This window comes from Palaemon carinicauda, chromosome 3, assembly GCF_036898095.1.
Source record: "Palaemon carinicauda isolate YSFRI2023 chromosome 3, ASM3689809v2, whole genome shotgun sequence".
NCBI classification, from domain to species: Eukaryota; Metazoa; Arthropoda; class Malacostraca; order Decapoda; family Palaemonidae; genus Palaemon; species Palaemon carinicauda.
In genome coordinates this window covers 42171666-42237655 of record NC_090727.1, presented here as the reverse complement: position 1 = coordinate 42237655, position 65990 = coordinate 42171666, and the positions used below count along the sequence as shown (strand labels likewise).

At 39.1% G+C, this 65990-nt stretch overlaps 2 protein-coding genes and 2 long non-coding RNA genes across 5 annotated transcripts; all 4 read left to right on the top strand.

The window, feature by feature from the left end:
- The first annotated feature begins 15430 nt into the window (after window positions 1-15430).
- On the top strand, window positions 15431-50493 carry LOC137638250 (uncharacterized). 2 transcript variants are annotated; one of them, XR_011043956.1, is made up of 4 exons: window positions 15431-15527; window positions 30704-30823; window positions 31403-31583; window positions 48840-50493. It is a non-coding gene; the product is annotated as an uncharacterized lncRNA (long non-coding RNA). The 2 variants fall into 2 exon arrangements; XR_011043955.1 differs by having other exon boundaries at window positions 31350-31583.
- LOC137638855 (uncharacterized) lies at window positions 20523-26709 on the top strand. Its single transcript, XM_068371268.1, has 2 exons — window positions 20523-20914; window positions 21071-26709. The coding sequence occupies exon 2, from the start codon at window positions 21445-21447 to the stop codon at window positions 26707-26709; it is 5265 nt and encodes a 1754-aa protein (XP_068227369.1). The 5' UTR covers window positions 20523-20914; window positions 21071-21444.
- LOC137637131 (uncharacterized) lies at window positions 26728-27505 on the top strand. The gene has a single exon (XM_068369413.1). It carries the CDS (start codon window positions 26754-26756, stop codon window positions 27168-27170), a length of 417 nt encoding a protein of 138 aa, XP_068225514.1. The 5' UTR covers window positions 26728-26753; the 3' UTR covers window positions 27171-27505.
- LOC137637124 (uncharacterized) lies at window positions 27532-28459 on the top strand. Its single transcript, XR_011043409.1, has 3 exons — window positions 27532-27687; window positions 28000-28085; window positions 28242-28459. It is a non-coding gene; the product is annotated as an uncharacterized lncRNA (long non-coding RNA).
- Window positions 50494-65990: the final 15497 nt, after the last annotated feature.

The following is a 65990-nucleotide window of genomic DNA, read 5'->3' as shown; positions in this document are numbered from 1 at the left end:
TATTTCCTTTCCTCACTGGGCTATTTTCCCTGATGGAGCCTTTGGGCTTATAGCAACCTGCTTTTGCTACTAGGCCACGGTTGTAGCTTAGATAATAATAATAATAATAATAATAATAATAATAATAATAATAATAATAATAATAATAATAATAAGCGTATTCTTACATCTAAGATATGTATTTTATGATATTCAGAGGTAATGCATGACTCCCTAATAAGAAATGTGTGCATGTCTTTACCTTCATCATTATCCAAGGAGATGACAGTTTAGAGGCGACTTAATCGACTATATAATAAGGAAGGGGAAGAGTCATTATTTATGAAAATGTCTTCTCGAATAAACAGACTTTGGCAGGAGATTCGCTTGTATTGGTCTTCGATGCACTTCTCATAATTACGAAGTCACGATATCTAGGGAGAAGTTGTTAATTATATTACACTTGTAATACTTGATTGGAGAATTTATAAAAGGGTCAGAACAGTCCTATAATGTTAATCATAAAGGTAATACTAATGATAATTTGTTTTATAAACTCTCTTTTTAATTTAATCGGTTTAAAAATGCTTGTGACCTCATGAGTAACTGTTTACTTTTTCCCTGCAGAAAATTAACAATGCCAATACGTTAAGATTAAAAAATAGTTTTTATCAAATTTCCTTTGCTTCAGAAGAATATAAAAACAATAAACAGCCATTATACATCAAACAAACAGCTGGTCACTAAAGAAAAAGCCATCACATGAGGAAAATTAAATACCCGTTTTAGTGAAGAATGCTGTCTGGTTTACGACCCGGAACTTTGCGAGGCAGGCCAAAGCTAGACAGGAAACTCGTACAAATTGCATTACGGTCTCCGGAGCAGACACAAGGGACAAGGGTCAGTCCAGGGGATTAGCTGTTTAGCCCCAACACCCTACGGTCCCTTTGGGGATTAGGGGGAGATGGGGGAATGGTGGCGGGGTGGGGGGGGGGATGGCGGATTATAAAGCTACTGCAGAATTTGTTGGGGAGAGGAAATGAGCAATGCAGGTCATGTGTTCTTTTTTTTTTTTTTTTTTTTCAACTACGAGCTGAGGCACGAGAGAGAGAGAGAGAGAGAACCTTTGGGGAAAAGAGTGGAAAAACAAGTTGTAGATAATGAGAGGTAGAGAGGGAGAAGAGAACTTTGTAGGGGAATATCAATGATAGGTAATAAGAGAGAAGGTTTTTTTTTTTTTTTTGGTAGGGGAAATAGAGTCCAAATATAGATGGTAGCTAATATGAGAGAGAAGCTTAAGAGAAAATAGAGAGGGGACATATAAATGGTAGGTAATAAAGAAGAGAGTGAGAGAGATGAAGAATAAGAAAAGCTCTGGGGGAAATAAAGAGGCGAACTATGAATAGTAACTAATGAGAGTGAGAGAATACGAGTTTTTTGTGGAAAATAGAAAGTGGAAATATAAATGAGAGAGAGAGAGAGAGAGAGAGAGAGAGAGAGAGAGAGAGAGAGAGAGAGAGAGAGAGAGAGAGAGAGATGTCAGGGTGGGGGGGCTACTGCCCTCCCCAAGACTCAACTTGCCCCACCCAAAGCCTGATCTTACCCGCATCCCAAAGCCAAAAAAAGTAGCACACATACACACACACACATATATATACTTTATATATATTTATATATATAATATATATATATAAAATATCTATCTATCTATCTATCTATCTATCTATATATATATATATATATATATATATATATATATATATATATATGTATATATATATATATATATTCAATTGAGACAGGGCTGTAGCGAGGAAGACTAGCGAGCGATAAAAATTTCAATTTTAAAGGGTCTCTGTCCTTTGCCGGAATGAATTTTTATACCTAAAGATAGGCTCGCTATTTTTAAAGTATTGTTAACCATTCCAGTCACTACTGCCAGTAACGAGAGTTTTTTTTGTGTTAGAACAATAATTAAGGACGACTGGCTATCTTCCATGTTATTGATTGCCACAAAAATATTATTGTTAAATCATTCAATTTGGAAGAGCTAGTAAATAATTTTGCTAGCATGAGACTCCGCCGGTAACCACTGCTGTTATTCTATATAGGAATGTAATCCTAAAATCTGTCATTGCTTTATCTTTATTATGATACTTATATTTCCAAAGTTGTTATTCTATTATTTTATTTTCATTATGGTACAACTCAAATTATCAACATTATCCTATTTCATAATCTTGATGTAAACTCCCTTTCAGTAATAATGTAATAGTTTCAAATTTCATTAATGACTGGTATTGCCAGCCAGTGAACTTAATCATAAAGTATATTTTCATTAAAATGTAAAAATAAAGGAAAATGTAATGTTTTCTTTTCAAACGTGGAATCATAAATATATGAAATTTTTCTTGAAATATTATGTTGCTTTGCCTAGATATCTAGTCTGTCTCAATACTTACTTACCAGTATTGATAAGATAAATAAACAGTATATAATATTTGCTGAAATACCATGCTCACATGGCTTCAAAAAGCTCATGAAAATAGCCACAAATCAATAAATTTCTCTGGAGGGGGCTTACAGTTTGATGGCCTCAGCATTTAATATGACATTGTTTTCGTATGTCTTGCCTTTGCTTAAAACTCCTTTCATTGAACGTTGCTACAGATGCCGTGGTTAGAGAATTCAGTTTCAGCAATAAATAAATTTGACTCTGTATGACCTCACACTACTGTTTTTTTAAGTCTACTGGTGTTCTGGAGAACAGCAAAGAACACCGCCATAAAATTGAATATTTCACATATTTAGGCCTAAACAATGCAAGATATTTTCCTGACTTTTACGTCCTATGGACATATTTCTATTGTACAAGCTCGATTTCTTGAAAACGTGAATCCTTAGAGAATTAGATAACTTTGTGAATTTGGACCAGAAAGTCCGGCACTGGGGCCTGGGAGGCAATTCAGTTGGAAGACAGGAGACTGGAACAGAAATATAGTAGAAGGGTAAAAGGTGGGTGCAGCTGGGCTCCTAGGGGATGGAAAGATCATTCAAAGGCCTCTAAGTAATGTCTTCAGTCAGAGCCGGTACTATCCTCCTTAAGGTGGTAGTGTTCAGAAATGTCTGTTGTGAGAGACCTTTTGCTTATAGTTTAGAGACAAAGTTGCCTCAAAAGCATGTTTGGTTTATAAGGAGTCACATTCCCCTTCCGTTGGTCAAAGAATTGCCATACGACTTATGTTCTCAAACCTTAATGTTTAGCAACCTCTGTAATATGGCTTTCCAAATTATTAGACTTAGATTCACCTGCTTAGAATTGCAATTAGGAAAGGTTTGGTGTTTTTCACACACACACACACAAACACACACACACACACTATATTGATGTCCACGATCGGAAACCTTGCCTGATGAAATTAATTGATGGGAGCCACATCGTTCACAAGGAGAACAACTACGGCAGACATATAATTGCTGAAGCTGTAAGCATCTCCCTCCTGGCACCAACTTTGAAAATACAGAAAGATTTTAATTAGACGCTCCCCTCAAGCAGAAAGCGATATGGATAAACTTTGTAGTGGTGTAAGTCCGAGCGTGCATCTAGCATATCTATGTGTATGTATATATATATATATATATATATATATATATATATATATATATATATATATATATATTTATATATACATATATATATATAAATTATATATACATATATATGTATGTGTATATATATATATATATATATATATATATATATATATATATATATATATAAATATATATATATACATATATATATATATATATATATATATATATATATGTATATATACACACACACACACACACACACACACACACACACATATATATATATATATATATATATATATATATATATATATATATATATCAACCATTATCCTCTTCATAATCTAAAGATCGCTGAATTTCGAAAATTTTCAAGTTTTCAATTTAAATTTAAGAATTTTAACTTCTTTAGAATATAATCTCATCATAATTCATCGTAATATTTGTAGAAGCTGACGTATAAAAGTAATTGTAAACTTATGTAAACCAGAAATCACTTGATAAAGACAAAGTTTTGTCGAAACAGTGCCATAGTGAATAAAGTATGAAGAAAAGGGATAATCATCGTTCATTAAACTAAAGGATTACGTCTGAAAACATAAAGAAGTTGAAGAAATACGAAGGTTCCTACAGGAAACACTTTGACGCCACTAACCATATATATATATATATATATATATATATATATATATATATATATATACACATACATATATATATATATATATATATATATATATATATATATATATATATATATATATATATATATATATATTCGTTTAGTTGGTCATTTATTTATCAACCACTTCGCTTTTTAATGTGATATTCAATAAAATCCACATCAACTTCAATTGCTGTAACAGGTTATATATACATATATATATACAGTATGTGTGTGTAAATATCAACCAGAATGGCATTTGATATCGAATTCTACCATTGTGAATGTATATCCACAATAAAATCATTTATGATGATTACCTCTGGCTGGGCAAAAAATCGAGCCTATGCCTCTTAGCCAAAACCATGCCTTCAGATACTAACCAACCATGCTGAAAGGTATAGGTTCGAATCTTTACCCAGCCAGAAGTTGTTATCATACATGAATTTCCAGTGAATATACATTCACAAAGGTATATATATATATATATATATATGTATATATATATATATATATATATATATATATATATATATATATGTGTGTGTGTGTGTGTGTGTGTGTGAGTTTGTGTGTGTGTTTGTGTGTGTGTATGTTCCATTATTTACTTTACATGTAATAATAACTTTGACTTTTTTGTTTTGACTGTGTCACTCTTTGTACCTTAATGACATTATGTTCTCTGAAAAGTTGCCATGCAAGCTTATGACATGTTGCCACGTCCCACAGGTCAGCTCGATCGTCATCGGCCTAGATTTGGGGATTTTTGGTGTCTGGTGGGGATATTCTGTACAAATTTCTAAGAAGAAACAAAGATGAGTAAACCTTTATATTGTTGCAATTAGTTGGCTTGCACTTATATGGAGTATAGTGAGTAATTTCTATATTAGTAAAGCCTACCGGATCAGAAGAAAATATATTTGTAGAAATGGGGATTCTTTTAGTTGTTTGGGGGATTTTTTTATCATGTGTTTTGGGGTTTTTAGATTAACATAACTGGCAACACTGCATTAGCGAGCAAAGGCAGAATCCTAAAGAGTTCGTAGCATTTCCAGAGTTTCATAAACAACAATAATATTTCTCTCGGCAACGAGAGTTTCATTGAAACAGAAGAAGCAAAGAAAAAGATGAAAGACGCTTCTCGTAATGTAAGAAGCAAATGAAGATTATGAACGATGATGTTTAATATCCCTAAGGCAGATTTTCTTCACAACATCTTGGTGTAGATCTTCATCTTGTATTACACAATTTCTCTGCTCTTGTGTTTTACAACTTAAAAATTTGTAGAGTAGAAATACGCATATCATTTTAGAAACTTAGATTTTTCATATATTAAAGCTAAATTCTATCTTAGAATTCATTGTTTATTATAAAGGGAAACAAAGTGGAAGTGCGAAATAGTTGTTGACATATATATTTCGTATAATGTAACTAGAAATCTAGTTAAAAGTTTATCACGTGTAGGGCAAAGAGCTTATAATGAAACTCAGTTTTAGTGACATTAAAATCAATATAAAATAAAGGGGTATTAAGATTAATACTTTAATGATAATAATTCTAATAAGGATGCTTACAAGTATTATCTGGTTTAATGAAGAAGCTTCGGGCATGCTGCTGTCCTAAAAAGCAATTAGTCAAAGTGATGAGCACCTTTGCATATAGTTATGTCTTTAGCCGTCAGTTATGAAAAAAAAAAAAAAAAAAAAAAAAAAAAAACTATATAAAAGCCAATTTTGGAGGTCATGGGAAACTCCCAAACTCGCTGGCAAGTGAATGTCACCGCTCCAGACAAAGAGAAAATGACGATAATTGCTTTTATTTGTTACATTGCGATAGGTAACAGAACTATCTATTGTGTGTAGTCTTAGAAGGACACTTGCATATCGGTGTAAAGGCCGCTCATGAATGGCAGAGGCAAGGGGCAGTGACATTGCCCTATCAAGCAGGACAATGCCCTAGAGACTGACCATATATACATATGATCAGTGCCCAAGCCCCCTCTCCCCCCCCCCCCCCAAGCTTAGACCAAGAAGGGCCAAGCAATGGCTGCTGATGACTCAGCAGATAGACCTTTAGGCTCCCAAAAGCCCCCCATACTTAGCTCACAAGGATGGTGAAGTTGCAGCGACAAAAGGAACTAATGAGTTTCGGCGGGACTCCACCTCAATCTGGCGATTATCAGCCAGGGACGTTACCAACGGAACTAACGAGTTTGAGTGGGGCTTGAACCCCAGTCTGGCGATTACCAGCCAGGGACGTTACGACATCGGCCACCACAACCATTTAAGCATGACATCTGCTCTTCATACTTGACTACCATATTTTGGAATAAAGGGTGAATATTGTCTGCATAAGGGCAGTCTAAGTCTAGGGAGGTTTGTTTTAGTAAATATAGCCTAAAAAAGATGAAAATGATTACTAATGATATATTGTTACCACTCTTCAATTAATCCATATAATTTTACATTAATTGGAGCAGAAAAGAGACCTCAAAATTATCAGCAACTATTTGTAGCAAAATAGTCTTTGGTGATACATATAATTTGATTATCAGTAACATAATTTGTTGTAGTTAAACTAAAATAACTAAGGTTTTGAAAAAAAAAAAAAAAACTGGAATTTTGATATAGGAAAATTTTCCATATTTTGAAATGTTACATGTATTTACAACAACACAGTTAAGAAATAATTACTTTTATGTAAAGTGCAGCAAAAATAAGGTTCATATAAAGACCAAGCCTATAACTCTATCAAAATTAGCTAAAGGAGCAGCAGTGGTGACCTCTATTGTAGCTAAACCAAAGCATCGAATGTCTTGGAGTATTATTACATATCTTTACCAAAATCATATAGTTATGAATTCTTAATTTCAATTTCAGGAATTAAAAAAAAAATAACAACCTACAACTCATTTGCATCTTAAGACGATGGCTGGGAGAATTTATTTGTAGCCATGATGTCTGTAACGATTTACAAACAACGTGGAAACTTAGTTGGTAACTTAGTTGTGTTCTTTTAAGTAAAGAAAAACGAAGATTATTTGTTGACTTTTCTACGGAACTCAGCCTTTTAGAACATTGTATTGGTTTTGAGAAAGGTAAAAACCATCAGATATTCATGAAGTAAACAGAGACTCTTACTGCTGAGAATATAATGTGATTTAACAAGGTGGCATAAAGAAAACAAAGTCTGTTGTGTGGAACTCTGTCAGAACTTTGTCTCTGATATTGAGGCGCCAAGTTTAGCAACATCTAGATGCGTAGAGCTATGATAACACCCCCAGAGTAAATCGATTTTGTTTAGAGAAAATGTTTAAGGTAGCATCTTCTATTTGAACTAAGGCGTGACTAAGGTCCTCCCCTTTTAAATTTAAGAAAAAGGAATCGATTGTCTATTCATTCAAAGTCTGCAGGAATACAGTATGCAGAATTTTATATTTAGAACGTTCTTGAAATATTGAAGAAAGTAAGAGCAAATATAGGAAAATTGCCTACCTGGTGCAATACTTTCTATGGAATTATTTATACAGTCCCTATTTGCTATATACACATATGCGCTATTTACACACACACACACACACACACACACACACATATATATATATATATATATATATATATATATATATATATATATATATAAATATATATATATATATATATATATATACATACATACATACATATACATATATATATATATATATATATATATATATATATATATATATATATATATATCATCTCCTACGCCTATTGACGCAAAGGGCCTCAGTAAGATTTCGCCAGTAATCTCTATTTGAGCTTTTAATTCAATACGTTTCCATTCATCATCATCTACTTCACGCTCCATAGTCCTCAGACGTGTAGACAGACCTGAATCTTCCAACTCTTCGTGTACCTTGTGGCCGGACAGAATCCTGAATGCCATAATCCCAACAGCCACAACCCCTACAGATAGAATGCCGATAGGCCAATACACCAAGAAACATACATTTGCTTTTCGCAAATGATTTAGTTGGGTAAGTAAAATAATGATGATATAAAAAAGATATAGCCAAGATATAGGTTCACACTTGAAGGATCATATGTATAATTAAAAGATTTTGAGTTTATTTTCTAAATTGATAAAAGAATAATGAAATAATGAGATTTATTAAAGAGATAAACTGTGTACTATACCACACTACTATATAGTCAAAAACATTTTCCTGTTCACGTTCACGTTCATTCATCACTTTGGTGATTGGTTATTCACAAGCAATTTGATATCTAGGGCAGATTCAGAAAACAGACCATAACTTAAATGTATTCTTTCTTTCCTGCTTTGAAGTTTTAAAGTTCGCTCCTATGACAGAGTCAAGGGACTATGACAATGCCCTAGCAAGACAATTCCTTAGGGAATGACCATATATAAATATGATCTGTGCCCTAACCCCTCCCCCCAAAGCCAGGACCATGGAGGGCCAGGAAATGGCTGCTGATGACTCAGCAGATAGACCTATAGGCTTCCCCCGAACCCCTCATCCTCTCATCCTATAGCTCCCAAGGATGATGAGTTTGCAGACACTGTAAGAAACTGTCGAGCTTGAACGGGTCTGGAGCCCCAGTTCAGCAGATATCCAGGCATTGACGTTTCCAATAGGCTACAGGTAATTAACACGGATTCCGAATAATTGCTTCGGCCTTCGGCCAGCCAGTGGTTCTATGACCCGAGTTAAGCCAACGGACAGCCGAGGCATTATTGGCTTAACCCTTTCCAATCGAGGGCGTGGCCTTTTATTAGCTGGTAATTATATGATGCGGATGTTAGCTTTATTATAGCATTTAGCAATAATGAAAACAATCATCAAAATTTCACTATCAAGTTCATAGTGCACTACTTGTACCATCAGAAAAATTGAACGTTAGAAATCCATTCACTCTCATCTCAAACTTATGTCTATGTTAAATAAAAGGGAAATACTATATTTCAAACTATAAGAAACTGAATTAAAAAGATCATAATCAGAATAAATAATATTAAATTGAGAGTAATCCTTTTACCCAAATCTAAATTCCTTTATAAATAAGAAAGAATTGCGAAAAATCTCTTATCAAAACCATTTGATTTCAAAAGTAAAAACTTCTCCACGCAAAAAAGGAGATATCTTCTGTAAAAAAACAAAATAATAATAAAAGCGAACAGATAAATGCTTAATTTGGAGAAGTTATTGCCTGACAGAAAAAATCGAGTGAAGAAATGACCTGGCCTAAAACATCAAGGGGATTTTTCTGATTCGAGAATATATTTTGGACGTTGATTTTTCGTAGAGAAAGTTCCATCGTGTCTATTCCTTCCCCTGCTTGCATTACTCCCTCGTATTTGCAGTGATATTCTCTTCTCTTAAATGTTTTAACCTTATATTTCTTTCTTCGTTATCGTTAGGGTTAAAAAAGCTTTAGGCCTATTCTCATCTCCTGTTCATATTTCTGCTATGTATTTAATGTAGTTATTGTCTTTATTATTAATTGTATCACAATTTATTTTTTTGTAGTATTATTGTTTTATTCTTACATAAATGTAGGCTTATTAGCCTATACAAGGGATTCATCACTAACACCATGGTGCTATTGAACTAGTCACTCTCCTTAATTTCCAGTCATAAAACTTTTAATTGGCCTCAATTAAATAAGAATACTGTATATTAATTGTTTTTAAACAAATTTGAAACGACAAAATTTAATTTTGTATGCCTAGGTATAACATGTAGGCCTATTCTGTATGCATTTTTTTTAACTCGAGGGAATACCCTTTTTAATCTTAAACAAGATTTTATTGACTTGATATTTGCACTTTTAAAGAGATAAAATTAGGAGTTACGGTTTCTAAGAAATAAATGAATTTCAATTTCATTTTGATACCGAACAAAGGACAGATTTTGTCAAGAATTAAAAGGTCTACTGTGTTATTGCTTTTATAATCACTATGAAAAGATTAATTCAGTTTTATGAATCAAAATTGCAATCTAAATACGCTATCAATGACTGATGAAATGGGAAATCGTATTAATTAAATTATCAATCACGTAATTCACATCATGTAATTTGAAAATGAATGTCAAAAATATCTTTGTATGTATGTAGGCTATGTATGTATGTATGTATGCAATGAGCATCTTTCATTCGCATTGGAGATTATTTCTCTTTTCTCATACAGGAAATTAGTTACAACATTAAGAACTGTTTCCATCTTCAATATGTTCAACCTCAAAGATAACTGCAGGCCGTAGAAAATGAAATACAGTAATCATGTAAGCTCTTTATATTTTCTAGAAGAAAATGGATTTCCATTAATTAAGGTTACGTGAAGCAGTTTTGAGGTCTGTTCTGTTTCATTTATTTGTTTTGAAGACGAAGATATTTAGAATGAGAATATTTGCTATAATTTTTCACTGAAATTTCAAGAACACACACACACACACACACACACACACACACACACATATATATATATATATATATATATATATATATATATATATATATATATATATATATATATATATATATATGTTGTGAAAATAAAAAACCTGTCATAGGTTATAGGTTTTATTGCACACAAAAACTGGAGTCACATCCTGAAACAATAGAAACAGCCACTATTACAACACGTACTACTTTACATGCACAATAACAAACAAATACATCAAAGTAAGGGCCAGACAACACAGGGACATCCACAAGCAATAATATGCACGAAGACACACAAATAGCAACATAATAAGCTGGTAAATGCAAGCAGAGAAACACAACGTACATGAGAGCATAAATGTAAAACTACATTGAACATATATTACCACATTCTCCCCACCTATGAAATTCAAGCAGCATAATCATCAAAATACTTAGGAGCCCGCCGGGTCCTTTCGGACCTCCGGAGTGGTACAGGTGTAGTGCCTTGACCAGACGCAGCAGGAAGCTCTTGAACAGCACTTTCCCCGGATGTAACGTCATGAGTGACTTCTTGAAGAGCAGGTTCCGAGCTTGCTCTAGCATCTGGACGGCGCACCTCAGACTCTGATATACCTAGAGACTCTAGAGATTGCGGCAGTGAAGATCTGGTGGCCTCCACGCTGCTACTATCATCACCACTTAAAGGTGCTAGATGCCTCAAAGACACAGTGGACTCTCTACCATCAGGAAACTTGACATGAGCATATTCAGGATTAGCTTCTACTATTTCTACTTCATCTACTAGAGGGTCATTCTTGCTGTGCCGTACTTGTCGTCTTAATAGAGCGGGACCTTTGGTGATGAGCCAGGTAGGCAACGTACGACCTGACGTGGACTTCCGAGGATGCTTTAGGAAACGCTCGTGTGGTGTACAATTAGTCGACGTACATAGCAGGGAACGGATAGAGTGAAGTGCATCTGGGAGGACAACTTCCCATTTCGAGACATCAAGATTCCTTGTTCTGAGAGCTAACCGAATGGTTTTCCATATGATTCCATTGTACCTCTCCACCTGGCCATTGCCCCTTGGGTTGTAGGGCGTAGTGCGACTGGTAGCCACTCCTTTCTCTAGTAAGAATTTCTTCAGTTCTTCTGACATGAAAGAGGCTCCCCTGTCTGAGTGTATGTATGCTGGCATTCCGAATAGTGCAAACAGTTGTACCAAACACCCGATGATAGCACCAGCAGTCATGTCTGAACAAGGGAACGCAAAAGGGAACCGTGAGAATTCGTCAATGACTGTGAGCAAGTATCTGTTTTTCGACTGTGACGGAAGGGGCCCCTTAAAATCCAAGTTCAATCTCTCGTATGGCTGAGTAGCTTTCACCAGATGGCCATCATCAGGCTTATAGAACTGAGGTTTGACAGTAGAGCAGATTGGACAAGAAGCAGTAACCTTCTTTACATCCTCAACAGAATAAGCCAGGTTCCGAACTCGGATGAAATGCACCATCCTTGACACTCCAGGATGACAGAGACTTTCATGCAGTTGTTTGAGTTTATCTGTAGCTACAGCACCACAGACACGCGAGAGAGCATCTGCAGGAATATTTTCCGTACCTGGACGATACACTATATCGTAGTGGTAGCATGACAGTTCAATGCGCCACCTGGCTATCTTGTCGTTCTTGATTTTGCTTGAAGATCTTGTGTCGAACATGAATGTTACACTTCGCTGGTCAGTAATCAGCTTAAAGTGATGACCAATTAGGTAATGCTTCCACTTTCTGAGGGCCTCAACTATGGCATAAGCTTCTTTCTCTACTGAAGAATGCCTTTGTTCACTGTCAGAGAGAGTGCGAGAGAAGAACGCTACAGGACGTCCATTCTGAGTGAGAGTAGCGGCAATGGCATGGTCTGAGGCATCTGTTTCGACTGTGAAAGGGGATGTAGGATCAATGGCTTGCACCACGGACTTCGCAATTTCATTCTTCAATTTCTCAAAAGTCAGAGAAGCTTCAAAAGACAATGGGAATCTTGTGGAGTGTGAAAGAGGCCGGACCTTCTCAGAGAAGTTGGGTATCCATCGTGAGTAATGAGCAAGCAACCCCAACATTCTCCGAAGAGAGGCAGTATCCTTGGGAAGGGGTAGACTCAAGAGAGGCTGCAGTCGTTCTGGATCAGGTCTGATCTCTCCGTCCTTTATAGAGTATCCCAGAAGGTTTATAGACTGTGTCCTGAAATCACACTTGTCATGATTAAATGTGAGGTTGTAATCCCTCGCCACTTTCAAGAAATGATTTAGGTTTTTGTCATGCTCCTCTTCCGTCTCTCCACATACAGTCACATTGTCCACATAAGCAAATGCCCCTTCCACCTTTTCTTTTGCAAGGATCTGATCCACAACTCGTTGGAAAGCGGCCACTCCGTTCTTCACACCAAATGGGATTCGATTAAACTCGTACAGCTTTCCACTCGCTTCAAAAGCAGTGTACAACTTTTCGTCTTCTCTTATTGGCACTTGGTGGTAGGCGCTCTTCAGGTCCAAGGTGCTAAACACTTTATATCTTGAGACATTATTCACTGTTTCATCGATCCGAGGCAAAGGGTAAGCATCCAGCTCAGTAAACCTGTTTATAGTTTGTGAATAATCAATCACCATTCTCTTCCTGCGATTGTGCCCTGCAGTGATTAGCACCTGGGCCCTCCATGGAGACTGGCTGGGCCTTATTATTCCTTCTTGTAGCATTCTACCAATTTCAGTTTTGACAAATTCCTTATCAGCCTGAGAGTAATGTCTAGACTTTGCCGCAATGGGTCTGCAGTCTGATGTCAGATTGCTGAAGAGTGCGGGCGCAACCAACTTCACTGCTGCCAGCCCACATATCTTGAGTGGTGGGCGTGCTCCTCCAAAAGCTATTTCTAGAGCAGAATGATTCTTCAAGAATTCATGCCCCAAAATTACATCACTACACAGGGCTGGCAGTACTTTGAGTTTTACACTAGGATAAATTTGTCCTTGCAGCTCCACATCAACACAACAAAGACCTAAGACTTTGGACGAGAGAGACGCATCAGCCATAGAGACGTGCCCGTCGTCAGGAAGTATGATTAGGTTGTTTTCTTTAGCAATCTTCTGACTCACAAAATTTTCCGAGCTTCCAGTATCAATAAGTGCATTAACAGGGAGACCATTAACTTTCAAACAACTCAAAGATTTACTAAGACTATTAGGCACAGCCCCAGACACAGTAGCCAGTGTTGCTGCCGAATATTTAGTTTTACCAGCAGAGGTATCCCCTACTGGTTTCCCTGACCTACACACTTTTGCATAATGTCCTTGTTTCTTACACTTTAGACATAAAGCTTCCCTAGCAGGACATTTGAACCGAGGGTGCCGTTTCAATCCACAGAAAAAACACTGATTGGCGCCAGTAGTGGCGGCAAGATGAGCAGTTTCATCACTACTTTCTAAAAACTCTGAATCACCTGACTGACTTTGTGGCTGAGGTACAGCAGCAGTAATTGGCTCAACAGTAGTATAGGAAGCAGAATGTTTCTGAGCCATCTCTAAAGTGCGTGCCTGTTCATAAGCAGTTTGCAAGTTAAGAGTTATATTTTCGAGTAGTCTTTGACGAATGGCACCAGAAGAAAGTCCATTGATGAATGCATCTCTAACATAGTTATCACACGCCTGCTCTGCTGACACTGCTTTGAACTGACAGTCTTTTGCTAGGAGCTTCAGAGCTTGGAGAAACTGGTCTAGAGACTCACCTGACCCCTGCCTACGTGTGGCCAGGACATGCCTAGCAAATACCTCATTTCTAGGTTTTACATACAGTGATGTCAGTGCTTTCTCAGCCTTAACATAAGTGTCACAGTCTGCTATGTAGTCGTACACTCGAGGAGCAACGTAGTTGGTGAGTAGGATTAGTTTGTCTGCACTGGGAGATGTCTTCTGTACTGCTTGGTAGAAGTTGTTGAATGTCCTCAGCCAGTGCGTCCACTCCTTAGCAGCGGTGGCAGAATCCGGGTCAGCCTCGAAGCGTTCTGGACGTAGGAACCGTTCCATGGCCTCTCAAATTTTTATGTTGTGTGCAATAAATTGTTGTGAAAATAAAAAACCTGTCATAGGTTATAGGTTTTATTGCACACAAAAACTGGAGTCACCTCCTGAAACAATAGAAACAGCCACTATTACAACACGTACTACTTTACATGCACAATAACAAACAAATACATCAAAGTAAGGGCCAGACAACACAGGGACATCCACAAGCAATAATATGCACGAAGACACACAAATAGCAACATAATAAGCTGGTAAATGCAAGCAGAGAAACACAACGTACATGAGAGCATAAATGTAAAACTACATTGAACATATATTACCACATATATATATATAAATATATATATATATATATATATATATATATATATATATATATAAACACAAGGAATAATGAATTTATCATGTATGCATTCTTAATGGGCGTGTCCATGCATTTGTTTCCATGAAATCCGAAATTCTGGGATAGTCTTTGGTCTGGGAGAAAAGTCAGAAAAGTAGTTCTTCATATTTCTATATTCCGATCCTAAACCATTGGAATTAAGTGTACCTTTAAATAATTTGTTTCATCTTCAAATAATGATATAAAAAAGAAAAATATATAGTTAAGTAGTGATTAAATAAGAAATAATCCCAACTTCTAATAATCCTGCCAAATGTATTGTTCCGCAATCTGAATGTGTCTCGCTATCAAGAAGCCACTCCCTTGTGCTGATGAAGGACAAGTTTGCCAAACTTTCACCGTTTAACGTAATTAAACGTTCCACATTTTATTCCAAAGGTCAGTACCGTTAATTTAGACACCAGTTCAGGTGTTTTAAAGAATCTCTTTGAGTTATTTTGAAACAATAAATGAATAGTTGTGTAGTTTGCAATGTTAGCTAGCCTACTGTGAGTCGGGACAGTCAGTGGCCAAGACATTTTACCAATGGCATCAATTTAAGAGTAATGATACAATAATACCTTTTAATTCCCATATACTTGGGGTCGGAAACACATATTAACGGAGTTACAGATTTTCAGAAATTCCTGTTTTGCTCCTAGCAGTCTTCTTAATTGGCCTCATGTTACTCCTGTTCAAATATGAAATAGTACAATATTAGTTAGGACCTTGAAACTCGTATAATTGAGTAGATCTTTGCAAATACACTATTTTGAGTCTCTTATCTTATTGGAGGAAACCTCTATTAACGAAGTTACAGATTTTAGAAAATACCCCTTTTGTTCCTTTTTGGGTTAATGTCTAGGAGAGGGCCGCATGAAGATACCAGTGATATTCAATGTATTTTTACTAGAATGTGTAGGAATGTATGTAAATAGTGGTATAAGAGATAATTTAGTGATATTCAATAACAGTCGAAATATCGACTAACAAACTCACGCTACTCTTGTCTTCCTCCCAGAATTTTTCTTAGTCTCTTGTTATTGTTTTTAGCTCAAATGAGGGGTAGTTTGTAGCGCTACGGCCAAGCGTCCTAATTTTGCTTATTATTGCTCCGTTGCTTATTATCGCTCCGACTGTTATCTTGTATAGAATAAAAACGTTTGGAAATGGTCTACGGATCTTAAATATGTTGTGTAAGGGGGGGGGTCCGGGGGGGGGCACAGCCCTCCTGGGTAAGGACACGGCCTTTAGCATAGGTTAGGTGGGTTTTTTAAGTTAGCTTCTCTCGTCGAACTCGTAGGTAAGGAAACTGTTGTGTAAGGGGGGGGGGGGGGGGGTTCGGGGGGCGAATGCCCCCTGGGTAAGGATACGGCTTTTAGCATAGGTTAAGTGGGTTTTTTAAGTTAGCTTCTCCCGCCAAAATCGTTTTTAGAACGACGGCCACAGTTCAGAATATTCCAGTTTTCTACGGGATCTGTCCGTCACCCTACAAAGGCTCCCAAATGAGCCCTGTAATTACTATAATCCGCAGACAAACTAGTCCACTATGACATCCTACACGTTTGGCCCCGAAAATCACTCTGCCCTTAAGGGGGTTGGCCTCCCCCGGTAGGCCTAGGTAGGGTACAGGGCCCTAAGTTAGGTTAGGTGGGTGTATTAGGTTTGGTCGTGTCCCGAAAATCACTTTTCTCCTCCCCCCCACCCAAAACCTCCGCTTCCCACTGGGGTCCCCCATAATTGTAGTAGTAGGTTTATGCTTACATTTTGTGTGTAAGAGTAAGTCCTAGTTTCTTTTTTATTAATTTCCTTGTGTTTCTATGCTATGTGCAACACCAATGTTTGTTTTTCGCCGTTTTTCGTCGTTAATACTTGGAAAACGGGTGCGGCCTTTTGGACATTTACCCCTTTTTGTCATGGCACTTTAGGAGTCTCCTTCCACCTGGTATTTCAGAAAAGTGATGGGTTGTGCCAAAAGTTACTTGGATGAACAGATTAAAAGGGCCAAGGTTTATATTCTAAACCTCTAATTTTCAATATTCAAATATGCAATCTAATCATCGTTCTTATTTTATTGATCATGGTTGTAATGAAACTTTGGGTGAAGTTGTTTTGATATATTTAGTCTGCTCATTGCAAATGGAAGCCAAGTCCATGTTCTAACAGATGCTGTAGCGCGAAGCTACAACTCGCCCCTTTGTTAAGTGTTTACTCGCCCACTTCAAGTTTGTATGGTACAGTAATTGTTTACAACACCACGCTCTCCATTCACTCCAAAATAATGCAATCCTGCAGTTATCTTCTTGCACAGTAATTAGGTGGTTATTTAAATTCTGGGAAAGCAATAATTAGCAAGATATGTTGAGGAAGGGGGGAAGGGGTTATAAAAAGAAAATAGCTCGGTTTCCTCACTAAACAACTTGGAACTGACATGTCAACATCGTCAACCAAACTGAATTTGTGAGGCCAGTGTACATAAACAGAAGTTCGTGATAGCAGCGTACGTTTGATATACTGTACTGTATATTCAAAATATACTTAATTAAAAATTGATTACTCAAAAGTGTCACTATTGTAACTTGCATATTTTATGGACACTTGAGTAATTAATCCATTTTTAATTTAGTGTATTTTGAATATACAGTACAGTATATCAAATGTACGCTGGCATCACAAAGTTCCGTTTATGTACGCTGGCATCACGAATTCTGTTTGGTTGACGATGTTGACATGTTAGTTCCAAGTCGTTTAGTGAGGAAACCGAGCTATTTTATTTCTGTAACCTCTTCCCGCCTTCCTCAACATATCTTGCTAATTATTGCTTTCCCAGAATTTAAATAACCATCTAATTACTGTGTAAGAAGATGAGAATTGCAGGATTGCATTATTTTGGAGTGAATGGAGAGCGTGGTGTTGTAAACAATTAACGTTTGTATGATTGATAATGCCGAAATACTGTCCCTCGACGCTAACGTGCATAGCAAACCGTGCCACCTTCCTGAACATAGGAGCAATGAGGTAATGGTTAATTGCAAGCAATAAATCATTAGCTCGGTTAAGGTAGGAAATATTTGTAATACGATGAATACTGCTATAAACGACTGTTTCGAAAATGGTATGAAAACACCCCCCCCCCTTTTTTTTTTTTGGTGTCCCGAAGTCCTGACAAACAAAGGCTTCAGTGTTTTGACATTTCATTGCTATTATTTGGTTTTGATTTACGCTAACATTTTTTTATTACTATAGCTGGTTTTTTATGACGGGCGAAAACGAAAAATTATAAAAGTTGATTTAAATAGCTACATAATTAGACTAGTACACTAAATATTAAGGCGTTTTGAAAGTAATTGATGACACTTCCTAGCGCAACGCCTTAGCTTTTCAGATATGGTAGTCGATTTACCATAACTCAAAAAGTATGAATTTCCGCTAGGGATCATTTACCACAAATGTTCAAAATACCACAAAATACCTAAAAAAAAAAAATTCTTATTTTCTACAAACTTTTTATTGCACTATTCTATAACTTTACTGAAAAAAAGTAATAGAACAATGCAATAAATGCATTGTAGAAAGTAAGACTGGTTTTAAAGCTTTTTGCGGTTTTTTGAACGTTTTTCTATGAAGAGTTCTGGCGGGAATCATTATCTTTTTGATGGGTTGATTACCATAATTGAAAATCCATGGCGTGGCGCTAGGTATTGTCATCAATTACATGATAAATACTGTACCCTAAAATATAGTGTATTTGTCTAATTGTATACGTAAATTTAATTATTTAAACTTTTTTCTGTCAGTCGTCGTCATAAAAAGATCAGTTACCATACTCAAAACCTAGTAATAGTGCACAGTGTATATAAGGTGTTTTGAACGTAACCAATGATGATACCTAGCTGCAAAGCCGTAGCTTTTCGGCTATGGTAGTTAACCCACCATATCTTAGTAACTATAGGTTTCTACCAGAAATCATTATAAAAAAATTTGAAAATACCAAAAACTACGCTACTAGAAGTCTTATTTTAAAAATGAACTAATTAAAGTCTTATTTTTTAAAAACCATTTATTGTACTTTTCTATAATTTTACCCAATTTAGTTGTTTTTATTAGAGGATTCTCCAATGTGTTTTACCCATTCTAAGTGGAATTTGATTTTCATTTGGAATTAAATAAGTAAAATGTGACTGCTGGAATACTTTACTTTTGTATATTGACCAAATTTTGGTCAAGTATAAGGTACTAAAACATTGACATGCTATCTCTACTTTCTTTTTTAAGTTCTGGATCTCTTAAATGAAATAGCGTAGACTGTTGAATAATAATGACTTATTTTCCTTTTATTAATTATTAGAAGTAGGTAAAAGTAGTGTTTTTTCTTGCCAATACCAATTAAAGTTTGTAGGTAATCATATACATATGGTGTGCTATATTTTCAAATCTGGGAATTCTTTTTTCCTCAGTGATTGTGTGCTTCTTTTTGTCCCTGGTTTGTTTATTCTACAGATGCATTGTTTAGTGTATTATATCCTTTGAAAAAAGTAAATTAATCCTGACATCTTTTAGGTAGGCCTAAACCATCCAATAAAGCTTGTGTGGATCACAACTCCCAGACTATCGAAGATCCTCCTTGGGAAGTCAGGATTTTATGAGGGGGTTGAACATGTTGAATGCAGAGCACTAATCAGGAAAGGGAGAACTCCATAAATTTCATCATAATCTTTACATGAAAATTGAAATAAGTTACGGTATGTATATGCAGAGGACAATAGGGCCATCATAGCATAGACACCAGGTCCTGACCTAGCTAACCTGAAATCCTCACCCACCGAGGAAGACCTAAGAAAATGTAAAATATAAAATGAATCTTTTGGTGGGTGTAACCTGACATGACTACATAAGCCAGCCTACAACAGTGTATACAATCAACTTTATGATCTAGACATGTTGAAAAATAACACTTAAGTTATTTTTTTTTCTCTCTCTTTATAATATGGTAATTTGGTAAGTTTGCAAATGATTGTTTTTATTTCAACATGCATTTTTAGTATTTAAATAATTTTTGTTAACATAAAATGATGACAATTCCTTAATAACCTGTTAAAACTTAAGATGGTTTGGGTCGTTGAAGAGACTTGCTGCTCGTTATAAATTTCTTACAGAAAGGAGAAGTGGACGGCTTTTCATGAAAATATAGTTAGTTCTTAGCCATCTTCACCAGTGACAACATTTGATTTGCTGGCCTCTTTATCGTCATGGTGAAAAAATAAGTGATTTGTACCATGGATCCGCAGCTTACGTTGCCTGCTTCTTGGAAGCCTCATCAAGAGCCAACACAGAAATTGTGATTTGTTTCATTTACGAACAGCATACACGGACTGTATGGGTTGTGAGGTACGTCATCATTTTAAAGGTCATTTAAAATTTGTGATTTATAATTCATAGTTCATTTGATAATGAAAGTCCCTTGCTTTGCTTTTTAGCCCCCACAAATAAAAAATACCCTTGGATAATATTCATATCATTTACAATTTTCATGGAATTGCCATATTATAATTTCCCAGTCATAATTGAGAGATTCATTTATCTTCAGTTACTTTGAGCTGGTTAGATAAATTAAATTTTGTATCATATTTTGGTGTTCTCTAATTTTTGCCACTTTTACGTTAATTAGTAGTTTATTTACATTAGTTTTTTACTACTTAGGTGGTTATTCGTTCGGCCTTACTGTCAATTTGGCTCGTTGTATACTAGTGATATACTTAATACGCAAAGTGGACCATTGCCTTTAGGTAATTATTATTTGATAATGTTAAGTGAAATCCGTTATTGATACAATATATATATTTGAATGGCATTCCTGTGTTTAAGTAATTTATTAAGTTATTTCGATAGTTTAAATTACCATTTGTAGTGTAATTGATATTTGTTATTTCATATTTATCTAGGGGTTCTTGAAAATGGTAATTGGAAGTTGGAGATGCTTGACCATCGCTTTGACCTCCATTTAAGGCGATCATCTTCGACAGCAGCAACAACAGCATTGGTTTTAATTTGAACAGCAATAAATGAAACCATTTTTATTATATATTCAATTTCTTCGTTGTTTAATTAAAGTTTTCAAAGTTCATAATTTTATGAAGGTTTCATTAAAATAAGATAATTATGCTTTGTATTAATTTTCCAATTACGTTGTAAAGTTTTTCAAGATGGCGCCCAACGTGGGGCTTAAGTAAGGTGCTGTTTTTGCTGTCTGGTTAGCTTCCGGGTTGGGGTTTTGTTTGTTTGCGGGTCCATGGTCTAAGTTTTAAATTTTATTGAAATGAGTGTAGAATTAAAGACTCGTAAATATATTCGTGGCCAAGTAACGCGGTTGTTTAATGAACATGATAAATTCATGCGTATGAATAAAACTGAGTTGAAGGCTGTTCAAATCAAATTGGTATCGTACAGTGATCAGTTGAACAGTCTTAATACTGTAATCCATAAGTCTTTGTATGGAGACGGGACAAATGAAGAGGAGTTCTTATTAGAATTGCAGTCTTGTGATGATTACTCAGATAAATTAAATACCTGTTTTGCTGTTTTACAATTGATGGATTCTAAGCCTGAGGCCAAGGATTCTGAAACCGCAAGAAGTCTCTTGAAGAGTCCTGTAGTTCCACTTCCGGTTTACGCTAGCACCGAAAGTGAAAATGTTGAAAAATTTCTTGTTGAGTTTGAATCGGCTATTGCCACATATTCGTACACTGAGAGAGATAAACTATTACTTCTCAAGCAACAGGTATCAGGCAGAGCCTCAATTTTACTCGAGAATCTTGAAATTTCAAAGCAGACCTATACTGATGCTAAGAAATTGCTTAAAGAAGCACTGGCTTCTCGTTCGCTTCAGAAATTCAATGTAATTAAGCAATTAAGTGAAATGAAGCTTGAGTACGGCACTGATCCTTTTTCCTATATTGGAAAAATTACTAATGTAACTGAAACTTTTTCTACATTGGAAATCAAAGTAGATGATATTTTGCAGTATTTCATCTGGCAAGGCATGAATGACTCCTTTAAAGCTCAGCTAATAAATGTGACTAATCATGTACGTCCATCCCTTGAGGAGATAAAGGAAAATTTCTTTGAAGCATCTGAACGTTATATGGACGTCACAAGGAAGTTTAATGAAAGGAGGAGACAAGGAGGAAAATCTTCTACATCACTTGCAGTTAATGTTAAATATGAGGATAATGAAACTAACAGAATTAGTACTGCTGACGCCGCTTCTCCGAGGAAAAGGTGCACTCTTTGCCAGGAAAACCATGCAACACATAAGTGTATAAAATATAAAGAACCTGAGTATAAGCTGAGACGCTTAGAAGAACTTAATGGTTGCAAGAAATGTGCTAACATTGGACATACCACTGACAAATGCAAGTTTAAATTCTTTAAGAAATGCTATTTTTGTAAGGGTTGGCATTTTTCATTTTTGTGTGATCATCAAGGTGAAAAATCTCATGATGAAAAACTACAAATGAATGCGAGAGGTAGCAAGGAAGTAAAAGCAGGTAATTCAAAACACAGGGAAACCTCAAGTGATGTAATGATTATAACTAAGGCTTTGCATACCACTGATGGCGCCTCTGTTTTGCCAACTTTTACCTGTGAAATGTTGAATGGAGCCCTTGTTAGAGGTTTGAAGGACTGTGGCTGTCAGACCAGTTTTGTAACTGAAAAACTTGCAAGTGATAATAGGTTGAAAGTGTTAGAAGATAATGTCTCTTTAACAGTCAATGGTTTTAATTCAAGTAAGAAGTATAAATCCAAGATAGTTGAATTAAAGTGCGACTTTAATGATAAGGCATGTGTAATACATGCATTGTGTGTACCAAGCATAGATATAAATTTGTCATTGCCAGGAATTTCAGAAGTGGCCAGGGCCTTTGCCAAAAAAGGCTTCAAATTAGCTGATAAATATTTGACTGATGGTAGTGATAAAATAAAGGATATTGACTTGATACTCGGTACAAATGATGCCCATTGTTTATTAGATTTTTCAGTAAAATTTGGCAATGATCACCCATCTGTTTATTTGGGATCAGCTGCAGGAGTGATGTTAATGGGTAATGTCAAGATTATGCAACAGAATCTACCTTATCTTTCAAAGAATTTTTCTTGTTCTTGGTGTTCGGAGCACTCTCGCTCGGTTGCCGATTATGAGGAAACATGTGAGTTAAATGGAAACAAATCCCCTGTATTTGATGGCATAGATGAATGCTGCAAGTATATTGGATTTGGAAGTTCTATGGGTGAGCCAAGTGGCTTAAGTTTGGAATGCGAGGTGGAGGTTCAAGCTAACTTCGCTATTTTAAATGAAAAAGGTATGATTGAAGAATCAGAGTTGAGACGTGCAACTGAGGAGATGCTGCGATCTGTGTATGAGAAATCTATTTATGAACCAGACCCTGAAGATGGAAACTTGATGTCAGATTGTAATGCAAATTTGATTAAGTTTACCCTTGATAACGCAAGAAGAAACGAGGAAGGAAGGCTAGAGATGCCTCTTCTATGGAATGAAAAGAGCTGTCATTTGCTTGGACGGAATTTCAACCTTGCAAAGGCTGTATTGAGGTCCAACACGAGAAAATTACAAAGGAACAAGGCAAATTTGGAACTTATGAATGAAAATTTTAAAGAACAAGCAAAACTTGGGATAATTGAAAGAGTACCAAATCTAGAAAGGTACATGGATGAGCATCCTGAGTGCAGTTTTTTAGCACACATGGGAGTTTTTAGACTAGATCGGGAAACAACAAAATGCAGAGTTGTTTTCCTGTCCAATGTTTGTGAACCTAGCAGGTCCAGTGTGATGACGGTCAATCATAATCAGGCTATGTATGCTGGCCCATCACTCAATCAAAAGATAACGTCTGCAATGCTTCATTTGAGATTTGGATCTAAATTACTCATCTTCGATATTAAGAAAGCATTCAATCAAATAGCACTCAGTGAGCTTGATCAGCAGAAGTTACTCTTTTTGTGGTATAAGAATGTTAAGAAAGGGGATTTCTCTATAGTTGCCTACAAAAATGTTCGTCTTCCTTTTGGACTTCGATGCAGTCCTACAATTTTGATGTTGGCTCTTTTCAAAATTTTAGTACTGGATAGCAAGAATGATAATCCTAGACTAAGAAATGCAAAATGGATAATGTATCAGCTCTTATATATGGATAATGGTGGATTTACTTGTGAATCATCTGAAACCTTGAATTGGATATATGAGATTTTACAGGGTATTTTTGGTCCTTACAAATTTGAACTACAGCAGATGTTTTCTAATGATTCTACACTACAAGATAAAATTGATGGAGAAAATATGCAATCGGATGTAGGATGCAAGAAATCTGAGATGGAGGTGAAATTACTTGGGATGATCTGGAATCGAGGGAGTGATACAATTTCAACCAGGAAATTGTGCCTTGATGAAAAGGCTAATACAAAAAGGGAAATTTTGCGATCCATTGCATCTAATTATGATGTTTTCAACATAAATGGTCCTCTTCTTAACAGAGCTAGACTTTTTATGCAGGACTTGCAATGTGAGAGGACGCTTGGATGGGATACACAACTTAGAGACTTTCAACAAAAGGAATGGAAAAATATTGCAAACCAAGTAAATTCTGCTCCTGTTTTTGAGCTTCAGAGATGTGTTGGTGAAAGGACAGATGAATATAAACTTGAGGCTTATGTTGATGCTAGCAAAAGAGTTTATGGAGTTGTTGTATATTTATACAATATAAGAAGTGGTGAAAGAAGCTTTGTATTAGCGAAAAACAGACTCATTGGATCCAAATTGCATGAAAAGTCCATTCCTTCACTCGAATTACAGGCTATATGTTTGGGTACAGAGGTTTTGTTGGATACCTATAATGAACTGGGTGGCACACAGTGCCTGGTGCCCATCAAAATAGTTGACTTGGGGCTATTCTCAGATAGTTTTGTTGCCCTGTCGTGGCTTAAGTCCTTTTCTCATAAGTTTGATAAAATGCAGAAAAGGTCAGTGTTCGTAATGAACAAACTGAATCATATAACAAAGCTATGTGAGGGGAGAAGTGTTGGATTCTCCTTCGTGAGTGGAATGGACAACCCAGCTGACAAAATTACACGATGTCTGTCATTCAAAAGCTTAATGAAGTCTAATTACCATAAGGGTCCCAATATACGTGATCTCGATCAAGCTAGTAGAAGTGACATTTTAGGTTTCAAGGTACCAATGGTCGAGAATTTAGAACCCATTGAGGCATATACTGCATCAACCCGTATAAAAGAAAGCCAAACTGTAAAACTAGAGCACTTAATACCTCTAGATAGATATTCAAATATGAATAAGTTGATATCTATACATGCGAAAGTTCTGGAATGCTGGGATCGATGGAAAGGGTTTATAAACAAGTCACATGGCTTTGATAAGAAGGACCTCCGCTCTAAGGCTTTGACTCAAATCATCTCTAGGGATCAACAAATAAATTTTCCAGATGTTATTGACTATTTAAGTAGTAACTTTAAAACCAAGATGGCTATGCCTAATTTGATATCACAGTTGAATTTGTATCCAGACACTCATAATTTAATAAGAGTGAATTGTAAATTTAATGAGAAGCGCAGTGTAACCACCCAAACTTATCCTATTCTTTTATCAAGAGAGAGTACTCTAACAAAACTTATTATATTGGATGAACATTTGCTTTTGAAACATGCCGGTTGCTATGCCCTTTTGACAGAATTACGTAGGATATTCTGGATACCAAAATTCTTCTCAACAGTTAAAAGGATTCTGAAGGAATGTGTTGTATGCCGGAGATATAACCAAAGACCTGTCAAACTTAATCAATCAGCCTATAGGGAATTTAGATTGAGTCCATCTGATAAACCTTTTGGTAATGTATACCTTGATTATTGTGGTCCATTTTTTGTGAGACAAGGGAAAGATAAAGTCAAGGTTTGGATCCTTGTTATTTCATGCATGTTCACACGAGCAGTTAATCTTAAGATCTGTATGGATATGACAGTTGAAGAGTTTTTGCGTGCTTTGTCACTGCATTCTTTTGAATATGGAGTCCCTCAGTTTATAGTAAGTGATTTGGGTACGCAAATAGTGGCAGGAGCCAATATTGTTCAGGATTTCCTGAAGGATGCCGAGACTGTTCAGTATTTAACTGATAATAATGTTGAGAAAGTCCATTTTCAACAGTACTATAAGGGCTGCAGTCAGCTTGGAGGATTGGTTGAGAGCGTAGTTAAAATGACCAAGCATATGATACGGAAGTCAATCAGAAATAATGTCATTGAATTTAGGGATTTTGAATATCTTGTTTGTCATGCTGTACATTTGATCAATAGAAGGCCGATTGCATTTAAAGAAGCATTAAGAGATTGTTCTAATAATGTACCAACCCCTATAACGCCAGAGGAACTTATTCATGGATATTCATTGGTCTCTTTGAATATTATTCCTGCATTACAAGCTGACCCTGATTCTGATGAGGATTTTCAGGTTGCCTTTGATGTTGTACATAAAATTAAAACTTCTTATAGAAGCTGAAACAAATTAGAACTAACTTGCTGGAAATCTATCATCGGGAATTCATGAACACTTTAATTAAACAAGCTACTGATAAGAAGGATAGATATGCTCCTGTAAACCATAAACAAATCAGTATCGGCGATATTGTGCTGATTAAGGATGATGGATATAAACCTGTTGATTATCCTATGGGAATTGTCAAAGAAGTTTTCAAGAATATCAACGGAGAGGTAACTGCTGCGAAAGTTATGAAGGGTAAAACCAATGAAATAACTAAAAGGCATGTTACTACTTTAATACCACTCTTGAGGAAGGAGTCTGATGAGGATGCTGTAGGATCAGATGATGATGATGATGCTGTAGCATCGAAAGAAGAGATTCCAGGCATGGACGTTTCTAGGAAACGTCCACAGAGAAAAGCTGCTGAGATATCACGGCAAAAATTCAAAACTATTTTAAACGATGATATTTCAGACTAATTATATTTTTTTTTCTTTATTTGATCAAATTTACATAATTCTTATGTAGAATTTGATTTCTTCCCCGGGAGTGTTGAAAAATAACACTTAAGTTATTTTTTTTTCTCTCTCTTTATAATATGGTAATTTGGTAAGTTTGCAAATGATTGTTTTTATTTCAACATGCATTTTTAGTATTTAAATAATTTTTGTTAACATAAAATGATGACAATTCCTTAATAACCTGTTAAAACTTAAGATGGTTTGGGTCGTTGAAGAGACTTGCTGCTCGTTATAAATTTCTTACAGAAAGGAGAAGTGGACGGCTTTTCATGAAAATATAGTTAGTTCTTAGCCATCTTCACCAGTGACATTTGATTTGCTGGCCTCTTTATCGTCATGGTGAAAAAATAAGTGATTTGTACCATGGATCCGCAGCTTACGTTGCCTGCTTCTTGGAAGCCTCATCAAGAGCCAACACAGAAATTGTGATTTGTTTCATTTACGAACAGCATACACGGACTGTATGGGTTGTGAGGTACGTCATCATTTTAAAGGTCATTTAAAATTTGTGATTTATAATTCATAGTTCATTTGATAATGAAAGTCCCTTGCTTTGCTTTTTAGCCCCCACAAATAAAAAATACCCTTGGATAATATTCATATCATTTACAATTTTCATGGAATTGCCATATTATAATTTCCCAGTCATAATTGAGAGATTCATTTATCTTCAGTTACTTTGAGCTGGTTAGATAAATTAAATTTTGTATCATATTTTGGTGTTCTCTAATTTTTGCCACTTTTACGTTAATTAGTAGTTTATTTACATTAGTTTTTTACTACTTAGGTGGTTATTCGTTCGGCCTTACTGTCAATTTGGCTCGTTGTATACTAGTGATATACTTAATACGCAAAGTGGACCATTGCCTTTAGGTAATTATTATTTGATAATGTTAAGTGAAATCCGTTATTGATACAATATATATATTTGAATGGCATTCCTGTGTTTAAGTAATTTATTAAGTTATTTCGATAGTTTAAATTACCATTTGTAGTGTAATTGATATTTGTTATTTCATATTTATCTAGGGGTTCTTGAAAATGGTAATTGGAAGTTGGAGATGCTTGACCATCGCTTTGACCTCCATTTAAGGCGATCATCTTCGACAGCAGCAACAACAGCATTGGTTTTAATTTGAACAGCAATAAATGAAACCATTTTTATTATATATTCAATTTCTTCGTTGTTTAATTAAAGTTTTCAAAGTTCATAATTTTATGAAGGTTTCATTAAAATAAGATAATTATGCTTTGTATTAATTTTCCAATTACGTTGTAAAGTTTTTCAAGAAGACATATGATTTAAGGCAATCCTGGCAAAACATCACTACATAATGCTGCATATTATTTAAAGCAAAAGTGGGCAATCTCATATGTTTAAACATTTACTGTTTTTCCCTACCTTAACCAATTACTGTATGTAGATTACAGGAATTTGTACTAACCTTAACCTAACCTAACCTAGGATGCGGGATCCTTACTTAGCCAGACTAACATCCCCACCTAAAGTAATTTAAAATACTGTAGGTAGAATCAAAGTTATCGGGTAGCTGAATAAGTAGAACTTCAAAAGTTCAAACTTGCAGCAAATGTTTTGGTGTTGAACAGGCTGTCATAAGTCATTTTATAGTTGATATACTGATATGACATCTGTTTTGATGTTGTTAACATTATTAAAATATTTTGTTAATTTTTTCTCATTGTTTATTTCCTTATTTCCTTTCCTTACAGGGCTACTGTACCCTGTTGGAGCCCTTGGGCTTATAGCATCTTGCTTTTCTAACTAGGGTTGTAGCTTGGCTAGTAATAATAATAATAATGATTATAGTCATATCCCAACAAGATATACACTACTGTAGGTATTATCAAATTATGAAGGTATATCCTAACTATCAACTGTGCCAAAACAATTTGTTCAAAACAGCTCAAGCAGTTATCAGGGCAACACGTGCAATATGACTGCTCTCAATTTTGTCACTGGTTTGGAAATCAGTGGTGAATAATAGTGCTTAAACTATTGTCATGTGGGTTTAGGAATATTTTATTCTTCGACATATTTACTAATTGACCTTTAGAACCAAAAACCATTCTGTAGAGCCTATGGAGTTGCTTAATGGCTGATGTTTGTAGAATGTGCTTGTTGCAAAAAAAAGTGTAAAAATGTTTTGTTCATTTACTCACTGGCTGTCATGTGTGTAGTAAGTGCTTTAGGGGGTATACAATCTATTTATAATGCCATTTAATTAAGGTACAGTATCTGTCTTGGATATCATCTCTATTTAAAGTTCACAAAGTGATATATCATTAAGAAAAGGTGAAGTTACAGGAGATGAAGACTCCAATTAATGAGGATGACCAACCCTCTTAAAAACAATTATAAGGGATTATTATTGGGAAACCACTGCTTTAGGTGGGGAAATAAAAAGTATCTTGCAGAAATGATAATGGTCAGAAAGGCATAGATAAACACAAGATAATTAGTTGGAAAAATATATGGTTCTTGTAGGTGACTTGAAATGAAAGTATCAAAATTATCTGTACTTTACTGTAATTCCTGTCACATCCTTCAGATGGCTTTTGCTTTGCTGTAGCTCACTTTACTCGCAGATACACACAATTTCTCTACTCTGTTCTGGTGAGCGATAGAGGTATGTGCTGCACATGCCGTTCCTGTGATTCACTATTCAAGTGTTATTTTTAACTAATTTATTTCAAGTTCCTCGTGATTTTGTTTCCTCTGTGGAATGCTTCACTCGCAAATAAACATAATCTCTCTGCTCCTCTGTTCTGGCAAGCGGTACATCGATGACATGCCAATCATGTAGGTCATTATTTTGTGGATATTTTTGAACTTTCAGATAAGCAACAATAGCTTTATAGTATAATGAATGGGGAGCATTTTCAACGTAATCAATTATCATTATAGATGAAATTACACTAAATTTCAAAATAGATTGTACTTCCACCTTGGAGACTACTTGTGATGGTAGTCATGCTGAAACTGAAGTGGAGGGTGGGGAAAAATTTGTAGTAGCACAATATCTGGGAACTTTGTGTGCATGAATATTTGGGAGCTCTTAATTGGTTAAAAGAAAAGCCTGGTAATGATAGTCATACTAAAAACAGAACAGAATTGAGTTTGGACAATACATGTTCAGTTACTCATTATTGGTCTCGCAAAAGTAAAAAACTTACTTAATAGGGTTCACAATTGAGTCGATCAGTACGGTTTTTTAGTCATGCCCCAGCCATCATTAATCATAGAGAAAAATGCCAAAGTAGCTAGCACTAATCCATTTCTTATAGCAAATATATAATAAAGATTGTACAGAATAGCACCAAGAATTTGAATAGAATTGTGTGCATATTAAACCTGACAGGGTTAAGTGTGAAAACTACATGCAAAAATAAATACTCAAACATTCTTTTGATTTGAATGCATATATCAACAGTTTCGAAACTCGTGTTACAAATTAACCTCTTATTTTCAGATAGAAGATCCTTTCTGATGCTAACGTTACTCAAGGAAAAATGTGGGAAACAGTTTTTATTAAGTAAACAATGAAAATGAGAATATGTTAAATGAGGAAGATTACATGACATCTCTAAAGGCGAGTTCCACTTGGTGATTTGTCTACTAAAAAATAAAGTAAATAATGATTCTTGCACTGGATGCATATGATACTCATAACAGCCACCCAGATAATGTTGAATAAGCCTTACATTGTCGCACTCTAACTTGGAGTTATGAGGGTTCCACTGGGAAGTAATTTTACCCTACATTAACATTTATGGTACCTATTGTTCTATGAGAAAGAGAGAGATAACTTGGGTACAAGATGGAATAGCCATTGAATCATTAACAAAGAGCTGTGGTAATAACAAGAGGTAGGTGAGGATGAGCCTCCTACCTGCCTAAGTCAAGCCACTTTTGTCCTTGGTTAAAGAACCTGTTTCTAATATGTTGTGTATATTTTTCACCATCACTGTTGGACTTTTACCTTGGGTTGTTGTTATCGCTTGTTTTGTTAAGTGCACACACACTTCTGATCAGTGGAAGTGCACAGAAATGTACAAGGAAATTTTTTTTTTTTTTTTTTTTTTTTTTTTTTTTTTTTTTTTTTTTTTTTTTTTTAGGAATCGTAATGTGTACGTCTGAGGTTAACTGATGCATAAGCCCATTGTAACAGGTACTTCTGATATGGGACAAGCCCCTGCCAGGATCAAGCGCCTGTACCCTCTTGTGGGAGATGGAGGAGGCCAGTTAAGAGATGATTTATCTGTGTTAATTTGGCTGTGAACCTGTTAGGCCAAATGAAGTTAAAGCCCCAGGAACCCTTATGCTGTAAGATGCTTAGGCTGAACTTGAAGGTACACAGAAATAGGTTTTATACTTTTGTATACAGTATGCAGAAATAAGGAATGATAATTGAACTAAGTATTTAAGAAAATCACTTCAAAATAACTTCAAATTTAATAGCAAAATAAGATTTATTACTTGATTTCAAAATACAGTAGACGGTAAATTGTGGCTATTTATGATGCCGCAGAAAAGTTGAGAATTTTTTTCATTATTGATATACTCATCCCATAATTTGAAAAGTTGACACCCTGCATGTTCATGAATGCTTCATTTAATAATGCTTTAATTTTTATTTTAATCTTCAAATGATCTTTGCTTAGCTTTGGCACACTTGATTCACAAATACAGTAAACATATTGCTCCTCAGTTTTGGCAAGTAGTACATTAATATGCTGTGTACATTCGCTTGGGTCACCATTAAAGTATCATAATTTCCTATAATATGTATTTGTTCCGGAAATGGAATACAGACCATGCTATTTAATATGGGTATTACTTTCGGCGTAGCTAAAATGACGAGCCAGTAAAATTTAACGAGGGTTAACTAACCATACCGCTAGTTAGCGGGGTTAGGGGAGGGTATCTTGCTACTCCCCCCTCTCACACCTGTGATATAGCCCACTTTGCTTTCGGCTCAGATTATGAACGGACGTTGCTGCTCTTCATCCTCGCCGTATATTGGCAGCCATTAATGACGTTAGCTTTTTCTTTTCTCTTAGTGTGTTTGTGAAATTGACTTCTGCGACCATGCGCACCTGCCCTAGACTCTCCGGCCTCCCTTGTGGGACGTTTGTCGGCGGTGGAGACTGATCCTCACACCCTCTGTCCTGTATGCAGTGGTCATTGGTGTGACTGCGTAAATAAGTGTAATGAGTGTAGGGAGTGGTCTTCCTCCCAGTGGGAGAGGTTTTGGGCAAAGGTGGAAGAAGTCCAAGAAGGATATTTCTCCTTCGAAGGTTCCTTTGAAGGGAGAAAAACCCAAGGCCTCTTTTTCTGTCTCCCAACCCTCCTCCGAGGCTCGTACTCATTCAGCCTTTTACGAGAGACCGTCGAGTTGTAGCCTAGACAGAGTTAATGTCGGCCATCCCCGGTTCTTGAGAGATGGTGTTGCTTCCCCTAGCAAAGTGGCCCCACCTCTCCCCCCGCGTGAGGCCTTGTCACTAACCCCTTGCAGATTTGGTCTTCCTTGGGGCTTACGGGTCCGCCCTCCAAGGAAGCTTTGCTGCAGTTCATCCGCATGGGTGCTTCTATTCAGCAGTCATCGTCACCGTCAGAGGTAGATCCTCTGACCCTCGACGTTTTAGTGTCAGAGGTGTCACTTGATATCATCCAACTCCCCTGCCCCTCCAGACTCTCCAGCGGTTGCTGCCGACTTAGTTTCCCCCGTTCCTGAACATCCTTCGAGGGGGAAACCAAGACCCCTGTGGCGTACAGTCAGCTTGCTGATCCAACGGCCCCCAGAAGTTCCCTTCGTCGGAAAGCTCGCCTTCCACTTCACCTTAGAGGTCTCCCTTCACCAACGATGAAGAGACGCCTCTTTGGTTCATCGTCGTCGCAGCCATCCCCAGTAGAATAGCCTCCGCTGCAGTCATCTGACCTTCGACCATCGATCGTCACTGCTCCTGCTACTAATCCTGTGACTTCGGTCCTGGACCTCTCTGCGGATCATTCACGATCCCCTTCGGTGGATGCTCGCCCTCTAAAAGGGCACATCCCAGTTCCTGACCATCCACCTCCAGACCCGCCGACCTTCCATCACCGGTAAAACCGCTTGGGGCCCTACCAAAGTGCGCAGCTGCACGCTATCTATCGCCCTGCAGCTGGCCAACCTACAGGACATCAGTGCTCACCAGCAGCTTGTCACGACTGCGCGTCGGCACTCTTCAGCGCTTCGTCGCGCCCCTTCACCTGCTCGCCCTCATAGACGGCAGCAAAATGCGCCTGCGCCCACGCTCGCCTGTGCATCAGCAATCTTCTGCGCACCCTGCGCATACACGCCCACGATCTCCTACGTGCCAGTGCCCTCCTGCGCACCAGCGTGTTCCCGTGCGCCAGTACTCGCCTGCGAGCCAACCAGGGCTGGGGAGTCGGAGTCGAGGCCAATTTATGGACAAGAGGAGTTGCAGTCGGTAAAATTCCACCGACTCCGACTCAGACTCCTCAAAAATGAAATTTTTGCGCTGGAGAAATATTCTCTTTTGGTATCCTAAGTCACTTTTTTCAAAGTCGCTCAAAAAACGTTTCATATTACCCGCCGTTTTCTTTAACACCCTCTCGAATAAAGGCAGTCACTGGGAAACATATAGCTCCTGCCATCTCTCATCCATAAGCCAAACCAAAACAATAATATTTTACATGCAATCAGCTGTTCTCTCCACGCACGAGTCTCTGGACATTGAAGTTTATTTCATGATTAACTCTTCATTTAATCACCATTAGCCATTTAAAAGGTAGGAGTTGTTACTGATTCATAGTTTTATGCAGCACGTATATGAATAATCTTAGAATTAAATCATTATTTAGATGTAAACATCTCGAAATGACGGGTGTTTTGATTACAGTTTCACGTAACCTAGGAAAAGCTGAATCCAAGAAATTACGTGAAATTTTTTCAATAAAACAGTTACTTACTAGGCTAGTAGGCTAGTAATGATGAAATTCTATTTTGACTAATAGGCAACATAAAGTGAGAAAATTATATAAAAATATTTAATTATTATTTTTTTTAAATTGGAGTCGGAGTCGGTTCTAAAAAATTATAGTAGTCCCGACTCCCCAGCCCTGGTGCCAACACTCTGCAGGTAAAGCAACAAGTGCTCTCCTGCGTGCACGCGCCACCACTCACCCACGCGTCAATATTTTCTCGCGCAGGAACTACACCTGGCAAGGTCACCATCGCCTCATTCCCCTCCCCGCAAACGCATTCCTGCGCGTCCTGTGGGAGAAGTGAAACGCACCAGCAGAGGGGTTCAGGATCCCTAAACTGCCTTCTAAGGCAGACCCACCTATTACGGTGATTCCTCGTAGGGAACCTTAGGTCTCTTTCCCTTCAGGGGATCTGTCTGACAGTGCATCAGTCAGCAGCCTTGGTTCAGTGCCCTATTCAGAGCTGTAACACAGACATTCAAGCCTCTTCCTGTCCAATCGCTTCGCTCGTCAGAGCAGCCTATAGCTCTGGGCTCATGACATGGAACCATGGCTTCCTCTACCCCTTTGAAGAGAAAAAGAGGAGTTTCTAACGCGGTCACTTTCCCGACGGTGAAGTTGACTCCGTGCAGACCATCAAGGCTAGTCCCTCCAGTATCTCCCCAGGGATACACTCCCTTCCTGTCTGATGAAGACTATCCTTCACCAAGGGAATCGCACGAGGAGAGGCACTCCTCCATTCTAACGTTGGAGGAAACCTCCCTTCATGTGGAGAGTTTCCCTCAGAGATCAGGAGGGACACAACACTCAGGCCTTTGATGTTAGTCTTTTAACTCCTCCCTCGGAAGGAGTCCAAAGACTCCAAAACACTGCCAAAGTCCTCCACCAGGACTAGAACGGAGACAGCCAGCCACTCGAGGAATGTCCACGACTCGCCCTAAGAAGAGAGCTCTTGGGGACAGAAGGAGACTTTGTTGCGAGTCCAACATCAGGAGACCAACAAGAGTCAGAACATACATTCTGGCAGGTTCTGACTCTAATGAGGGTTCTCATTGGGTTTTCCGGTCCAGAGATACCTCCTCGAGAGGGCAAAGACACGGTCTTAGACTGCGTCTTCGGCACCCAGAAACTTTGAAAGACCAGTGCAGCCCTGCCCTGATCTCAAGGGTTGAAGAGTACCAGGGACAAGATCGCCCAACAGCTCTCCGAGTTTGCCTCCTCCAACTGTACCGGATCTATGAACAAGCTCCTCCCACCTCTTCGTGTACAGCAGAGGAGGAACTTTGAGATCCTGGAGGAGGCCAGTTCAGATCTTCCACTACACTACTCTATGGAAGAGGTAACCAGAGGAGTCCCTCTTGAGAGAGACTCCAGCCGGCAGGTCTCTTTCTTGGCGGCCGAAGTCCTTAACCAGGAAAAGGTCACTAAGTATGCGTTGCAAGCTACTTCGTGGCTGGACATCCGGTTAGGGACCTTGGGAAACCTGGTATGATCCGAGGATTTCTCCAAGGAGCGTACCAGGAAGGCAATGGAGACCTTTCTCCTCTAAAGCACTCGCACCATCGACTTTCTTGCCCACCAAGTTTTAAACTTTTGGGCAAACACAATTTTGAAACGTCGAGATGCAGTGTCAGAGGTTCCTAAGGCCGTGGAACTTGCTGCTTTGACATTCAAGCCCTATAATCCTGCAGCACTTCAGCAGTCCCGTCCAACCAAGACCGTAATGACGAAACCAGCAGCGAAGACATCAGTGTCTAATAAGCCCTTTCCTGTCAAACGAATCCTAAAGGGAGCGGCCGAGGCCGCAAACGGTAGGATAGGCACTCTCCCTGCGTTTCCACCAGTGGGTGGATGCCTACAAAGTTGCTCAAACAGGTGGAAGCGACTTGGGGCCGATTCCTGGACAATCTCCGTGCTTCGTCTAGGATATCGCGTCCCATTCATAACATATCTCCCTCCCCTGACCAGGAATCCAGTGTCAATAGACTCCCTTGCCATGGGATCGGCAAGGGGGCAGGCTCTTCGAGCAAAAGTCCAGACCCTGTTGAAGAAGGGAGCTCTCCAAGAGGTCCTCCACGGGTCCCCAGCCTTCTTCAGTCGACTTTCTTGTAAGAAAGGAGTCTGGAGGCTGGAGACCAGTCATCGACCTGTCAGCCCTGAACAAGTTTATCAAACAAACTCCGTTCAGCATGGAGACGGCAGACTAGCGGTAAGACCTCAAGACTTCATGTGTACACTGGACCTAAAAGACTCGTACTTTCAGATCCCAGTCCATCCATCTTAAGGAAGTACTTAAGATTCAGCCTAGACAACAGAAAGTACCAGTTCTTGGTGCTATGCTTTGGTCTTTCCACTGCACCTCAAGTTTTCACCAGAGTGTTTACCCTAGTGTCATCTTAGGCACACAGGATTGGCATCAGTCTCCTCCGTTATCTGGATGACCTGCTAATCCTAGCAGACTCGGTGTCGACCCTTCTTCAACACCAAGAAAACTTCTCAGACTTTGCCAAGATATGGGAATCATGGTAAATCTCGAGAAGTTGTCCATGCTTCCTACGCAGAGACTGGTATACCTAGGCATGATTATAGACGCCAATCTCCACAAAGCCTTCCCATCAGACGACAGGATAACAAGCCTGAGAAAGGTTGCAAGACCTTTTCTCAGACGAGAAGAACTTCCAGCCCAAATGTGGTTACATCTCGGTCACCTTTCATGGCTGGCCCGTCTAGTTCCCAATGGTCGCCTCAGGATGAGATCCCTCCAATGGCAACTCTAGTCCCGGTGGAATCAGACTCGCGATTCCCCTGACATCCTGATCCCCATGGGATCGGTGGAACTGACGGACCTCCAGTGGTGGGTGGAAGACGAGAACTTACGAAAGGGAGTGGATCTTCTCCTCCTCCCCCTGGATTTGATACTGTTCTCAGACGCTACATAAAAAAAAAGGGTTGGGGCCCCACGTGTTGCACCACACGACGTCAGGTCTCTGGTCAGAGTTAGAAGAGTACCTCTGCATAAATCTCCTAGAGAAGAAGGCCGTCTTTCTGGCCCTTCAACAGTTCCAGCAGTTCCTGGCTGGCCACTCAGTGGTGGTGATGAGCGACAACACCACTGTAGTGGCTTAAATCAACAAGCAAGAAGGTACTTTTTCGCAGCATCTATCCCATCTAGCAGTAGAGATACTGAGATGGGCCGAAATCCACTCGATACCACTATTGGCACGCTTCATTCTGGGCAAAAGGAATGTGCTCGCTGACAACCAGAGCAGAGCATCTCGGATAGTGTGTACCGAGTGGTCTTTAGATCATCTAGTAACCAACAAAGTCCTGACTTGGTGGGCTTCTCCGAGTGTGGACCTCTTTGCAACAGGCCTGAACTTCAGGCTCCCGCTGTATTGTTCCCCAGTCGCAGACCCTAAGGCTCTCTGGCAAGATGCATTCCAACAACGGTGGGACGACATCGACGTTTACGCCTTTCCCCCGTTCTGTCTGATGAGGAAGTTACTCAACAAGACCAGAACATCGGTCAATCTCTCAATGACCCTCATAGCTCTGGTATGGCATCACGCAGAATGGTTTCCAGACCTCCTGCAGCTTTTAACAGAGCCCCTAAGAGAACTTCCTTCACGACACAATCTACTCAAACAACCACTTAGCCGCCCGTTGAGATACTACCGCTAGAGAGTTATGGGGTCCTTTGACTGGCCAGACAGTACTACATAGGACCCTTCTCTCTGGTTACGGTTCTTTCCCTTTGCCTACACAGACACCGAATAGTGTGGCCTATCCTTTACAGATTCTCCTCTGTCCTCATACACCTGGCAACACTGTGATTACTAGACAATTCTTCTTCACCCAAGGGGTTAACTACTGCACTGTAATTGTTCAGTGGCTACTTTCCTCTTGGTAAGGGTAGAAGAGACTCTTTAGCTATGGTAAGCAGCTCTTCTAGGAGAAGGACACTCCAAAATCAAACCATTGTTCTCTATTCCTGGGTAGTGCCATAGCCTCTGTACCATGGTCTTACACTGCCTTGGGTTAGAGTTCTCTTGCTTGAGGGTACACTTGGGCACACTTTTCTATCTAGTTTCTCTTCCTCTTGTTCTGTTAAAGTTTTTATATTTTAAATAGGAAATATTTATTTTAATATTGTTACTATTCCTAAAATGTTCTATTTTTCCTTATCTCCTTATTTCCTTATTTCCTTTCCTCACTGGGCTATTTTCCCTGTTGGGGCCCCCTGGGCTTATAGCATCCTGCTTTTCCAACTAGGGTTGTAGCTTAGCATTTAATAATAATAATAATAATATTCCACAAAGCTGTAGCTTCGCTATAACTTCGCGAACTTCGCGCCTTGAGACTACAGCATCTCCTCTCTGAGAGGATTTTCGTAAGTTGCAACTAGGATGTCTGGATACCTGCGTACGTCATCAGCAGCAGTCTACCAGGCAAAGTGGAAAGTTCTGTGTTTGGTGTTGTGGAATGGGGTGTGTCTCATCTCGATGCCGATGCCACTATTCCAGCAATAGTGGAGTTCCTCGTGTATTTGTGTGAAGATATGCGCCTGTCAGTCTAGGCAGTAAAAGGCTATCGCTCATCCTTAAGCCTCACCTTTAGACTAAAAGGAATGGACCTTTCTTCATCACTAGAACTTTCCTTACTCATACGGAGTTATGAACTTACCTGTCTTTGGTAAGAAGTGAGTCCTCCCCATGGAACGTGGTTCGAGTTCTCAGGTCTCTTAAGAGACCTCCCTATGAACCATTACTCCGGGCAACTGGTTACCACCTGACTTGGAAGACGGTGTTCTTGCTAGGTTTGGCTTCGGCCAAACGAGTCGGTGAACTGATTGGTCTCTCATACGACATCGCCCATTCAAGGGGATGGGGAGAGTTAATGTTCAGCTTCGTCCCTGAGTTTATTGCCAAGACTCAGAACCCGGGAGTAGCGGATCCACGATTTGACGCCTTCCGGATTTCTAGTCTCCGTACTGTAACAGATGATCCAGACCATCTCTTACTATGCCCAGTGAGGAGTTTGAGGCTGTATCTTAAGAGAACAGCCGCAGCCCGTCCCCGTGTGCCTGCACTATTCGTTAGACCATGCATTGAATCCAGAGCCCCCACCTTCACGTCATGATGTGGGGCTTAGCTACGTCCCTGGCATTCAAGAGAAACTTCACAGTGATGCAGGTTCTTCAAGCTGGGGTGTGGAATCGTCAGACCATATTCACATCACACTATCTGCAAGACGTGACCCATAGGAGACTTGATACGTTCTCTATCGGTCCTGTGGTAGCTGCACAACAGCTGGTTTAAAACCTCAAGCTCCTTATTGGACAAGTAACAGAAGGTTGAGGGCATTGTTACCCGGTTTTAGTCGGAGTGAATGGAAAGGTTTGACTGGCTCTTATTATTTTCTTCATTCTCCCTTCTCATGGGTAAAGCAGCATCTTGGGTTTTCTGCACAGCTGACCTCAAACCAATGCAGGTAAACTATGTTTCCTTGTGTTTCTAGTTAGACTAATACTGTTGCGTCCCCATACCCTTACAAGGGGTATTGGGAAAGTCCTAGTTACACAGTTTATCCTTCTAAAGAACTCGAAATAACTTTACCTGGACAATCACACTTCTATATACCTCAAAACACAGCTTGTGTAGGCTGCGGACCTTGCGTAGCAAGGTTTTAGCGAAGGCAGGGACTGCTTATTTTTGAGTACTAACATACTCAGATAAGGAGCCCTCAGGTAAAGCCAAAAGCCAGATTGCCTGGGACGTTCGCCCAACCTAATTGGCGAGTCACCCCTATTAAATAGCGTGGTTTGTATTCCAGCTATGGAACAAATGACATTCGTAGATAATTTGTATTTTTCTTAACTATACAAACCTTAGCTATTTAAACAAACATACCCACCAGCCCTATCCCCCTTGAAGTCCTACCTCCAAGCAAAGTGAGCACACTCACAGGTGTATGAGGGGAGCCGGTAGCAAGGTACCCTTCCCTAGAAAAATACAAATTATTTACGAATTTGTCATGTCATACTTGAAGTGCGCTCTCTCTCTCTCTCTCTCTCTCTCTCTCTCTCTCTCTCTCTCTCTCTCTCTCTCTCTCTCTCTCTCTCTCTCGAGTTTGTGTCGTAACTGGAAACAAAACCGACGCTATTTATAGTGGTGTTACTTTTTACGAAGCTGAAAGGAAAAGCTATTAGAATTTAACGGGGGTTAACTACCCATACTGCTAGTTAGTGGGTGGGTTGAGTTTTAATAGCTACCCCTCTCACTTACACACCTGTGACTGTACTTCACTTTGCTTTTGGCTTAGATAGAGAAAGGTTGTTGCTGCTCTCCCTCTTCACCTTTTGGACTGCTATTAATATTGCTTTTTTAAACATGTAACTTCCCTGGTAGTTACATATATATAGCTTAATCCCGCGTTTCGTCGCGTGCACGGCAGAAATTAAAATTTTGCGGCAATCACCGCTAGGTGAGTAAGTGGTCATACATGAGCGCCATCTCTCAGTAGGTAACTGGAACCATTCCCAACATTCCTCAGAAATTCCCTGCCGTTGATCGAGTCAACACGTCGGAAATTCGTTTTGTTCATTTTACTTTATCTACAATTTGGTGAAGTACCTTTTGTTTGATTATTGTTGATGGCTTTCGCTGTTTTTTTTTTTTTTTTTTGATATTCCCTTTGACTTTTCACTCAGTTTAGATTGACTTTGTTGGTTTTTTGACCTGGACTTTTTTCTGATTACAAAATGGCTGACTCTGTAATAAGAAGGTGTGTTAGAGGATGCAAGACTCGAATGCCTAATGCCTCTGTTAATCCTCACTCAATGTGTACTGTAATGGTTGCAGAGGGCATGAATGTACTTTTAGTGACAGATGCGTTGAATGTTGGTCTTTATCTGATAGGGAGTGGAGGGAGTTTGATCGCTATGTTAAGCGATTAGCGAAGGATAGGCTTAGAAGAGCTAGATCGACCAGTGTTCTTTCCAATAGATCGTCTGATAGTCATATTCCTTCTAATGTGCTTCATACTAATATTCCTATTCCTGATCCTAAGGCAGCAGTTCCAGACCCCGCTATGGTGTCGAAAGTAAGTGAGCATTCTTTGAAGGATGTGTTGGCTGAAATTTCAGCCTTAGATGCACAGGTTCAATCCCTTACTGCGGAAAAAGAAGTCATGTGGGGGCAGTGCGTGGCTTGCAAAGCAAGTTTGTGAATAGTGAAAGTGAAGTGGAGGGTGCGTCCGTTCGTGTCCTTCGTACTCCCAGCCCCGGGACCTCTTCCATGTTCCCCAACCCCTGGGAGAAGGAATGTCGAAAGGCGAAAGGAGATGTCAGACCTCCATCAGCGAACGGACGTCCCCTCGAGCGATCCTGTTGACGCTTCCCAGGACGCTCCCCCTCGCCGCAGGAAAGGCGAGGTCAGGAAGTGTTCGTCCTCGTCGGATGACGCAAAACCTAGACGTGGTTGGCGACAACTGCTTCTTTCAAGGCCTCTCTAGAGACGTAAGTCTCTTGCTAAGTTACAACAACCATCCTGCAGTAACTGGAGCTCGCCGGAAGTTTTTCTTTCGGAAGACGACGACTTGCCAGCGCCTAAACAGTCGCGTAAGGCACATAGTTCGTCGGAGGAAGAGGGTGCTCACTTTTTATCTGTGCATGCTTCTCCCCCTCCTTCAGATTGGGAGATTTCGCAAGGACTTTCTCCTCCTGGTGGCCAGACGACAACGATCGACGCTCCCTTGCAGCGAGCGGTACGCAGTTCAGGTAGCGATAGGAATCGCGACGCCCCCTCGCAACAATCTGGATACGCGCAGGACGCGCCGCAAGTGTCAGAGCTGAAGAGGTCTATTACGTCCGTGTTTGATGCCTACAAGTCACAAACAGAGGAGTCTCATAAAAAAGAACCAAAGGACATCAACAGACCAAGGAAAGGAGCTATCGCTAACCAAGGCGCTATCGGCCAGGGAGTTACTCTGCGCTCAGCAACGCTCCCTCACAGCGATCGGGACGCGTTACGGGAAGCGACAAGGTTCTGGACGCTCCCTCGCGGCATGCTGAATGCATGCAGCATGCTGGAAGCATGCAGCAAACTGGACGCATGCAGCAAACTGGACGCATGCAGCAGGCTGGATGCATGCTGGACGTATGCAATCAGGACTTGTCCCCGCAGCATGTTACACACACTCGGTTGTCTCTCCCTCGCGGCGTGCTGGATGCGCAGTTAACGGTTCCTTGCGTCAGGCTGGAAGTATGCAGCATGCTGGACGCACGCGAGCAGGACTTTCCCTCGCAGCACGCTGGACGCAATGTTGACGCTTCCTCGCAGCATGATGGAAATAGGCTGGAAGCACATGAGCATGACTCTTCCTCGAGACATGTGGGAGTTTGGCAAGACGCACGCAAGCGTGACGCTTCCTCGCAACTGGCTGGAATCTTACATGATGTTCCATCACAGCATGATGAGATTTTACTGGAAGACGAGGATCGACAGGATGAGGCGATTTTGTCTACTACTCATTCTACTCAGGAGATCCATATCCCCTTAGCCGAAGTTTCAGAGGAGGAAACTCGGAAAACGCTGCATGCAGCTGACCTTGAAAAATTGCTGGCTGTTCTAGCTAAGTTGTATCCAGAGGACTTCACTCAGCCTTGCCTCAAAGCCCGCCCTTGCAGTTTTTGAAGGGTGGACCCCGGAAACTATCCTCGTTTAAGAAAATGGTTCTTGCCAGATCAGTAAAGAGAGCTTTCTCAACTCTCAATCAATGGGTTTCCAAGAGAAAGGATCTAGGGAAGGCCTCCTTTTCCTTTCCCCCTACTAGACTGGCCTTCAGATCGAGTGTGTGGTATGAGACTGGGGAGGTTCTTGGTTTGGGAGTCCCTGCCTCCTCCCAGGGAGACTTCTCCAGACTTGTTGACGCCTCACGCAGGTCAGCCATGAGCAAGTCTTAAGATAATGTGGTCCACTTCTGAGATGGACCACTTGCTGAAGGGCATTTTTAGGACTACAGTATAGAAGTCTTCAGCCTAATGGACTGGACTCACGGAGCCCTCGCAGAGGTCACAGATACAAAGAATGAAGCACTGATGCATATGATTGCGTCTTGATAAGGCCATGAGGGATGGGTCCGTCGAACTCTCCCCCCTTTTCATGGCAGGAGTCCTTAAAAAGAGGGCTATGCTGTGTTCCTTCCTGTCTTCAGGTTTGACTCTTGCTCAGAAATCAGAGCTTTTATTTGCTCCTTTGGGTAACCATCTCTTCCCTTCTGACTTAGTGAAAGACTTGTCGGCAGCTCTTGCACAACAAGACCTTATCACTAGGACTGCGAAGAAAGTCCTCCCGGCTAGCTTTTTAGCAAGGAAGCAAAAGGAAGCTCCTCCCACTCACCAGCCCTTTCATGGGAGAGCCCCTTCGAGGGGTTCTCAGAGAATTGCTGCTGGAGGACAACCTTGCAGATTTTCAAGGCAACAACCCAAATCAAAGAAGTCAGCTCTGCAATCTCCAGATGCTAGTGGGAGCCAGGTTATCCCACTTTGGCAAGAGTGGAGCCAAAGGGGGGCCGGACGTCTGGACAATCGATGTCTTGAAGGAGGGGTACAAGATCCCCTTCCTGAAAATGCCTCCCATGTCGTCGGAACCCTTAGAGTTGACAGCAACCTACTCTGGGAACAAGGCAGCAGCTCCTCAAGAGCAAGTCAACCTAATGATGTCGAAATCAGCCATAGAGGTAGTAGAGGACACCTCTTCGGAGGGATTTTACAACAGACTTTTTCTAGTTCCGAAGAACTCGGGGGGGGGGGGGGGGGGGGGGGTTGGAAACCTGTTCAGGACGTAAGTCCCCTGAGCAAGTTCGTCAGCAAAGTCAAGTTTGCCATGGAAACTTCTGCGTCAGTCCTAGCAGGCACCAGACAGGGAGACTGGATGGTGTCGTTAGATCTGCAGGACGCATATTTCTACATCCCGATACACCCGAACTACTGAAAATTTCTAAGATTCATGTTCCAAGAAACTACTTATCAGTTCAAAGCCCTCTGTTTTGGACTGAGCACGGCTCCCTACGTTTATACCTGAGTGGTTGCCAACGGGGCTCGCTGGCTACATCTAAAGGGAGTACGGACATCCATGTACCTGGACGATTGGCTACTCAGAGCCAGGTCGCAAGAAAAGTGTCTGGAGGCTCTTCAAATTACAATGTCCTTGACGCAACAGCTAGGTCTGATGGTGAACCTGGCCAAATCTCAACTGACACCTTCGCAAAACATCATCTACCAGGGGATGAGGATTCACTCAGTGGTTTTTTTGGGCGTTTCCAGCCCCGAAACGCATTCTAGATTGCCTAGAAAAGGTGCAACACTTCCTAGACATACAGTCCTGCTCAGTAAGAGAATGGATGAGTCTTCTGGGTACCCTCTCATTGATCGAACAGTTCGTATCCCTGGGAAGATTTCATTTATGGCCTCTTCAATTCCATCTTGCAAAATTTTGAACGAGAGGTCAAAGTCTAGAAAAGTGGATTCCGATTCCTCGGGATCAGGAATCACTCAAGTTGGTGGGACGATGCCAAAAACCTCATGGAAGGCCTCTAACTTTATCAGAGGAACCCCGACCTAGTGTTGTATTCCGACGCCTCGGACATGGGGTGGGGTGCAACACTGTGGAAGACCGAGATATCGGGTCTGTGGGAAGAGTCTCAGAGGGAATGGCACATAAACATCAAGGAGCTAGTGACCATTCACCTAGCACTAATGCACTTCCAGGAGGAAGTCTAGGGAAATTTAGTTCAGGTCAACGCAGACAACACCACAGCGTTAGACTACATCAAGAAGCAGGGAGGCACTCGTTCAGACTCACTTTACGAGGCTGCGAGAGATCTACTACTGTGGGCGAAAGCGAGGCACATAACCCTGATGACTCACCTTGGGTGTTATGGGGTCAACCCTCGATAGACCTTTTCGCTTCACAAATGACAAAGAGGTTACCAGTGTATTGCTCTCCAGTCCCAGACCAGGAAGCAGCTGCAGTGGACGCTTTTCTCTTGAATTGGGAAGGACTAAACGTGTATGCTTTTCCCCCATTCAAGATCCTGGACAGAGTCCTGAAAAAGTTCAGGGAGTCGCACAACGCCCGCATGACCCTGATAGCTCCGTTTTGCCCCATGAGACCTTGGGTGGCAGAAGTGATGGAGTGGCTGGTAGAAACCCCCAGAACCTTACCAAGTTGGAGCGATTTACTCAAACAGTCACACATAGAGAGGTAGCATCAGAATCTCCCCGCTCTCAATCTGACTGCCTTTTGACTATCGAAAAGCTGGCAAGAGCAAAGGGCTTTTCAAGGGAAGCTGCATGAGCTATCGCGAGAGGTAGAAGGACGTCCACTATTAAGGTTTACCAATCTAAGTGGGACGTATTTAGAGAATGGTGCAGGACTAACAAACTTTCCTCTACCAGTACCTCTATAGCCCAAATAGCAGACTTTCTGTTGCATTTGCAAACAAAAGAAAAGTTGGCTGTACCTACCATCAAGGGTTACCGCAGCATGCTAGCCTCCGTCTTTCGCCACAGACACATTGACGTGTCAGGTAACAAGGATCTCTCGGATCTCATTAGATCTTTTGAGACCGCTAAGAGAAAGGACAATCCAACCTCCTCTTAGAACCTGGATGTAGTCCTGACTTTTTTGACCTCAAGTAGGTTTGAACCTCTTGACAAGGCTTCTTGGAAGGATATTACCAAAAAGACACTATTCCTAATTGCATTGGTTACAGCCAAAAGAGTAGGAGAGTTACAAGCCATCAGCAAGAAGGTGGGCTTTAATGGAGACAATGCAGTTTGCTCCCTTCAGCTAGGCTTTTTCGCCAAGAACGAGAATGCTTCTCGACCTTGGCCAAGATCTTTTACCATTCCAGGGCTATCTCACTTAGTTGGATGGGAGAAGGAGAGAGGCCTGTGTCCAGTGAGAGCTCTGAAATTTTATTTTAGAGCATCCAAAAACCTGAGAGGACAAGCAGACAACCTCTGGTGCTCGGTTAAAAAGCTCTCTTTGCCCTTATCAAAGAATGACCTGGCTTTTTTTTTTCTATTAAGGATTTGATAAAGGAAGCTCACCAGAATTGTGAGGAAAGAAGTATCCTAATTCTTAAGGTAAAACCATATGAGGTTAGAGCTGTAGCAACTTCTATGGCTTACAAGCACAATAAGTCAATGAAGTAAATTTTGGAGGCTACTTTCTGGCAAAGTAAATCAATCTTCGCAGACTGTTCTTAGAGATGTCCAGACCCAATTGAAGATTGTTGCTCCCTGGGTCCGTATGTTACTTCTGGCGTCGTAGTTGGAGAAGGGTCTACTGCCTCTTCCCTATAACCTTTTTTATTATATACCCTTGCCTTTTTCTTGTACTGTACTTTGTTTTCACAGGTTGTTGCAGCCTTCCACAGTCTGGGATGCAAGTCAAGTTAGTTTTTATGGTGTGTGTTCTTAGTTTTCTGAGTAGGTGGTCAGAATCATTATCCATGCCTATACCAGGTTAGCAAGGGTGGAGGTCTAGCCACGCTAAGGTCGAGCACCTTGTGGCAGCCCCATAGAGACTTTTACAGCCCCCTGGGTGGACCGCTAAGTCTCTTAAGGAATGCAGGCAAATGAAGCAGGATAACTATGAAGCCAGCATCCTTATCAGGTAGGAACCAGATTATTGGTACTACTAATTTGTAGCTATTAATAATTTTACGAAAGTAAGTATGGTCTTATGACAACAGCGATAACGAATCCTCAGAAAGGGGTCTACCCTTAGGCTTCAATTTACTTAAATTGAAGGAAGCCACTACCTAGTTTGATGGGAAATGCTGTCACCCATCCCCTTTCTTTCAAAGTCTCTGTGATCTTGGGGAGATGCTAAGAACATACACCTGGATACTGTCTCTCTGAGTTCCTCTTGTTCCCCTCATGCGTGTTGTCCTTGGCTTGTGCAACCCTATGAAATTTTTTTTTTAATTTCTTCCCTCTTCCTCCTTTTTGCTAGAATCATGCTACAAATACCAGAATAAGTAGGATGTTTGAGAGGTCTAGAAAGTTACCAGCTTCCCTGAGAGTGCCAGTAGTTCTCTCTTATGGGAAGAAATATCGGCAAGCATATATACGAGGTGCCTGGTTATCTAAAATTGGAGTTCTTACACTTATTATTAGTGTTTAGTTTTGCATGGGGTGTAAGTCTCCACCCGCTGGATCCCCATGCACTACTGTTTGTCTCCAAGCGCTATACTCCTATGAGTTACATCTACACTCACATCTCCAAGGTAGAGAGGAGTTCAGCCTTTGAAGAGAGAAGACTTTGTAATGAGTTGTAGTCTCCTCAGCCTGTTAACAATTATGTATACTTTTCATTAAAGTATATAGCCCGAGGCTTATATTCATCCATACAAAGGAGCACTAGATACTAGGAGCTTGCAATTGTGAGTGTAATACTGACTCTTGCTAAAGATTGTTATATAAACACACTATAATGGTCAAAACAATTATGTATTTGTTAGCTGATGTAAAATATGATCAGTAATTTGATAAGACAATTCGTCAAGGGAGAAGTCCAGCCAATGCTGGGTAAAGTCAGGATTATGTAATGGATGGATAAGCCTGGATATATTTTCATTGAGTTAAGGTATCTGGTATTGGTTAATCATGGGCAAAAGATATATTGTTGTTCTGCTTAGTAATGTTGAAGATATGACTCCCGTTAAACCAGGTTGTTAGTTTAATAGTGTTTGATAGGTTAGTCCATTGATGAAGTATACTCAGTAGGTAAATAACATTATTGCTAAATGAGCTTGTAAATGAACCAGTCAAAACTAGGTAATTGAGTCATAGAAAGTGATAAGTTTTTATGGGGAATCTGGCTGTAAGAAGCTGGTTCATATGATTGAAGGTTAACCAGAAAATTTCCTTAAAGATGATAGGATAGCTAAAGTTACTTTAAGGAGGATCCATATAATATTTAATGGAAATTTAGCATGTCATTTCTGTTACAAGAATGATGCAAAAAAAAATGAAAAATTTGGAAAGTTGCAGGTCTTTTATTTTATTTATTTATTTTTTTTTTTTTTGAGTGAAAACACTACATCAATTAAAAATTTGCATAGCATTATACTCTTGTATACTAAACAATATATGTCAATAAATCCTATTTTTGTTCATAATTTATACAGAAGTTTTTATATAAAAAGATTTTGATTGTGTTTGACCAGGTATGAGTATCTCTTGAAGAAAATTGTAGGGATTAATTGATGATTTAGAGAGCTCATGTTAATTAGTTGATTACCAGAAGGAAGTTATTAGGTTATTGTAATGAAATATTTCCTTGTTAGGATTTTGGAGGTAATACATTTCCATTTCACAAGAGAGACTTTCGGTTGTAATATTTGCTATTGTAAATGTCATGGACATATCTAGATTTTCATTGTTTCCACTTTCCTAAATATTATATTAGAATATTTTATATTCTTGGTAGTTTATAATGCAGAATTTTTTACCAAAAGTATAGTCCTGTTATGGAGGTGCACAGTAAGATATATGAACAAGACTGACATATCTGTATAATTAACATCTTTTATTTATTTTTCAGACTAGAATCCTCCAAAGAGAAGGAAATTTAGTGTCCAGGTAAAACAGAAAAGTTAACTGCAAATAATCACTAACAAGGAAGATCAGCAGAGAATAATCTATAATCCCGGATTTACTACTGAAAAATTCCAGAAAGTTTCCAAGGAGGAGAGAATAATTGGCACCAAACAGTCCCAATGAAGCGGCTTATCAAACTTTGAGTATTCGCTTATGAGTAAATAATGACAGTGGGCATAAAATACTCAGTTGACCCGATTTTGGTGCGTTATGTTACATTGGTCACTCCATTTATATCCGATTAGTTGGATAGCAATCAGTAACTGAAGGTAAAAGTAAAACTAGTTTAGTTACAGTATAAAAGCAACATAGATTATTACAATAACAATATTACCTGATTAATTCAAGTTTATCACAGTATCATTATTTCAGGAAGCCTCAAATTTAATTATTAAAGCTATTAACTTTTACTTTGTTAGTTTTTCATTTTATGCATCTTTACATTAAAAAATTTGAATCAGGTCCAAATTTTTACTTGAAAATTAAGTTCAGTTCATCATTTATGAGGTCGTTTCATTGTTTAAATTCAAGTTGCAATTTGTTATTAATTATTTGATATTAAGCACAATCATTCTTTCAGTTGCTTGAAAATTAGTTTGCAAATACAAATATACCGACTGATAATAGATTAATATTACTTTCTAAATTGATTAGCAGGGACTGTTATGTTGAATGGACCGTTTTTATATTATGTATTACTGTAAATGTTTTTGAAAAAATGAGGAAATTGAACATTAACAACCAATTACGACCAGCAAATGTAAATGAGTTAGGACTTCTTGCTTAGAAATTTGCTGCCCATGTTTTCAATTTTCATTAACAAGTTGTTAAAATCAAATTTCAGTTTCCTCTTGGTCTTTCTAGATCATCTCATATTTAGAATTATGTAAAGCACTGTAAACAAGTTATCAAAATGTGTGACAGAATGGAAATTAACAATAATCTTTTTAGTAATTGATTTAAATTCTTTTCACAATTTGTGTTAAAGAATATTAATTGCTTTTGAAAATAACCTACAACAAATTAATTTCAACTGAATATCATTTCATCTTTGTTTGTCTACCATTTCAAATCTGTCTGAGAGACTATCACCTAATTCATAGCAACTCATTAAATTCCTCTTACACAAATTTGAATTTAGACCTATGTCCTCTTGAAAGAATAAGCAGATTTGCTCAAGGTAGAAGCTATGGAATAAAATAAAGTCTGGCTCTCTAATTAGCCACATATTGGCAGTGCTGTCTGACACTGCCTTAGGGTTTGGGGGAAAATAGCTCATTGTATTCTAGCAGTCAACATAAGCATTGATATTATGAATATACTAGACTTAAAACAAATACTAATTTATGAGGTGTCCTTATATGTTTCAAAATAATCATATTTCCTTCCCTCTTGCAATAATGACAGATTCTGCTTAACTAAAAAAAATTTTAAACTCCCTTATAAGATAAAAATTTTCCCCTATTTCGGTTAAAGGGAGAACCAAGTGTTCTTACCTTTGTTTTGAGAAGTTAATTCTCTCTCTCTCTCTCTCTCTCTCTCTCTCTCTCTCTCTCTCTCTCTCTCTCTCTCTCTCTCTCTCTCTCTCTCTCTCTCTCTCTCTCTCTCTCTCACATTGGAATTAAGGTTATATTCATAGTGAAAATAATTTTCAAAATCAGTTTAAATTGTTTGAAAACTTTTTCTCCTAAGGTGCTTGCATGTAAGATTAATTTCAAATATCCTTTAGTAATTTTGTTTTAAATTAATAATTTTCACAATATATCAATCTTTTTTATTATTCTTGTCACACATTTTACATGCTGGTTTGCAAAAGCAGATCCTGTTATTTTTTCAATCCAGTGAATAGACATTTGTTTCAAAGAATTAGAATGACAAAATTTGTAAAAAGGGTAAAATCTCTTGATTAATGGTTTTAAGCTTTGTTTATTTTTGTGGTTTTAAGCTTTGCATATTCTTTATACAAAAGATGCAATTAACTGCCTCATAATCTAGTGTAGAATATAGCCTATATAGTTGTTATAGTTAAGTTGTAGTTTGAAGCATTTTACAGATTAAATTGATAAACTTTGTATGAAAGGTATAGTAATTTGAGTTCCATGGAAGCATTAATTTTCCATGATGTCTTCAGAGAAGGAAGGAATCAATGAAGTAGTTTTAAATCTATAATCACGTAATAAATCTGTTCATGTAATATTTCTTAAAGTGGATGTTGTAAGAGGGTTTTATTATAAAACTTACAGGTTTTTACTGAGAGGCTTAAAGCAAATGGTTAAGATTTTGTGAAGAGATGCTCAGACACATCTGGTTCTTAAGTAGACTAAATTTTAATGGATATAGAAAGGGGGATAGGGGGTGGGGGCACTACTTCGAAGGAGAAAAAGTAATCAGGTTGTGGGCAAGAGGGAAGTTCAAAGAAAAAATTTGTGCGTTTCTTAAAACAATTTGGTAAATTTTGCTTACCAATACTATTTAATACATTTGAAGATATGGGAAGGTAGTGTTGTGATTGAAATTTTCAATTGTAATAGAGTAGAATGCATATTGAACCTATCAAATTGGTTTTATAGGTAAAATTGCTTTGTAAATCCAATAAAAAGATATTTTCATATAAATAGAAAGCAAACTGAAAATGGTAATTAAGGATTTTTTCCCTTTCAGACAGCAAAGCATAAAATGCTTAAAACCAGTTACTTTTTATTTACATTAAAATACTGTTTTGTCATTTACAATATTTGGTACAAATGTTAATCATTAGAGCTTAATTGAGATATGAAATGCTTGTGTAACTTAAACTGTACATTGGTTAGAATGATTTCAAATATTTTGTTGTAAATAATAGCCGCTAAGCTGTAATGTCAATTGCATAAGAAAAATTTTTGTTGAAAATGCTGGAAGATACAAGAGCAAGGGTCATGAAGGATGATTTATGGTGAAAAGCACCATACCAGTGCTAATGGTATAACTACATATAGTTAAAGTAGTAAAGGTAGATGGCCCAGCACTTGGATGTCAATGGTTAGTAATATGGGCACTATGAACTACTTACGTTATAATCTAGGTTCATCATATTCAGAGCTGTGAAAGATTTGTCCATGGTATCGAGTTAAAAATGTTTTGATGGCTAATTACAGGAGCTACTACAACCATAACAAATGATACTATTCACTTGAGCAATCTGTAGTTTCTTTGCCAGGGGAGGTAATTTCTCAATATTCCCCTTAAGAAAAGGTGAAGCTCAAGATATTAACTTCTCAAAACAAAGGTAAGGCTAGTCTTATGAGAGATTTACTCTGAATAGCCTTGGTTCAGTTAACTATCAACTTGAAAAGCCTGATTTAATTTTACACAGGCTTGCATTGCTAGTAATATTGATACTAATGGTAGCAATTCAGACTTTTCATGCCTGAGGCATTTCTGGGAATAGTTTACAGAGTGTTATTTTTCAGCTGACCTCATATATTAGACTGTCTTACCTTCTTCCTTCCCAGTGTTATCCCTATATCCAGGGGTTGGTTGCCTGTTGTACTCTCCAATGCTCAATAGCAAAGTTAACCTCTTCTCTCCATATTATCCTTCACCTTATCTCACCATCTAATTCACTGCATTACCCCCTCTCAATCTTCTTCCCCTAACCAGTTTCTCTGAAGCCCCCCTCAACATGCGCCCACACCATATCTGTCGTGACCCTTGACACCTTGGTAATCTTATGCCCGTCATTTGTCTTATTTCATCGTTTTCCAATCTTTTGAGCTGAGATATACCCATAATCCACCTCAGCATACTCATCTTTGTTCTCTCAAGCTTTCTACCTCATTTTGTTGTAGAGCCTATATTTCTGATCCATAAATTAACACTGGTCATATTACGGTGTTATAGATCTTGAATTTTAGCTTGATTGGCATTTTCTTGTCATGCATCTCTCCACTTCCCCAAGCTGCTTTTATTCTATTCTCAACCTCCACCGCAAGTCTTCCCTCGTGACATAATAGATCCCCAGTATCTGACTTGTTCCACCTGTTTTATAACAGAACCTCTGCTTTAATGCATAGCTACCCTGTCCCTACTTTCCGTACGGCTTAACACATCCATAACTACTACTAATAAAAACATGCTTAATGTTGACCCCTGCTTTAATCCAACACTTAACTTCAAAGGTTTGTTTCCCCAACAGCAATTTTGTCTTTCTTTAATATGTCATCTTTACCATTCTAACCAACTTGTCTGAGACTTTCCTCTTCCATTCTACCACAAGCACCAAAACATCACTTCTCTTTGTATTCAATGATACGCCTTCTACAGATCTACTAAAGTACAGAAGATCCTATTGTTCCCTCTCATGAGTCCATAGTGCTGTTTCCCAGTCCTTACAATCACATCTAGTATTCTCTCAAAACCTTTACACCATATTGGTAGTTCAATTCCCTTGTAGTTATTAACATTCCATGCCATCACCTTTCTGCATAAATATATATACACCATTAGACACTTAGTATTTACATTATTTCATTCATATTGCTCTTAATTCTACCATCCATTCTTTCCTTTTCTTTATCAAGGATCTTGACCATTTTAGTTTGAAACTGATGGGCCCAGTGCTTTTCTATTTTACATATTACTCAATACCTGCTTTATTTCTGTATTCCGTATTTCCATCACTGGGTGCCTCTCCTAACCATCCTCTCATTTTCAGTATTCAATAGTTCAAAATATTTCTCTTAATGTCATCCTAATGCAATACAGTATATATCAATCTCTATCCTTGATAACAAACAATTGCTTTAAATTCTCTGCCTTTTCTTCTTGTTTGACATCTTATAAATGTCCTTGTCTGACCTATCTATTGCTATTATGGAGATTAGCAAAATCTTAGGCTTTACCATTTCTGATGGGGGTATCTTGAGAACTAACCACCACCTGGCTAAACTCCAGGAATTACTCAACTTAGGCGTTTTCATTTCCGTTATGGATAAAGGTGACTAATTAGCTATTCAAATACCTTGTACTTTTCAGAAAAAAAAATCCTTTTCAGCTCTTGACTATAATGAACCTCCAATATACAGTAACTGCAAGTTAGTAATGTGCATATTACTGACGACTGGTGTCTAAATGTTGGGCCATCTACCTTGACTTGGATATTAGCAGTGCTGTCACTTTTGCCATAGATTATCATTCAAAACCCTAGCTCCTGTATCTAACAAGCATTTTTGTCCATACTAGTTATTCTTATGCTGTGGACCTTAGCAAGTAGCAGGTATTTTATCTTGAAAAGTTTTCTGCACTGTTTAATATGGCAATGTGCGAGATAAAAGCAGTTAGTTTCCTATATGAGAATTTGCTATATGTAACTGATTCAATTATTTATATCTAGTACTGTATAACCATGAAAAGATATTTTACCTTATTAAACTAAGATATTTTTACCATATTGAAACACTTGTAACATACGGATTTTGAAATAAAATGCATATAAAAGGTATTGCACTTTTTAATTTAGTTAACCTGGTATATAATAAGAAAACCTGAAGTAAAAAAATTAAAAAAATACATAGTAATCTGTATTCTTATATTAAAGCTCGTTAGACAGAGTATTCTCCCTAAACGGCCCCCTGCCCCTTCTAGTATCAGCAAATGCCTTATTCCCCACAAAAAAATGGGCGAGTAGGTTCATGAAGTCTCCACTCTTAACTACCCACTTGTCCATGTGGACCGTTATTGATTCCCCACGTACAGATTTTGTTCACCCCCCATGGGGGAGAGGTGGCAGAGGAGCAGTGCTAGTGTTTTCTGAATATGAAGTACAAAGTCAACATGGGCAAACTATATTTCGGTAATTCATTTTGGATCAGTCTACTTCTTAATTCAAATATCTATCTAGGTTTTTTTCCTGATTCAAGTCATGATAATAATGGCCTTGCTATTTTTATTAGTTGATGTTACTTCAAAAGCCTCTTATTAAATCTTGAAGGTAGCGAAATAAAATTTTAGGTACAGTTTAAGTGAATATGAACAATAAATCTTTTTAAAGTCTTTTATTGTATAAGATTGGATGCCCAACATGAGACAGGTTTCAGTGTAATCAGTTTAGCTATATAAATTAAATACAAACACTCAAGTCAACGACATTACATCAAATTCATGGTGCCCCATTTACTGAAAGCTTTAAATGCTCTCCATTTAAAGAAAACTTACATTTGTCACGCATTACTCTCACGATTTGACCAAGAATGGCTCTAGTCGAGTCATCCTTCATCTAACATGATGCACTGACTGACAAAAATTCCCGTTTTCTGTTATCTGGACAATGCCCGTTTTCTTTTTTGAAAACTGCAGGTGCATATGAAGCTCAGCATTTGAGGTTACATATTTCATGATTGTGTAAGTAAGCAGTGTTTTCTCTAATGCACAGATAATTATTAATAAAAAAGGAGGGAAAAGGAAAGCCCACCAAGGCCATCCCCTGTCCCACCTAGTAACCAGTAACTTAAATGCAGTTTTCTTCTGAAGAAGCAATGTTACTAGGCCCTTGAATGCTTTCCTTTTCCTTCTTTTATTCCAATATTTTATTAATAATTTTACATAGAATGATTTATGGATTGTAATTTAATAACTCCAGGAATAGTTTTGACCTTTCCTGAAGTTAAAATGGTAAAACATTTATGTACTATATAGTAGATTCCAGCAATTATAAAGTTACGAATTCTTTAATGAAACAAAACTATACACTAGGTCAAAAAATAATTCATTAATACTTCTAGAATGGAAAGCAAACAAAAAATCTAAAACAAGTAACAGAGTCGTTTTCAGGCCTTTGTGCAATTTCAGAACGATCCATTACTACAGACACCTGAAGGTCGGTCAAAAGCAGACAAGATTCACAAATGCCAAGTTGCCTCCCAGTCTCGGGCCATTCCATGCACATGATTGAGTCGGGTAAAAGAGAAGAGAGGTGCAAGACTACTGCCCTGACCATCCTTGCTGCTTCCCCCAGCAGACAGTCAGATCGGACCGAAGTACGCATTCATCTTACACGTCGACACCTGAATCACTTTAGCTGTGCAATAAAGTTCTCAAATACAAAACCTAAGGAAAACAGCGTTGGAAGGCAAGATCAACTTATGTAAAAAGCTGACACTATTCTAAACAATACAATAGAGATAATAATAACAATACTATCCTCATCTTACAATCTCTTACTACACTATCCTCTTCTCACGATCTCCTACTATACTATCACAAACATATAAGTCCTGTCTGAATTGATATCTAACTACAAGTTACGTTCAAAATAATTATGGTAAAGCAATTTTTGGTAATTAAAATAATTTCATTTTTATCAGACTTGGGATTAACCCAGCCTGAAATTAAGGGAAGGTGGTGCAAGGTTGAATGTCATGTTGAATGGAGAGTTACTTGAGGAGGTGGATCAGTTTAAGTACTTGGGGTCTGTTGTTGCAGCAAATGGTGGAGTGGAAGCAGATGTACGTCAGAGAGTGAATGAAGGTTGCAAAGTGTTGGGGGGAGTTAAGGGAGTAGTAAAAAATAGAGGGTTGGGCATGAATGTAAAGAGAGTTCTATATGAGAAAGTGATTGTACCAACTGTGATGTATGGATCGGAGTTGTGGGGAATGAAAGTGATGGAGAGACAGAAATTGAATGTGTTTGAGATGAAGTGTCTAAGGAGTATGGCTGGTGTATCTCGAGTAGATAGGGTTAGGAACGAAGTGGTGAGGGAGAGAACGGGTGTAAGAAATGAGTTAGCGGCTAGAGTGGATATGAATGTGTTGAGGTGGTTTGGCCATGTTGAGAGAATGGAAAATGGTTGTCTGCTAAAGAAGGTGATGAATGCAAGAGTTGATGGGAGAAGTACAAGAGGAAGGCCAAGGTTTGGGTGGATGGATGGTGTGAAGAAAGCTCTGGGTGATAGGAGGATAGATGTGAGAGAGGCAAGAGAGCGTGCTAGAAATAGGAATGAATGGCGAGCGATTGTGACGCAGTTCCAGTAGGCCCTGCTGCTTCCTCTGGTGCCTTAGATGACCGCGGAGGTAGCAGCAGTAGGGGAGTCAGCATTATGAAGCTTCGTCTGTGGTGGAAATGTGGGAGGTTGGGCTGTGGCACCCTAGCAGTACCAGCTGAACTCGGTTGAGTCCCTGATTAGGCTGAAGGAACATAGAGAGTAGAGGTCCCCTTTTTGTTTTGTTTCATTGTTGGTGTCGGCTACCCCCCAAAATTGGGGGAAGTGCCTTGGTATATGGATGGATGGAAATTAAGTTTAAATTGCCTTTTTAAATTTACCAGAATGAGCTCAGAAACAAAACATACAGACTCGGATTACGTTTGCAGGGTACAATAATTCTTTACTGAAAACCACCACAAGATAACAAATATTAAATTAGAGATATAATTTTAGTAATGGATGGAACACGAAAGTCTGAGCGCCTAAATAACGCTTGCAGAGTAGGTTATTTCTTTACTGAAACCACCACAAGATGAACAAATATCAAATTAGATATAATTTTAGTATTGCTTGGAACACCAAAGTCTCTGAGAGCCTAAATAACTTTCTATGTAAGGCAGTTATAAAAATGACCATCTATATTAATTACGAAACACCCAGCTGTTCACAAAAATTATCTCGGAGGAAAAACTAGAATCCTGTCATAAAAAAAAAACAGGACCAGCTATTATAACTTCTATAAAATTTAATAGTTACTGTTTGGAAAATATATGCTAATAAAGAGTGAAGCATTAAACACAAATCTCTAAGATCAAAAAGACAAATTATAATCTATCATTTATTCGTCGGGGACCTTAGAAAGACAAATTTCCTTCTTAGATAGTTCAGCAAATCACAAAATTAATAAACAAATGCTCTAAAATCAAGAAACAAAACTTGATCTTTAAAGAATTTTTATACTGTAAACCAATTCATATAAACAAACAACTTTCATGTTAAAAACAGTTATCTCAGAAAAGTGACAATATTTAGGCATAGCCTACTGTATACTAAAATTTCAAGTAGTTTCTTTACTCTAATACATTTTTGTAACTATAATACGAGCTATTTCAAAAACTTGATATGGTAAATATTTTATATGCTTTGCTTACTGAACCTGAGGATTCTACACTTTTGGGAAATAAAAACATTTTTGAAGAAACTCGAGCTTGAAACTTTCCAATGAGCTGACTGACTGGGTGTTGCACTTACTAAATGGATCGAGGACATTTTTCACCCTCTCACATAGTTAAATAAAATATGCTCAGAGGCTACGCTACGTAAACAATAGAAACCCTATATAATTCTATATGAAAAACTTACATTAATTCTGTATGAAAAAGCTACCATAATTCACTATGAAAACCCCACCTTAATTCTGTATGAAAAACAAGCAATCCTAATTTGTACCAATCTATACAAAAACACTATAACTAAAATCCTTATAAGTCTGACTTCTTTAAGGAAACCCTGACAAAAAATCAACTTCCCTTTTCCAAATTTGGACACAATCCATTGAAGGGAAATGAGCAGAACAACCACCTCACCTTTAAATAAGAATCTCACACCAGTCACTCAATACTAGCACAGCAATCCTACATTCCTTGAAGTGGAATTCATGACACTTTCATAATACAGTACAAAGTCCCAACATTTAATATGTGCAAATTCTCATCATAATTAAGGATCATATCACAGGTTTTTCATCCTTTTGCTATACTGATGTGCAATGAATAATCATCTTAAGAGTAAAAGTGACATAAAAAAAAAAAATTGAGCTCGTTACCAGTAAGAAATAAAAAAATGTTATTTTTATAATAAAATAAATTTTTGAATATACTTACCCGGTGATTATATAAGCTGCAACTCTGTTGCTCGACAGAAAACTCTACGTTAAAAATCCGCCAGCGATCGCTATACAGGTAGGGGGTGTACATCAACAGCGCCATCTGTCGGGCAGGTACTCAGTACTCAATGTAAACACAGAACTCAATTTTTTCCTCGGTCCACTGGGTCTCTATTGGGGAGGAAGGGAGGGTCCTTTAATATATAATCACCGGGTAAGTATATTCAAAAATTTATTTTATTATAAAAATAACATTTTTCAATATTAAACTTAGGCGGTGATTATATAAGCTGATTCACACCCAGGGGGGTGGGTAGAGACCAGCAATAATTGTTTACATTATTATGAGCTAAGGATTTTTTATTTCATTTTAGCAGTTATTCAAAATAACAAACATAAAATAAATAAGTACCTGGTAAGGAAGTCGACTTGAACAATTACTCTGCCTTTTTAAGTACGTCTTCCTTACGGAGCCTCGCGATCCTCTTAGGATGCTGAGCGACCCCTAGGAGCTGAAGTATCAAGGGTTGCAACCCATACAACAGGACCTCATCAAAACCTCTAATCTAGGCGCTTCTCAAGAAATGACTTTGACCACCCGCCAAATCAAGTAGGATGCGAAAGGCTTCTTAGCCTTCCGGACAACCCAAAAACAATAATAAAACATTTCAAGAGAAAGATTAAAAAGGTTATGGAATTAGGGAATTGTAGTGGTTGAGCCCTCACCCACTACTGCACTCGTTGCTACGAATGGTCCCAGAGTGTAGCAGTTCTCGTAAAGAGACTGGACATTCTTAAGATAAAAAGACGCGAACACTGACTTGCTTTTCCAATAGGTTGCGTCGATTATACTTTGCAGAGATCTATTTTGTTTAAAGGCCACGGAAGTTGCGACAGCTCTAACTTCGTGTGTCCTTACCTTCAGCAAAGCTTGGTCTTCCTCATTCAGATGGGAATGAGCTTCTCGTATTAACAGTCTGATAAAATAGGATAAAGCATTCTTTGACATAGGCAAAGATGGTTTCTTAACTGAACACCATAAAGCTTCAGACGGGCCTCGTAAAGGTTTAGTTCGTTTTAAATAGAACTTAAGAGCTCTTACAGGGCATAAGACTCTTTCTAGTTCATTTCCAACCATACGATAAGTTTGGAATATTGAACGATATTGGCCAAGGCCGAGAAGGCAGCTCGTTTTGGCTAGAAACCCAAGTTGTAGAACATGTAGCCGTTTTGGATGAGAATCCGATGTTCTTGCTGAAGGCATGAATCTCACTGACTCTTTTAGCTGTGGCTAAGCATACCAGGAAAAGAGTCTTTAAGGTGAGATCTTTCAGGGAGGCTGATTGTAGCGGTTCGAACCTGTCTGACATAAGGAATCTTAGTACCGCGTCTAAATTCCAACCAGGTGTAACCAAACGACGCTCCTTCGTGGTCTCAAAAGACTTAAGGAGGTCCTGTAGATCTTTATTGTTGGAAAGATCTAAGCCTCTGTGACGGAAGACTGATGCCAACATGCTTCTGTAACCCTTGATAGAGGGAGCTGAAAGAGATCGTTCTTTCCTCAGATATAAGAGGAAGTCAGCTATTTGAGTTACAGAGGTACTGGTCGAGGATACGGATACTGACTTGCACCAGTTTTGGAAGATTTCCCACTTCGATTGGTAGACTCTAAGGGTGGATGTTCTCCTTGCTCTAGCAATCGCTCTGGCTGCCTCCTTCGAAAAGCCTCTAGCTCTCGAGAGTCTTTCGATAGTCTGAAGGCAGTCAGACGAAGAGCGTGGAGGCCTTGGTGTACCTTCTTTACGTGTGGCTGACGTAGAAGGTCCACCCTTAGGGGAAGTGTTCTGGGAACGTCTACTAGCCATCGAAGTACCTCTGTGAACCATTGTCTCGCGGGCCAGAGGGAAGCAACTAGCGTCAACCTTGTCCCTTCGTGAGAGGCGAACTTCTGCAGTACCTTGTTGACAATCTTGAACGGAGGGAATGCATATAGATCTAGATGTGACCAATCTAGGAGAAAGGCATCTATATGAACTGCTGCTGGGTCCGGGATTGGTGAGCAAAATATTGGGAGCCTCTTGGTCATCGAGGTTGCGAAGAGATCTATGGTTGGCTGGCCCCAGGTGGCCCAAAGTCTCTTGCATACATCCTTGTGGAGGGTCCATTCTGTTGGAATTATTTGTCCCTTCCGACTGAGACAATCTGCCATGACATTCAAGTTGCCTTGGATGAACCTCGTTACTAGTGATATGTCTAGACCTTTTGACAAGGTGAGGAGGTCCCTTGCGATCTCGTACAACGTCAGAGAGTAGGTCCCTCCTTGCTTGGAGATGTACGCCAAAGCCGTGTTGTCCGAGTTCACCTCCACCACTTTGCCTTGAAGGAGAGACCTGAAGCTTTCCAGGCCAGACGTACTGCCAGTAGCTCCTTGCAGTTGAAATGCATTGTCCTTTGACTCGAGTTCCATAATCCCGAGCATTCCCGACCGTCTAATGTCGCACCCCAGCCTACGTCCGATGCGTCCGAGAAGAGAACGTGGTTGGGAGTCTGAACAGTCAGGGGAAGACCCTCTCTTAGGTTGATATAGTCCTTTCACCAAGTCAGACAAGACTTTATCTTTTCGGAAACCGGGATCGAGACCGCTTCTAGCGTCTTGTCCTTTTTCCAGTGAAAAGCTAGATGGTATAGAAGAGGACGGAGGTGTAGTCTTCCTAGTGACACAAATTGATCCACGGATGACAGCGTCCCTACCAGACTCATCCACAGCCTGACTGAGCAGCGTTCCTTCTTCAGCATCTTCTGGATGGATAGCAGGGCTGGGGGCTGATCGTCTTGTTCAGCAACGTCCTCATCAGAGGGTTCCTCATTCGAAACTGATGAGGAAACGGCAACGGAGTGGGCAACGTCTGACTCGCTGTCGCACTGGTGGATGCGTGACGGAGCCGGACGCAATATCATGGAACTGCTGCACAGTCTGTGAACTGTCAACAACCATGGGAGCGCGAGGAAGTACAGCGTCAACCCGAAACTGTCTAGACCATCTGGGTTGTGCAGTCAACACCCTACCGGGTTGCTGAGGTTGACGCACTGCGTCACAACAAGTCACCTCTGCTGGTTGTTGAACGTCCTGAACGTCAACAACCACCTCCGAGCGTCGCTTAACGTCAACGTGCGGCTGGCAACCCACACTGGGTCGCATCGGTGGAGGAACCACCTCAACTGGCAGACGCGAGTAGGTTACCTCAGCGTCAACAGGGCGCACAACCGACCGGTTGGAAGGTTGTTGGCCAGAAGGTTCTTCTCCGCATTTAAGTCCTCTATCAAGGACGCAAGCTTGGACTGCATGTCTTGCAGCAAAGCCTATTTAGGGTCTACGGGAGCAGGTGTGGCAACAGACGGGGTTAGCGACTGAGGCGGAACCGTTTACCATCCCTGAAAGCCTTGTTATGTGTGACATAATAGTACAGCAAAACTTCAAAGGCTCGACAACAGCTGAGAAGTTGACCTGTAAACAACTTGGAGCGTCTCCTGGCTAGGCGCCAGGGAGAGTCTACCAGAATTGAGAAGTCTATCTGGGCAGAGGCATGAACTCCCAAGCCGAGAACTTCTCTCGTGTCATATCAGACTCTTGCTCTATAAACCAGTTTAAAAGAAGGGAAAGCAAAGGCTGTATCCCCCAAACTCCTCCTGGTGAAAAAACCAGTCGCCTAGCCAACGTAACGCTCTCTAGGAGAGCGAGAGAGCACTAGCTTAAAAACAACGGCTTCGAAGTAGCTAGGCCTAGTGTAAGTTCTGACGTTTAGGCGAACGAGGAGCAGCAGAGACAAGATCCGGACGAAGATCCTTAAAAAATCATCATGATTTAATTAAAGTCCATAGGAGGCTAAGCAGCTTAAGGCTCCTCTCCATCTGACAGAGTCCTCAAGGGAATATCAGTAGGAGGGAGAACAGCAACTTCCTCATCTACAGGAACCTTGTCCGATAAAAGCTGAGTCTCTCACTGGTGCATTAGTAGCGGACCAGAACGCAACGTCATGTAACTGCTTGACAGTCTGTGAACTGTCAACAACTGAACTGTCAACCACAACAGGTGCGTGAGGACGTACAGCGTCCACTCGAGACTGCTTTGACTGCCTAGACTGAGCAGTCAAAACAACTCTAGAATGCGGAGGTTGACGCACCGCGTCAAAACAAAACAACTTAGACTGTTGTTGTACCTCGCGAACGTCAACGGAAGGTTCCATGCGTCGCTGAACGTCAACATGCGGCTGGCAGGGTACACTGGAACGCATGGGTGGCGGGACTCTCTCAGCTGGAGTGCGGCAGAAGGTCGCCTCAGCGTCCACAGGACGCACAACCGTGGTTGGTTGTAGGCTAGAGGTTGGTGCAGCGTCAACCTTCTCCGCACGAAAGTCCTGCATCAATGACGTTAACTGAGACTGCATGGTCTGCAGCAAAGACCACTTAGGGTCTACAGGAGCAGGTGCGGCAACAGACGGTGTGACTGCCTGATGCGGTACCGCTTTGCCTCTCTTAGGAGGTGAGCAGTCGTCGGAAGACTGCAGCGAGTCCGAGCTGACCCAGTGGCTACAACTGGGCCGTTGGACTTGCGCGGAAGGGACCGACTTGCGCTTAAGAGGCCGCGAGACCTTGGTCCATGGTTTCTTACGAGAAACCTCTTCCGCAGACGAGGAATAAATGGGCTCTCTCGTCTTTGTGTGGGTGGGGCGATCTTGGGTAGATACGCCCGAAACCACGGAGGGAACGTCTGTTCGCTGATTAAAGCCTCTCGAACCCTTTGGTCGTACGACATTGCTTCTCCCCTGGGCTTGGGAGCTTGCAAGAGGTCCCGGACTGGGAGGACGACAGGCACGAACAGACGAACCCTCGGACGCAACACTGTAACACTTTGCGCCTCGGACGCAACACTGTAACACTTTGCGTATATCACTTTATCACTTCGATTTTCTGTTTTGCACTTATTTCTACCTGAAACACGCAATTCTACCCTTTATTAAAAGGTAGTAATTGCGAAATTAGTCGTATAATGCAAGCTCATAATACCAGCAAAAAACAGAAAACATATTTAAGATAAAAAGAAAAATCAGTGGCTGGGAAAGAGACTAAACACTAGTTCATATAACTACGTTTTCAATCTCTCACCGCACATAGCCTGGGGACGAGAATAAAAACCTAAAAACGTTTTATTCTTCCTCCCCGTACAGAGACTAGGGACGAGAGTAACACGAGAACAACGTTACCCGCTTGAACGGAACGTTTACTCTCCTCTCTCTCCCTCCGTCTCTATCTCTCTCTCTCTTTCTCTCTTGATTTCGCACCTAAGAGAAGAGCCCAATTATATATCGTCAAAAAAAAACATGTTAATTGACTAAAGGAAAAAACTGAAAGGATTTTCAAATAAAAGTTCCTTTAAATTAGAATTTAAAACATTTAAGCTAAGAAAGAATGAACAAAACGTCAGAATCGATTTACTCTTACTGCAAAGTGAAACCGTGATACACTCTCTCTCTATCGTAACGATAGAGCGCATGTTGAACGTCCTGAACGTCAACAACTGCGTAGCATAAAAAACTAAACGTTAGTTCATCTTTGAAAACAGTACGAAGACTATCAAAGAAAATCTTTCCTAAAATATTACATTTACAAAGTTTTAAATCCTTAGCTCTTTAAAAGCTAATTACGATATAAAGGGCTCAACGTTGATTAACTTCGGTTTCCAAGTTAGGACCGCCTACTCTCAGGAAAGGTCTATATAAACAAAACATTAAAATTATTTTATATGTTTATAATAAATGGAAAGTTAATCGAAGAGGCCTAATAAAGGCGGAGAGATATAAAATATAAAGAGGAAAATCTAAAACGTGATATAATTACTAAAAGCCTAAACATACTTCCGTCTAAGGGAAGGGTCGGCCATTTAAAAGTGAAAGAAAGTCCATACTATCTTTGTCACCATAATTAATCTATCCAAAACGAGTTCAAGTTTTGAGATGAAGATAAAACACCTGCATAGCGAAAGCTCAAAACTAGAATAGTGTACTTCACCAATAGTTGTGAAAACAAATCCAGTTAGCACAGCGAATTAGTAGGTCTTGCCGGTAGCCCGACAGAGAGAAAATTGAGTTCTGTGTTTACATTGAGTACTGAGTACCTGCCCGACAGATGGCGCTGTTGATGTACACCCCCTACCTGTATAGCGATCGCTGGAGGATTTTTAATGTAGAGTTTTCTGTCGAGCAACAGAGTTGCAGCTTATATAATCACCGGCTAAGTTTAATATTGAAAAATATCCGACGGGGAATCTTGTTAATAGCATTTTTAAAAGGGAAATTAGATTGAGTTTAGGAATATAACCCTGCACCAGGCCCTGTGAGGCTATTCACCAGCTACATGTAACAGGAGAAAACCATGCAGGTACACTTTAAAGTTAAAGTTTCTAATAATCCTTCAGGCGCAAACAACTAAACAAATGGTAATTCTCAAAAGGTGTGTTACTTACGAGGTCAGTAGTGGGCACTGTCTTGGGCAAGATTAAGATTTTACTTTAAGCCGGAGAAAAAAAAAAAAAAAAAAAAAAAAAAAAAAAAAAAACATTTAATATTGTACTGTAGCATTTTAAATTGTACCCTCTTTCAAAATGATTTGTAAATTTCTCATTTCATTAGTTTTGTTAGACATCCATCAGTATTCTCCTTCTTTTCTCATTAGATATTCACTAAAAATAATGAGTAAGGTTTGTTATTACTTTGATAGCTTCCCATGTTATAAGTGTGAGGTATCTTAATCATCAAAATTCTATTCAAAGTTTATGCTAGTTTCCAATATAAATTGATACCAGTTATCTAATAAATTAAAAGAAAAACTGGCCCAAAGGCCAGGCAATCTAACAAACAAACTAACGTTAAAATGGCTACACAAAAAAAGACCAGTTATGAATCTGTCTACGATCCAGCATTAATATATCTTACAATTTTCTATACATTGCCAAGAGATCTCACCATAAAGATAATTAAGGGATTAAAATGGAGTAAAGTGGACTATGAATTAGCTATGTATAGTGCATTAACAAATGTCTGAATACGATATTAAAATTACTGTCAACTTTGCAGGTGTAATATACCTATTGGGTCTCTTACAGTGTTATAAATTTTCCTCAATGAAGGATACTGATTAAAGATAAGAATATTTCTGCACATCAGTATTGCATTCCCCAAAAAACCTACCCAGAAATC

Coding starts and splice junctions, on each gene's coding strand:
- LOC137637131 (XM_068369413.1), top strand. CDS start 26,754: ATGAACACTTTAATTAAACAAGCTACTGATAAGAAGGATAGATATGCT.
- LOC137638855 (XM_068371268.1), top strand. CDS start 21,445: ATGAGTGTAGAATTAAAGACTCGTAAATATATTCGTGGCCAAGTAACG.